Source organism: Sceloporus undulatus, chromosome 9 (genome assembly GCF_019175285.1).
Source record: "Sceloporus undulatus isolate JIND9_A2432 ecotype Alabama chromosome 9, SceUnd_v1.1, whole genome shotgun sequence".
Taxonomy (NCBI): Eukaryota; Metazoa; Chordata; class Lepidosauria; order Squamata; family Phrynosomatidae; genus Sceloporus; species Sceloporus undulatus.
The window spans coordinates 20,342,084-20,411,302 of record NC_056530.1 but is presented as its reverse complement, the minus strand read 5'-3'; the positions used below and the strand labels follow the sequence as shown (position 1 = coordinate 20,411,302).

The window sequence follows — 69,219 nt, the reverse complement described above, 5'->3', positions numbered from 1 at the left end:
TTTTTAACTGCAGCTAGAATAAACCCATAACCAGTTATTGAATGGTTAGTTAACACATTGATAGCCCTACTCTAGTTGAGACTAACAGCAAAATTTAGTCTCCTGCTTGTGAAGTATAGTAACTATTTCTCTCCAGCTCCCTGCTGCCTCATCGTTCATTGCTTTGTAACCATGCTTTAATGCCTAATTCTTTTAAATGTACAGTGGGCCCTTGTTATCCGCTGGGGTTTGGTTCCAGGGGCCCCTGTGGATAACAAAATCCATGGATGCTCAAGTCCCATTAAATACAGCAGCACTGTAAAATGGTATCCTTCGTATAAAAGGGAAAATCAAAGTTTGCTGTTTGGAATTTATACTTTTTAAAAAACATTTTCAAGCCATGGATGCTTGGATCTGTGGATTAAAAAAATCCATGGATAAGGGGAGCCGACTGTACCAACAAAAACAGTGTCCCAACCTTGTTCCACGTTTTACATTTACTTGAACACCTTTATGGCTACAAGAATAAAGGGTGGAATTTGTTCCTGCTGCCCCAACGTCACACTTGTACTTGTGACGAAGCAAAGCGAGGGTTATAAAATGAGCCTCTAATGATGCCTGGGCCCCTGGTTGTAAATTCTTTTCCAAAGTGAAAAGGAAAGAAGCATGTTTTATCACAAGTGGGGGATGGCCCCTGATAAGGCCCTGCCTGTCATTGTCCTCCCCATAATCTTCTGTCTCTTTGTGACTGCTTAGCTGTGAAGGTCTTGATCTGTGGAGGTGACAAATGGTTAGTTGCTTCTCCTTGTGTGGATTGTAGAAATGTGCATGTATTATCACTAGGCAAATTGCAGAGAAACAGTTAATGGGGAAGTAACTGCTGTCCACCATTTGACTTTATGGCAACCTCCAAAGTTTTATCTTCCTACCCAGGGAAGATTTTTGCAAGGGGGGTGGAGAAGGGACAGATGGAGAGAATCTGGTCTCTGCAGGGCTTCTTTCCAAATTTTCCATGAAAGGAGAGAGTTTCCAGTCTGACTGCCTTTTCTCATCCCCAGGGAGTCTGACTTGGCTGGCTGGCCAGTTCTATCGCCAGGCTCCAGGCTGGGTGGCTCCCTTGTACCCAGACCTATGTCACAAGCAATGATGGGGGTGCTGTGTTTGCCCACTCGCACACATTAGCGAGGCCATGGTTGAGTGCAATGGCACATGTAAAAGCAGATCTTCTGATGCGGCATGTGCCTCCTTTTCCCCTGTGCAAGGCCTCATGCATTGGCTCAGAGTTTGCAAAGCAAGGAACATGGCTTTCCTCCCACTCTCCCTGGGAGTAGATTTGTTGGGTAAGAGAGCAGCAGCTGGTCCTGGATCACTCCCATCTGGAACTCGGAAGGAGGGAAGGAGAAGTTACAGCTGTCACCTATATCTTTCAGATGCTGATCAGAGAGAAAATGTGTGTGTGTTTGTGCTGGTTGAAACTCCCCCACTCCCCAAACAAACCTGTGGGTGGGAGGCTGACCTTTGACAGCCCCAGGCTCTGCTTTTCCTCGAGTTCATTTTACGATCTCCAAATTGGGAACAGGCAGTATCGCCTTAAGAGGGGTTTGAAATGCACAAATGGATACAAGTCAGCTGTGGTTAATTTGCTGATTCTAAGGGACTGGCTCTAGGGGAAGACCTGTGTTACAACCTGGTTCCAAAGACCCTTTTGCTCTTGTTGCAGGAGGCAGAGATGCCTGATGAGGTGAACATCGATGCTCTCCTGGAGATGGCCACAGACAGTGAGAGGGCAAAGAAACTACAGGTTGGTAGATGCTTTGGATTCAAATTTAGAGGCAGGGATCCCAAATGCATGAGCCTGTCAGCCCAAGATAAGACAGAGGAAACAAAAATTAAAGGGCAAGGCATGAGCTATTGGTGCAGGTATTGTCTCTGTAGCCATATGGCATGATTAAATCATCTGGCGGTGATTAGAAGCAACATTAAAATGAGTAAGTGCTTGGAGCATGAAGAAAAGGAGAGGGCATGAATGCATGCAGAAAATTCTGGGCCCAGCAGTGGGAATAGGCCAGCAGTGTTCCAATACTTGTAATTCTCTTTATGTGAACCAAGGAATTGGGCTTGAGTATAGAAGAACCAACACTTGCCTGGAATAATCTAATAGTGGATTATTCCAGGTAAAAGGAACAGTGCCTAAAGATACACTTGGGTATTAACAGACAAACATAATTGAAGTGGAGCCAACTGACTGTAGTAGTTTGAGTATTGTACAACTCAAGAGAGCTCAGGGCTTAAAGCCCTAGTCAGTCTTTGAAACCCACTGGATGGCCTTGGCCAAGTCATGCTCTCAGCCTAAGATGGAGACAATGATAAACCTCTAAATAAATCTTGGCACATGATAAAGATGGGACATGGCAACAAATAATGAAAATGAAATGAATTGGCGTACTCCTGAGTTACTCCACTTGGCTCTCAGTACAAATTGGAAAACTCAAGGAAGCCCAGCCATCCTCCAGTTTTCCAAAACACGCCAAGGATCAAAGGGGGAAGAGAGGTGATGCTGGGGTGTTAGAGAGGCACTTTTTTCAGGGGGTTTGCATGATACCATCGTAAAACTGGGGACCATGCCAGAGGCCAAACTGGAAAAGGACCACTCCCAACTTGATGGACAAAATGTAAGGCAGCCAATAGAATTCAGCTTGTTCTATTAAAAGGTGGAGGGCAGCAATTGATCTGGAGTGTCATGAAAGAGCAACGAATTGTTCATTTATTACAAGTGTACTTTTGCTTCCATGTGGAGAGGCTTTCCAGAGGACTTCACTGGCCTTGGGTACTATGCACTTTGGGTTGGGAGGGTTAGTTGAGTGCTACTCTTTGCTGCACAGTGTTCGAGGCTGGCTCTGCTGTTCCCCATTTTTTACTCTTTTCCTTTTTCAGGGTATCTTGGAATCATGCCACAAGAACACAGAGGTAGGTGCCTTTAATCCTTGAGCACTAGTAACTTCCAGGCATTTCCCTGGACCCATGGGAAGCAAGGCAGAAGGGGACATCTTAACTGCAAGGCCTAGGACTAGTGCTAACTTCTGAAAAGTAGCTGTCTGACAGTTGTGAAAAAACTGCACTGGGGATGGGGGGGAGAGGTGGGAAACTGCTGTTCTGTGCAGATCTCCCCACATTCCTTGAAGTAACACTGACTTTGTAATGCTCTCCTCTCTGGGCTGGGTGCTCAAACTCCCCAAGGAGGATTCCTGAGTCCCATTGCCACCTGGTCTGTCCAGAAAATCCCAGTTCTCGCTTATGGTTCTGTTGTCACTGGCCAGGAGTCTACATCAAGTAGTCCAACTGCACCGTTCCATTTCTGCTCTCCTCATCTCTCTCTTTTCTTTTAATTTGGGGTGCAAAGGGTTATCTTCTAGCTCTTCACACTCCTTCTACATACACCAGTCAAACTATCTGGACCCATGAGGGTCACTGATTTGGAGAGGAGAGAGAGAGCAGGGAGGCAATTCAAACACTGAGAAACCTCAACTCAATGGGGAAGGAAATGAGAATGAGTTCACAGATGGAGTGCACCTTTTTAACTTTCCACCTAGAGCGATATTGGTTGAATTCCCTCCTTGCTGTCTTTTTCTCATTACTGGTAAGTGGCAGCTCCTCCTGGCTTGACAATTGTGGTAATAGGTAATGTGGAATATATGCAACAGGCTATAGAATGGCACCTGATATTCTGTCCAAAAAAGAAACATATGCGTGTGTCACTAACAGAATCCTAGTCAAGGTTTCTTCCATCCCACCCCATTCTATCTTGCCAGCATCTGACCAGAGAATCCTTTGGCTAGCTGGAAGCACAGAGCAACAGCCCTGCCAATGATGCTTAGGATGGGCCTGGCTGCTTTCAGAAGGGGATGTTGATGATGGTTGGGAATGGGGCACTTATAGGGACAGTGAGTTTGCTCCATGAGGAATCCACATTTTGAACCAACCCCAAACTGGATTGCCTGGTAGTTGCCCAGACTGTTGGCATTATCCTCACCATGGAAACTAGGAAGTCATAACTCATCCTCCGTCCTTACTGCTTTTCTCCTGCAGGAGTTCATCCAAGAACTTCTAGGGAAGCTGCGAGGCCTTCGAACAGAGCATGTCCTCCGACGAACAAGCCCCAGCAGCCAGGGGGGATGTGGAGCCAGGCACTGAAATCCAGGAGCAGGTGTGAGGTTGATGGGCAAGGCAAGGCCCTGATCACGATCAGGGAGGGACTTCTCATTAGTCCCCACAAACACTGCCAGGATGGCTTCCTCGCTGGGGCCGTGCCTGGCTGTGATAATGCTGCCACTGAGGATGATGGTGTTGTCATTGTCTCAGATGCCAAATCGCCAGCAGAGCTGAGATGTACAGACGTTTGCCAGGGCAGCTGCATCGCAGGGTCCTTTTCTGCTGCAGCAACATTTTCAGATAATTACCTCCTGCCACATTGTATAAATCTGTATAGTGAACTGTATCCTCTGCTTTGGGTTTCTCCTGTGTAATAAAGTGCTTTGTCTTTATTGCTCGTGGCTCAGAGCTGCTGTTGTTGCACAGAAGCATGAATGTTGGAAAGAGATACCTGCCACTTGGCTGCATGTGGCTCCTGGGCAAAGCTCAGATCCAGCTCAGTTGCCAAGGTTGCCTCTGCCATGACAGAGGCAAAGAAAGCTGGATGTCTGCTGTCCCAGCCCCAAGAAGGCAGTTTCTGTGTTTGACCGCCAGTCCTGCCTGGTTGAATAGCCCATCATTTTCCGCGCTTTTGCTAGAAACAAGCCCCTGGGGAAACGCCAGTTGAAAGCCCAGCTTGGGTGCAGCCATAACAGTGTAAACACTGGGGGAGTTCTTTCCCCAGGGTGACCAGATGTCTTAACCGCAATGGAGGACAAGGCACCATAAAATATAAGGCGTTCAAGAAAAACATTGGATATTACAAAACCAAAACTAAAAACGCTAATATGCTGCTTAAGTCATGTTCAAAATGAACGACATTTTGGAATTCCTCCAGGACAGAAGGCTGAAACATATGACATGTCCCGGAAAAGGAGGGTGGCTGGTTGCCCTGCCTTTTCCAGTATCTAGAGAGATCTTGTAGCACCTTTGAGACTAACTGCAAGAAAAATGTTGGCAGCATGAGGTTTCTTAGACTTAAGTCTAGGAAGGCTCATGCTGCCAACTTCTTTCAGTTAGGCCTGTTACAGACTGCCAAAATAAAGCTGCTTCTGGTCTCTTTGGAGGTATGCTGTTTAAATGATGCATGCATCCTAAGAATCCGGAAGCTGCACCAAAGCTGCACTCCAGTGCTTAGGAATGGAGTGTGGCTTTGGCGCAACCTCCGGACTCTTAGGACCCATGCATCGTTTAAATAGCATACCTCCAAAGAGACCCAAAGCAGCTTTATTTTGGCAGTCTGTAACAGGCCATAGTCTCAAAGGTGCCACAAGATCTCTCTACATACTGATTCTATATACTATCTTTTGAGTTCTGTCTTTTTTAGATTGCCCTTCCACTCAGCGATGGACCGTAATGGCATGTGGGTGGTGGACTGGTCAACCAGTGGGTTTTGGAAGAGCCCCTCCCTGCAGTGCTTGTTTACATCGGAGGATAAACAGCAGCTGCATACAAGTGGCTTCATCTTTGCCCTCTGGAAAGGGAGGGAGGCAGCATCCGTTGGGATGTATTTGAACACAAGGAAGGGCAAGCTCCTTCACCGTCTTTAAAATGGCTGGAAGACAGAAGTGCTCTTGACTTTAGTGTGGATCTTCCATGCTGGGGAAAAACTCCAAGGAGCGCGGGTGCAAACAACCCTTTTAATAGTTATCACAGGGGTGGCTGTGGCTTGAAAGGCCTTCTGGTGTGCATTCCTTGGGTATCCATAGTGGCCCTGCCCCTGGCCAACAGGACTGGCACATCTGCACAGTGTCAGGATCCTCAAGAGATTGCGTGGGGTCCTGGGTTTTCTTGGGCTTTAAGCCCATCCAAGCAGGCTTCTTGCTATCAGCAGCTGCTCTGGCAACCCCCATCAGCATCAGCGGCCGCAAAGGGAGGAAGGAGAGCCTTTTATGGTCTGGCTTATTCATTTAGGCCCCGCCAGGCCATGGGAACCAAACTGTTTGCGTTCTTTCACCTGCCACCCCCAATTCTGTCACCATTGAAATACCAAGTGTAATGACCGGAATGTTTGTTGTTTTTGTAAAAACCCTTTTTTGAAAGAGATAGAGCTGTGCTGTTTCAGCATCAAATGGAAAGAGAGGGAAGGAATGCAGCGGCATCTTTTCAGACTGATTTATTTTACTGAGGGCATCTGAATAGGATTACAGTCCACAAAGAGACGTGCTAAGATCAACCAGTTCAAAGGTGCTGCTAGATTCCAGTCCTCCCTTTACCTTAAAATATCAGAACTGTTCCTTTCCCAAAAATGAGATTTAATCCCTTCTGGACATTCCAGTACCGAGCTGGAGGTAATGCTCTGAGTAGGGTATGGATGCGAAGGCTGAGAGTTGCTAGCCATTTGTGGCTACTTTCCAGCCATCTTAGCTGTAATGCCTGCTGCCTCCAGGGACACACACACTGAGCCATTCATTCATCTTCACCGCATTCCCCTCCCTTGCATTGTCTTTCTTCTCCATCAATGGGTCTCTGTTGACCAGGCTAACCTGTACCAGCCACTGTCAGACCCAGGAGTGTAGCTATGATGGAGGCAAGTGGAGAAGGACACATTAAGAAAACTGCATCCCCAAATTTCAGGCATTGCAGAGTGAGACACAACGTCATTCACTCTTCTATTTGCTGTGTGTGTCTCTCCCCAATTTTCTTTTAAGAATCCAATAACTTCCTTCCAGTCTTCTGTTGATTTACTTTTTGTATCATTCCTTAATGCCTGTGTTAGTTTGTCCATTTCTACTCCATCATATAATTTCAAAAAATTCCAGTTAACCCTGTCAAACGCTTTCTCAAAATCTATAAATATCAAAGCCAGTCGAGTATCACAGCGTTTCTCATGAAGCTCAATTAAATTTAACATATGGCCAACATTATTTTTTAGACTTCGACCAGGCAGAAAGCCAGATCAATCAGGGCTGATATGTTCGTTCATGAATGATGGGTTTGAGTCTCTTCGCTAAGGCAGCTGCAAATATTTTATAATCAAGGTTAAGCAAAGCAATGGGGCGATAGTTTTTTTTGGCTCAAGGGTGTCATCTTCACTTTTGGGAATTAAAGCTGGGTTACATTCCCACCAAGAGTTAGGTGTTTTCCCATTCACAACATTATTCAGAACTGACCCAAGAGGATTCAACAGTTCTTCAGAAAAAGCTCTATCATATTCAGCCGGGGATCCGTCCGGACCCACAGCTTTCCCAAGCTTAGTTTCCATAATAACATTTTGGATTTCCTGAGCAGTAAATTCTTTAATAATGGTTTCAGCTTGTTGTGGATTTTTAAAATCTAAATATTGGTTGATTAAATCTGCAGGTATCCAATCTTGCCTAAATAGCTTTGCATAATATTTAACGGATGCTTTTTCAATCTCTTTCTGTTTATAATATACTGTATCGTTATATTTTATCTTCAGAATTGACCTTTTCCACTGCTCACTTCTTAATTTATAGGCGAGGAATTTCCTTGGTTTATTTGCTGAGTAAAAGAATTTTTGTCTAGTAAATTTAAGTCTCTTATTTAACTGGTCTGTTAACAACAAAGAAAGTTCTTAGATTGCAAAGTCGACTTAGCAGCTCCAACCTCTGTAACTCCAAATCAAAAAAGTCCCACGGAGGTAGTCACACCTGAAGCCACTTGCAGCAGCTGTCCACTATCGTAAATTAAATTTGAATGTAAACAGAACCCGCAAATTCAGGACGTTTACCACACCAAATTGCTGCTAGATATAATGTGAAGTTAATTAATGTGACGTTAAATAAACCGAAGTTAAACCGGAGAAAAACACCACCTTTGTACTTTCGGAATTTCCTGAAAGTTAAAAGCGGCCGTTTTTCTCCGGTTCAACTTCGGTTTAACTTCACGTTTTTTCCATGTTAACGGTGTGTGATAAATTTTGGGCATTTTCAGGTTTTCTTCAATTTAACTCTCCTTTAAATCTCTTTTTCCCATAGGATCTCACTAGTGGGATAAACTCTGGAGAGTTGAAGGGTAATTTCTTTTGTGGGGAATTATAGGAGGCAATGCCCTCATCCCCAGCGCCACCAAAGTTACTGGGCCTTGCAGATGGCTGATGCACTTTACCTCTCATTTATGGAAGAGGCTGCAAACCTCCACCCCATGGATTCCAGGAGGGGATCCAGAGAACTGCTCCATGCCTGCCAACTGCCCCGATCAATCCTCTTTCCCATTTTTTCCCAGCTGCTTTGAAAACATCCCAGTTGCTCCTTCCCACTTTCCCCCTTTGTCCTCAGCTTGCTTCAACTGCAGCAGTCAGAGTGGAAAAACAATTTGCACTCCATTCGCAAAGCAGGGAGGAGTGGAGTGGAGCGGAGTGGAGGCTGAATCTTGCCTTTCCCAAAAAGCTAAGGCCAAAGCACATTGCTGCAGACTCTCCCGCCTTGTGTATGTGCGTGCAGTCTTCCTCATTAATAACCTTTGCCATCTAATGACCACACACTGATGTTGCTTGGCCGCACGCGTCCTGGTTTGCAACTGTGCAATGTTGGTAGCAATGGAAAGTCTACTTCTCCTCTGCCCCCTCCCCCTTTGTGTCAGATATGGGGCCCAAGCCAGCTGCCCCTCCTGTTTGGTTTGTGCCTTTTTAATAGGCAATCCAGCTTTCTTGTCCTCCCTCCACTGCTGCCCTGGCTCTGACTGCACCCAGCAGATGTCTCCCATGGGAACCTGGCTCATTCCCTTATTTGGGAACAGGCACAAGATAGATGGAGTGAGTCTATGCATGGGGGTTCTCTCTCTGAGTCCCTCCAGCATAGTCCATCCATGCAGGGGATGTGGGAGGGACCCACACTCAGCAAAAGGAGCCCATTGGGAGCCCTTGCACTGGAAGGGAAAGGCTGAAAGAGTGGGAATATGGTCCAGCTGGGTCCTCAAGAGACGGCGTTCTACTGCTTCCGAGACTAGGACACAGAGCAATGGATGCAAACTGCAGGGAAAGAGATTTCACCTAAACATTAGGAAGACCTTCCTGACAGTAAGAGCTGTTTGAGAGTGGAACACACTCCCTTGGAGAGTAGAGGAGCCTCCTTCTTTGGAGGTTTTTAAACAGAGGCTGAATGGCCATCTGTCGGGGATGCTTTGATTGTGTATTCTTGCATAGCAGAATGGGGTTGGACTAGTTTGGATGACCCTTGAGGTTTCTTCCAAGAGTGGAAAAATAATTTGCACTCCATTAGTGATTCTATGATCCTGAGCTCTCTCTTGCTGTGCCCCAGTCATCTGTGTGGGAAGGATGGTGGAAGCAGGGGAATAGGATGGGATAAGAAGTGCATGTGTGCAGGGATGTAGCCAAGGGGGGGGGGGGTTCTTGGGGTGCAGACCCCCCCCTTCCATTAGAAAAATGAATGGTGCGTGCTGCTGCACCGCCGCACCCAAGCCCCATTATAATGGTGGCACTTAGTCTGGACCCCCCCCCCTTCCTAAAATCCTGGCTACGTCCCTGATGTGTGTACACCAAGGAAGGTTTGGGAGGTGCATCTGGTACTTGAGAACAGCAGTAGGAGCTGACCAAGACCAAGGAGGCTGGAAAAAGCAGGAACATTTTTTTCAGAGAAAGAAACGATAAGAGGGTGAGGCTTGGAGCAAGGATGTGTAGACCTCCATCTCGGTCAACAGCAAATACAGTATGTTGTTTACACCTTGGAGGAATGAGTCATCTTGCTAAGAAAGCCCCTAATAAACCTAATCATAACAACAGGAGCAGCACTTAAAGTTTATCCAGCTGTTAAGCTGCTCCCTTTCAGGTTTGGGGGTAGGGAGAAAGGAATGCAAAGTTCCCCACTCTCCGCCTTCTCTTCCTTAGGATGCAGGCTCACTCTTTGGTGATCTTCTTTCCCCTGTCCAGGACATGTGTCCCTCCTTTACACCAGAGGGTTGTCACTTCTGCACCCCACTACAGAGCAAGTTACAAACTTGGAGGCCTGTTCCTGGACCCAGCCTTGGAAAGATGCACTCACCAGACACAGGTGACCCTCTCTGGCCTCTCAGTGTCACTGGTTTAATTTCTCAAGCAGCCTGCCCAAACAGGATTGCATTGTTGTTTTGTTGTTTTGTGCCTTCAAGTCGTTTCCAACTTACTGCAACCCTGGCACATTTCTTCAAAGGGGGCTTGCCATCGCCATCCTCCGAGGCTCAGAGACTGTGACCTGCCCCAGGTCACCCAGTGGGTTTACATGGCCGAGCCAGGATTTGAGTCCTAGTCCAATGCTTAAACCACACAAGATTCATCTGGAATAATTACCATTTGTCAAACTGTTCTGTTTTTTAACTGTGTGGCTCTCCAGACCTTAATGAACTACAACTCCCAGAATCACAGGGCTACTTGGAGTTGTGGTTTGGCAACATCTGGAGAGCAGTTAAGGGAGTAGCAATAAAATGAAGGCATTGTTCCTCCTATAGAAATACTGTCCCCCATGAGATTTTCCTTCAGTCCCCAAATTTCTAGCATTTTACAAACTTAACATGTCAGTTGAGCATTCAGAAACTGAGCTTAGGCATGCAAAGCAAAGGGGCAAGCACAGTTACTAAGTGTATTGTAGTAGTTTGAGCATTGGACTATGAGTCTGGAGATCAGGGTTCGAATCCCGGCTCAGTCAAGGAAACCCACTGGATGGCCTTGGGCAAGTCACACACTCTCTCAGCCTCAGCGCAAGGCAAAGACAAACCTCTGAACAACTCTTGCCCAGAAAACCCTGAGATAGGTTCACCTTTGGATGTTGTAAGTCAGAAATGACTTGAAGGCACGCAACAGCAACAACATGAAGAAGTTACCAAGGGAATGCAAACATAACAAACGTAAAGAGTTCCAGATGTTAATGTTTTTCAGTGCAATGGCAGATATTTGGGGACTGAAGGAAGATTTCATTTGGGAAGGCAGAATTTTTATTTGGGTGGCAATGCCCTGATATATATATATATATATATATATATATATATATACACACACACACACACACACACACACACACACACACACACACGTTGTTACACACCTCACAGCAAGAGCCAACTACATAATTCCCATCCCTGCCTTGAATGCATCTGGAGAGTAGAGTCACATGAGGACAAATGAGAGAATCAACTGGTCTTTGAGAGGCTAAGTGGAATAAGGATTTGGAGGGGATCAATATTATAGGATCTTGTCTCTCTATGCCTTGAATTGCACTGAATTCAGGATGGGAAGGAGAGAGACAGCCATCCTGGCCAGAAAGAGTTAAAGGACAGCTTTGATGGAATGATTGGCTAGTAGAGGCTGCCCCCTAGTGGCTGAAACACCCCAGGACAGAACAACTGGCAGTTTATCAGTAAGTTTGGCAGTTTATCAAAACATTAAAGCACTGTTTGCCTCTTCTCTTTTTCCAAATTTTGAGGCACTTTCCTTTCACTGCAACCAATATACAACTGTGTGCATGTATACGTGCCTTCAGATTCTCTGCCGACTTATGACAACCCCATAAGACTTTCTTGGACAACAAATACTAAGAGGTGGTTTGCCAGTTCCTTGTTCTGAAATGCACCCTACAGCACTGAGTATTTGTTGGTGGTCCCCCGCCTAATTACTAACCAGGGTTGACGCTGATTAGCTTCCAAGATTAGATAGGATCATCTGGTGCCTTTAGGGTATTTGCAATACACAACTCCAGAAAGACCAGAGTTCCACTAGACTACTGTGACAACACCAAATTATTTTGAATGGGGCTAAACAGACTGCCCCTTTGGAGTGGCCTGCTGCCACCCCTTTCAGCACTGGATCACCACGGCCCTGATCTGGGATTTCTATGGCACAAATGGGAGCCACAAAAAACAGCTTCTTTTTGCACTGTAGAAAGGGCACCTTTGCCATGGTGGCACCTTCTGGTGCTCCTTTTGGCACTACATCATCTGGATGCAGTGCCAAAGGAGTGCAGTGACGCCGCCTGCCATGCGGTCGGGTGCATGGTGTGACAGCGGCGTCAGGGCAGCATTGGGGTGTGTGTCGTGTGGATGCCATGCCCCCACTCTACCCTAAGGCCAGCGTTTATCACTGGTCTATACAACCTCAATGTTAAAAGAAAAAGGGATCTCTCCAGTGGAGGGGAGTAGGCATCAAATTGGGAAATGCCTACTCCAAGAATGTATAAAATCCTATCTTTCTATCATGTGTTGATGAGGTCTGAGCTGGCAGTAATTTGGAGGAAAGGAGTTGTAAAGAGCATCACGGAAATGTCAGTCCTGGAATATAGCTGCTGTGAAGTAGACAGATTCCAATCTGGTGAGAATGAGCAGAAGACTCTTGGAGAAAACTGCCCCTGTCTTGCTGCCATTACGCCACTTCACTACTGCCTTGGCCATACTTGGAACACTGTATGCACTTTTGGATGCTGTGCTTCAAAAGGATATTGTGGAGCCAGAAAATATGCAGAGAAGGGCAGCCAAAAGGATTACAGGGTTGGAGCAATTCCCTAAGAGGAAAAACTGCAAAACATAGAACTTCTTAGCTTACACACACACAAGCAAAAATGGAGAGGAGAGACACAATAGAGAACATTTATAAAACATATATGCACATTAGAATGAATACAGACAATTTCTTTTGCCCCCTCACAATACTCAAACTTGGAGGGGTAACCCAATGAAATCCAGGTGATTCTGGCCAGATAAGAGCTAGAATTTTCACATGATTAGGGAAATTCACACAGCCACCCAATGCACTTAAAGCCACCCCCTGAGATGTCTTTATGACACAAGCCCATGGAGGAGACCTCCAGCAAGTAGCCATTGGCCATGATGGCTTAGAGAGGGAAGATCCACATCTCAGTATGGGCCAGGGGACTGTTACCCTCATGTCTTGCTTTGTGCCTTGAGGGGAATGTTTCTACGAGAAACTTCCTGTTTCCAAGTTAGTTTGGCCTTTCTCTGCCCCAGTCAGATCCAGCCACCGAACTCCTTGTCTTTTCTGAAACTGGCATTGGAGCATGTCTGACGTGGCCATGGGTACAAGTGCACATCAGAGGAGCCTCTTCTCTCAGGAAGCAACAGCACATGATCTCCAACATGAGCTCTGTCCAGCAAAGGCCTGTGAGGGTATCAGGGCCCACTTCCATTACAGGCTGGTGTGGGGTGTAGAGCGGTCCCCACACCCATCACTTCTTTCTGGGGGCTGCTTGGAGACCTTCCCTCACCCAACACAGCCAGTTTTCTGTGGAGCTGCCCCCAGATCAGCCCCGTTCCACCTATGGGGTTGGCAGATAGGATGCACAGGCAAGCTACAGGGCTTTAGGGGCAGGCTGTTGGTACTCCTCCATGATACGCAGAACGTCATCCAAAATGGAAGGACCCAGGTCAAGGTCAAGATGGAGCAGGGATTCTGAGTGAGACAAGGATGTCCCGCAGGAGTAGGGTTGCTCTTGACTGTCTGTGTGGTGATCCCTGCTGCCATTGCCCCCTCCCACAAAACAACCCTCAGGTGGAGGTGATGAAAAGGATATGGAAGAGGACAACGGGTCATAAGGTGCCATGGCTGAGAAGGAGAGGCCCTCAGCTCCACTGTGGAAGCAACCTTCTGCACAGCTGATGGACATGGAGCGCTGCTGCCCTCCGCTGGGCATCTCCTCAAGGTGTAGCCGTGGTGGCTTGGGTGGGGCCTGATCCTGGCCCTGAGCCCCACTGAACACAGGCATAGAGATAGCACTCTTCAGCAGAGTGCGGTAACCAGGGCCAGGTGGACAGCGGCCATAGGACTCATCCATCCCAGAGGAACTGCCGTGGCGTCCAAGACGAGGCAGGAGGTCATACTTGCCCTGCAGGAAGGAGAGCTCTCCGAACATGTCATCCTCTCCGTCTAGGCCAATGTGGGCGCTGTGTCGGAAATCGCCCAGTGGCGGGCTGATCATGTCGCTCGACAGGACATCCCGCAGGCGCAGCTTCCGGCCCCGCTTGGGAGTCGACGTCTTCAGGTAGATGGGCGTCTTGGCCGGCATCTCCTCCCAGGATGCCCCTCTGCTCAGGACCAGCTATGCTCAAGGTAGTGGTGGAGAAACCTACTGCCAGAAGTGTGCAAATTCTCTTCTCACGATCGTGAACTGCTCCTTTCTGGTCCCCCAAGAAAGTGTACTTGCCTGATGTTACCCTTCCTTGCTCAACTGTCACTGTTGAAGGGCATTCCACGCTGTCCTGGGAAAGGAAACCAAAGATAAGATTATTTAGAAGTGGAGAGCACCCGCCAGACCGGGCCTCTGCTGAGCTTCCAGTCCCAATGCCTATGCACAGAACTGTCAGAACATGAACTCCTCCTCTGCTCCTTCTGGTATGTGGACATTCCCCAGGGGTCTCGAGCTGCATCCTGCTCTTTCCAAACTCCAGCCCACTTCCTGCCAAGATTGCATATAAATTGCCTGTAATGAGGGATCTTCCTCACCCCACACATGCCCTGGGATTACTTGCTCCTAGGGGTATTAGGTGGGCCCCTGGGCAGAATCAGGATGGAGTCTCCTTCTCAGGGCAAAAATGAGACTGAACCCTGACACAAGTGGACTCACTGTGGGACAACTGATTGTTCAAACACCCGCAATCGGTGGAGAATTTTCCACCACCTTCACCCTGATCTCCCTAGCCTTGCCTTTTGCTTTCACATTCAGGAGGAGACATTGGGTACGTTTCACCTTCCCATTCTGCCTCATTTGACAATTGAAATAATAATCTCCCAAGGTTTTTTAAAAAAATAAAACCTATAATTTAAAAATTAAATTGGCTTTCATTTTATTTTTAACTGTAAATAAACATGTTTCTCTTAAGAAAGAGTTACGCTAGTCTTATATAATCTAAGGAACAGCATGTTGACCTTGCAGTTAATCTCTAGATTGAATCACTTCCTTGTAGCACCTATTCAGGGTTATTAGAAGGCATCTCCATGTACATAAAAAACCAATTTGATAATTTTTCAGATAGGACAAGGCATTTCCTTCTTTCCAGATGGTAAGAAACTGCTCTCGTCTGCCTCGGACTTGTCACTTGGGCCTCCCAGTCACAGCATGTCACATTTTTGTTTGCTATTTTCATGGGGAGAGGGGGGGCACAGTGGACTAAGGAATGAGACACTGGAAAAGGACAAAACTATCCAATGTGCAGGTCCTTACATTCCCTGACCAGTGTTGGTTATAAGAAAGATCTTCCTGGGAACACTGCAAAGACATTTCCTCTGTAGGCAGCCTCACAGGTAGGATCAGCTATGCAGAAGTGGTACAAAGCAGACAGAACCACCTGCAAACTTTTATCAAATGAGGGATACCAGGCAGAAAGGAAACCACAGTAAGAACCACCTCCCATTTCAAAGGAGACCAAAGCAAAAAAGCCACCTGGTCTCCTTGCTGGACCACAGCAAACTCTGCTCTGTTGACCTACACACCTTTGCCAATCATCTGGGCACACAAGTGCCCAGCTGGCACCGCTATGTTAACAATTTAAATGGGTTGACCGGAAGAACTATCGGTCAGTAGGAGATCGCACAGGGCGCACCAGTCAACGCCAGCTGGGAGTCAGCCAAATATCATGGGTAGATTTGCCAGTATCCATGACAGGTAGGGCTCCAGAGCCTTCCTCCTCATAACTGCTGTTTCTTGGCTGGAGGAAGAGCCCTGAGCAGAGGATGGGCTCCTCTTATGTAAGAGGTGGCTTATCCCATTTCCTCTGCCCTTCTCCTGCTCTTGTTCCCTGAATAGCTGCTCCCTGACAAATCCCCAAGTCGTCTGGATGAGGCCCTCCTCATGCTGACATGTTGCATAATGCGCTCCAACAAGCCCAGTGGTGGGATCAGAGAGAGGAAGGACAAGGTGGCCATGAAAGGGGTGTGTGCGTGTGACCCTTTGACTTTCAGCCTTTTTAATATATATGCCGCTTTCTTCCTCGTATCTTCCACCCTCCAGAAAGGAAGCTGGCTCTATCACAACTGTCACTCCCATTCCAGGCCTGGAGAGGAAGGTCATGGTCTGCAATGGGGACTGAGCCTCAAGGCAAACTTCTGCTGCACAAAACTAGGAACCCAACACATATTCCCTGAACTGCCAAGGGTGCCGGACAAACACTTCTGCGTATGCACCTGGTCAAGGTTCATCTGTGGGTTTACACAGGTGGAAAATGATGCCTACAACATACCTGTGGTAAACCCCACATACAAATAACACACAAGCAGGCACACATGGTTGCACCGCTGCACACACCAAAGGAGAGAAACACAAACACACTCACACATGCACAGAGCAAGGCGGTAAGAGGAACACCAGGACTCTCTGCTCCTTTTTTGCCGTTACCTTTCATTTTGCTCTGTGGACAACACTCTGGTTGCATTTCCTAAGGAATGTACTATAGACGAAGCCTTCCATTTCACATAACTCTGCCACATCCTCCATGGCTGGCAGTGCCCCCTTCGCATCCCCTTCAGAGAAACCTCATCAAAAGGGACTACTGTGAATTGAGTTTGGTACTAGCAGTCCCTGTGACCATTTTCTACCCTCATTCATCATCAGCCAAGATAAGCCAAGTTTATCTTGACCCAAACCTTGCAAAATCTCCAAGTGCCCTCTTGTTCTAAGAACATGCTTTGCTTGAAAGTGCCCCATCCTACACTTCATTCTCCCATTCCTCCCTCCGCCAAGGACCAAACTTGCCTGCAGTTGTCCAGAGGCTTCCCTGCCGGCACTACACCAAAGCAGCCTGTGGGAACACTGAGCCCAACAAGCCCCTGGTGGAGCAGAGCCAGCCTGTGACGCAAAGCCAAAGCCCAGCTTAGTCTGCCTTGTCCCTCCCTCGCAGAAGGGCCAAGGAGAAAGAGCGAGAGTCCTTCCCTTCCATCCAACCCAACCCAGTCCAGCCCAGCCTGAACTCATCTGCAAGTTCAGCCTCCTTTCCAAAGAGGGTACTTCCTTGCAGCACAAAACAATGTTGTGATTTGGTACTTATGCTCTCCAACACTCAAAACACAATTTCTCATTGGCCCTGGGATCTGGCTCAGCTTCTTTGAGTGCTAGAAGGAGATCTGAACAGTCATCCTGGAGAACAAACCAGCGATTCTCAATCCTTCCTAACTCTCCCCTGTCCCATAGACCTTGTTGTTGCATGCCTTCAAGCTTAATTCCCATCCTAAGGCAACCCTAAAGTGAATCTGTCATCAGGTTTTGTGTCAAGATTTGCAACCTTCTAACATTTCACAGATTAAACCTAGGACATGTGTAGCCAAGCAACATCAGAGTATGGTCAACATAGCAAAAGTTATTAATGAAGGAGGAAAAAGAAACTAGGAGAGGCTACAGCAGTTTGCCTTTGCCGGAGTCTACTGGGAAGAGCAAGATGCCACCTTTCCTCTTCTTATCCCACAGGTGAGTTAAGTGGTGCAAACTACTTTTGCACTTTGAACTTGCTTTGCAGAAACTGAAGTGAGCTGAGGACCAAAGGGAAAGCAAAAGGAGAGAGAAAGTGGGACATTTTAAAAAGCAGCCGAAAAACTTGGACAGTTGGAGGGTATGGATTTGTTCAGATGGGGATTACCACTGAGTTCCTGTAAGGCTGAGAGAGTGTGACTTGCCAAAGTCAGGCAGTAGGTTTTCATAGATGAGTAGAAATCTGAATTCTAATCACAGAACTCTAGTCCAGCATTTAAACCACTACATCATTCTGCATCAACCATTTATTAAACTCCATTGGATTAACAAGTCAAAAGCCCATACAACATAACCCATGCTTCAGCTGAGAAAACCCTCTAGCATCAGCATCCTATTTACAATCCAAACCAGTACCATAATCACAGGCCTTAAGCCAAGCCACTGAGAATGAACACTTGATTTGATAATTTTTTCTAAAGGGGAAAATTAGTAGACAGCGCAAGTGTCCTGTTAGGGCATGGCCTTGTTTCACTCTCTTTACAGCCTATCCCTCCTCGCCACAACAGTCTTGACTGCGTTCATGGGGAGAAAGGGATCAAGTGCAGAGCCAAGTACCAATTATTCTTAGCTGTCCATCTGGTGCCTGGATAAAGTTTGTGGAGTACCAGTGGGCATAAAATCACAGTTTGAGCACTTCTGGTGAAGAATGAGAGCCAGAAACTATATTGGAGTTGCTGGAAAAGCCAGCAGACCAGTGACTCCAGAAGCTATAACAGACCAACAGGCTTTGTTGGAAAGCAACATGCAGAAGAGACTTTAAAAGACAAGACATAGATCGGTATGTATGTGTAACAGCAGGGGAGCATCTTGTCCACAGGTTGCATTGCTGCTGTTGAAATTGCATCATTCCCAATTCCAGGAACTGGCTAAAATAAGGACAGTTTCGGCAGGTTTTTACAGGATGGGGGTGAGGAGATTTGAAGTTCAAGCAGAGCCAAAATGCTATGTTTGGTGAGCTTCAGTGTTGCTTTGCACAAATTTCTTTCAAAATTTGTATGTGTGTGCATTTTGGGGGCTTGAAGAGTATCCAGAGGCTTCAAGAGCCACAAAGTAGGTCCCCAGGTGCCACACTGATATCAGATTGAAAATCCATGGCGACACGTTTATTTATTTGAACGGCAACTTACTTATGCTAATCATATTTTAGATTCAAACCATTTTTTTGGCTTGGTTTTTAGGGAGCCTGCTCAGCTTCCACTGCAAGAATCCCGAAGTAAGGGACAAATCCGTTGAGACCTAGAACACAAGTACTGGCAAGAATCAAAGGGAGCTGAAGGGGCCGGTTGTGCGTTCTAACAATGCGGAAGTGCTGGCAGCCAACACTTTCCCTCCGGCTCAAGTCCAGGGTGGACCCATATTTCCGTGAGGAGCTGCAGAGATTACCTGGAAGACTCTGACCTCTGCTAATCAGCCTCGGGCCCTAAAGCTTCCTTACGTTCCTGACCCATTTTTCCTGCCATAAGCAGATCAAAGGCTATTTATAGTTCTCTTTCTCTCTCTTTCACATTCACACACAAACACATACCTTCCGTTGGTTCAATTAAGTAATGAGATTGTGCTATCAGAGAGGCAGACCCAGCTGCCTCAGATCTTTAAAAGGCCTGGGGAAGGGGCAGGCACAACCTCCTATCTAGTCCTGCAACAACCTTCTGTGTTGTGGTCAGAGGACACCCACCCAAATCTGCAGGAGCAGGTCACTCACTCCAACCCTATTTAGCTTTTAGGTGGCAATGCAGAAGTCAGGCAAATAAGAAATGGGTGTTTGAAGAAGAAACAGACAAGCCTGATCACTCACTTAGAGAAGCTGGCTGGGCTAAGATGCAAGTCAGATGTTAGTGCATTGACTGAAGGCCACCATTCAATGAGATTTGGTGGCTGGGGTCTTAGGCCATCTTCATAGGGAAATGTGCAGTGAATGAGTCCCCTTACCACTTTGGTGTTAGGTGGTGTCTCACAGCAAGGGTCCAACAAGGTGCTTTCAAGGCCTGACTTACAAAAGCAGCAGTGTGTTTCCACACAGCACTTCCACCCCTGAACTCCTCTGGGCTCAGCCACACTATTGCCTGAAAGAAAGGGCAGCCAAACTCACAAATTTGGGAGATCAGGGTCTTGTGAACCAAATCCTGTCATGCCTAGGCATTTGTGCCTACTCACAGCCCAATTTGGAAGGACATGGAGGATAAAATAAAGTAACTCAGGTCCACCGTCCTGTGCTTGATGGACTCTCCCAAACTGTACAGCAAGGCAACTGGAGATCCACCCCTTGGCTCACTTCAGTAGCAATGGCCACATTAACCAACAGAAGAGAATGGGAAAGATTTAGTTTGAGCAATAGCAAGGAACCTGAAGGCTACCTGTAGTCCCTACAGCCCACCTGTCAGCCTACTATGGTTGCCCCACTGCTATCACTATCAACCATGCCATGGAGAGCCATCCCACCTAGAACTGGATTCTCATCAGCTCTGTTGGGCAGATGGAAAGAGGATGAATGGGAAAGGAAACAGGGGATGTTTAGATAGCCATCCCTTATGCTCCATATCTTTTTTTACTGGAGAAGAAACAGAAGCAGATTCTGGTCACTTTGTGTCAATTTAACAAAAGGGTGGGCAAAGTGGCGACATTTTTGTGGCCCTGGAGGTTTTAAATGATCCCAAATGGCTTCTAGAGGCTGTAGGGGGCCAAACATGTTTTTGTGAAGGAGATGTGGCCCTTCAAGGTGATCCTTACCCAATCCACCCCTAGTTTAAAGCATTGCTCATCCCAGAAACCTTAAAAGGTATGTTTCACACATATGGGTTGTGGTCTCCTCCTCCTGAGATAGCATCCCTTACACTTTTGTTTCTGGCTTTCTCCTGCACCCGTTGCTTACTGGATGTTCCCAGGTTTCTGTCAGGCCCCAGTCAGACTGAAGCACTCATATTGTGAAAATCATGGATACCAAAAATGTGCTAAATGCTTGCCAGCATGAGCTCTCAGCAGAGAACTAGAGACTGGACACTTGGGAGGGATTCAGCAACAGCAAGAATGGCAAAGCACCCCAGAAAAGAGTGTTGCAGCCACCACCATTTTCAAGAAATGTCACCTTCTGTCTCTGTTTCAATTCTCTTAAGTATTCTCCATCGTTAACAGCAGGACCCAAATTCATATTCTCTAGATCTCCAACCCCACAAACATAGTCTCTTGCTTCTGCCAAACATCCCTTGGCTGAAAACTGTAATGACACCTCTCTCCCAGAGAGGAGGAGCATCGGAAGTGATTCCACACCAGAGGCAGAGAGACAGCAGCCCTTAAAATCACTGCATCGTTTAATGTCAGCAGTACAATGATAGAGGAGACTTGAGTCTGGATGACATTGTTGGAAGACAAATGTGTGATAAAAAAAAGGAAGTAAACAGAGCCATGCAACCAAAAATTCACTGTAAAAATACCAGTACAATATATACAAACCCCTTGTCAATATTTACATTTTATAGCATTTTTATAAAGCTCTGGCAGACAATAGGCTTCAACAGTTAGCAAAGGTTTGAGTTTTTGCAATCCATGGGTTACGGAAGGGATTTTACATTTGTCTGTTTTATCAAAAAAGAAAAGAAAGAAAAGAAAACTGATTTATTATACAAGTTTCACTGAGCATCTATACCTAACCAAGCTCACAAGACAGAGTTATTTCACAAAGAAACTCTCTAGTTAAAGTTACACTCACAAACTTTACACCAGTTTAAGAGTCATAGCTTCCACCAAAGAGCCCTGGGAACAATAGTTTTCAGGGGCTGCAAGGAGTTCTGTCCTAGATCTTTTCCCTGCTGCAGCACTAGAGTACCCAGATTTCAATGTGTATGCATGCAGAGCCATAACAGTGACACTCTACAAACTCTTCTGTCAGTTTGTAGAAGAGGCAGCTGGTCATTTTGGCTTGGATTTATGTTTGTAGTTAGTAGACTGTGGTTGCACTTCCTCCCTGTGCTTAAAAAACAGTTTTTGCCATATATTGTGGATTTAACACTCTTGAGGCAAGAAAGAAACATTTAAATGAAATAAGTGTGCCTGAAACAGAAGAACTTGCAAAGGTCCTGGCATTGGGGAAACCAATGAAGTCTTTCTGACACCTTGTTTTTAAAACAAACACTGCTAAGAGTAGGCACGAATTGTGCCTCATCCCTACCCTCTCGACCTCAACACCAAGTCATTCTCCAGAAGCTGTTTTCAGATTCTAAATACCTTTTCCAAATGAGATAAGCCAGATGAGTTCCCCTACTTCTACCAAAGCCAACAAGAAGCAGTCCTTCTTCACTACTGGAGAAGTCCCCAGCTCTAGCCACCTCAAAGAATACAAGATATTTAAAGCTCCTGCCACTAATAGACGGGTGCCTATTCTCTAGGGCAGACCTGCCTGTTCCAGCTTTTGAGGAGCTGAACCCAACTGCAGCATATGCTTCCTTCAGCAACTGTGGGGCTGCCTAGGAAATCTCAAAGTGGAGGGAAAGACCTGGTACTCCTTTCAAAATACTTATCGTCCTTTTCTATACCCCCGAAACCAGTCAACAATCTCCTTGTGCAGAAGGGGCTAAGTGCCTTGGTTCTGACAAGCTGTAGCAGCTCATGTTTTCCCATGCTTTTTTTTTTAAAGACACACTTTCCAAGCAACTCCCTTAACACCTTAGTTGTGAATACTTTTGTTCACACCATCAGGGGTGTTGAGTGAATGCAGTCTCTTGCCTAGAGAGCCTTGAAAACACAAGTAATGAGAAAAGCATCGCCTGCCAAGTGTAGGAAGGACCACACCAATAGGCAATGGGCCCTTCTTGCTGTGTGTCTTTAACACAAAGACAACAGGATGCCTCCCCAAAGAGGCTGCTCCAGGATAGTAGCAGTTGAGGGCCAGAACTGTACCTTGCAGGTCTCTGTCTCTGTGTGGTGGGACCTTGCCAAACCATCAGGTTCTGCCCAAGTCTTGGTTATAATGTGCACACAACCCCTAAAGGACTCATTGAAGGGGTAGGCAGAGGGTCTCTGGTACTTGCTTCTGGCCCCTAAGCTGCTGCTCTTCTGACAGTCACTGAAAGGGTTATCAGCAATAGTTCCACTTTTAAAACTATGCTAGATCCTGAGCCCTCCTTGACCAGGATGCTCTCAACTGGCATGCTTCAAGTGCCTCATTCCACTTCCATAAAAGGCCTGTGGAACTGCCTGCTTTTTATTGGGAATAACAATATGCAGGCAGCACTTGGGCAATGGCAGACTTTGCCTTTTTTTAGAGGAAGAGTGCAGAAGACATACAAGTAAGATCTGAGGGATATTAATAATTTAATTTGAATACTACAAACTTTGTTTTGGTAGAACGCATCCGTTCCCCCCCAAAGAGGCCACACACCAATCAGGTGTAGCACCCTGTTCTAGCCCAGCTGGATCTTGTCACAATCCAGTAACTTCAAGGAAATGGCAGAAAAAAGACAGATACTTAAAACAAAATCCAACACAATTACAAAAATAATCCAACATGGTTACTTCTCCATGGTAATTTTCACTGCACTAGATTTGTTGTTGCTTTTTTTGCTTTTTAAAAAAAGGCTATGATACACATACTTTGTTACAGTTTAAGAAATGAAGATACATATATATTCTACAGATCAGCATGGCTGACAGCTTCATCCCTTTAAGCTACACGTAGGAACAGTCATTTTATTCCCCACCAGTCTCTCCTCCATCGTCACAGGTAATACCTGGCAAGGAGAAGCAGGTGGGGTTGACATAGCCCACTGTGCAAAAGAAAAAAAAAGGCTAAAGGTGGGATGAGCTGGCCCAGATTTTCAAAGATTTAAAGACATTGAATGATTTTAGGCAGAGCTCAAAAAAGTCCAAGGAGGAACTCTTGGAGCATCACACAATACCGGCTAACACTACTTGAGATACTCTGATTACTTGTTTACAATGTAGCTGGGAGTTACACGCTACAGGACTGAGTGAAACCCAGACAATCTATATACTGTACAAGGTATATTATGAAGGGGAGCATTAATGGAATAAAAAACAGTTACAAACACTGTGGCTTCTCTTGGACACAAGGCTGCATGTGCAAGTCTTTTAATACTACTGGCAGAACGGGGAGGCGGTTGGGTCAAAGCCTTTAAAAACGTCCTTCAAGGAGCCTGCGTCCTGAAGCTCACTACCCTCCTGGGCAGGGCTGTTCCCTGCAAATGGGCTGCCCGCCCCAGACTTGGAGGCCTGCTTCACCATGCCATAGATGGGTGGCACAGGGAGGTTGTGGACACCAGGCTGCGGGGCAGTGTCTGAGGCAGTTGTGGTGGCAGTGGCAGTGGCAGCAGTTGAGGAGGCTGCCGCTGTCTTGGGTCGTGGCCGATTGTAGCTGTTGTATCTGTCAGTGGCAGTTTCTGTGCTAGGCTTTTCTGCTTCCAACTGATCCAGGGCCGACCGACGCACAAACAAAGGCTCCTTCCCTCTGCTGCCTTTGCTGGTGTTATCAGGTCCCTTGGCAGATGGACTCCCCTCCCCAGCAGACTCAGCCATCTTGCTACCTGAGCCAGGAGTCCGGGGGTCATAGAGACTGATCCCACTGAGGACACTGCTCTGGCCAGTGCCCCGGCTTAGCCCTCCAGCAGTAAGCAGACGTGGGTCATAGGGAGCTATGCCAGGAGCTGCCTCAGAGCTAGCAACAGGAGTGGCTGCCGGGGCACCGGCTTCGGATGGCTTTGAGGTTCCTGATGATGCCTGCTCAGATGCTTTGAGAAGCCTGGGATCAGACGGCGTCTTCCGCGTCCGAGGATCACTTGGCTTTTCGCTCTGGCCTGGACTGCCACCGGCTGCATTGACTGTCTTCAGTATCCTGGAAAGCAACTCAAAGTCTGGGAGGCTGGAGCTGGCTGAGGGCTCCACTGGAGCTGCTGATGCCCCACGTTGCCTGGGATCAGAAAGGCTGGCACTCTGAGGCCGGTTTAGACGAGGGTCAAGAGCAGGCAAGGACTGGAGAGCAGGAGGGACAGGGACAAACTCCTGTTTGGGGACAGGCAGTGGGATGAGATCTTCGGGGCTCCACAAGATCATGCGGGCAAAATTGGGCATAAGCAGGACAACATCTTTCTTGATGTGGCTGAATTGCTGCAGCTGGCAGCGCGGGTCCCTGAGGGTATGATTGGGTAATGGCTCTAGGGGGATTGTGACTGGCTTGTCTCTGAGGGACCTTTCTCCTTCTTCCTCTTCTGGACCTGGAATAGGTTTCTGAACAGTAGTGGTAGGGCTGGAATGCAATGGGTCTGGTTTTGGGACAGAGGGAGGAATGTGCCGAGCCAATCTTGGGTCAGTAGGCCCTGCATCTCCAGTACCAGATGGAGCTGAAGGCTCTAGGTTTCGCGAAAGCCTGGGATCACGCAGAAGACGGGGGTCAGCCGGCCGGCCACTTCCCGATTGCTGACCCTTTTGGAGTCGAGGGTCACTTCTGCCCAAGCTTGGACCGGTGTTACCAGTGGCGTCTTCGTGGGGCCTGCTGGAACTTTGCTGCCGCAATGTCTTCAGGATGGAGCTGACGCTGATGCTACCATCATCTTCATCACTGGAATACCAATTGCCAGTATCACCTGGAAGAGCAATGATCATAACCATGAACCCATAGCACTCATACACCACTTCTGCTACATTCAAGAACAAGGCAGAACAAGTATTTGAGATAGCCAGGTCACAAGGGAGTTATTTACTTAAATGGAGTGTGTGTTGCTCTCTCCAGAAATGTAGAAAGGAAATTATTCCCACCCAACCCCCCATCATCAGACAAGTAAGGAGGGTTGGCATAAAGTCAAATAAAGCTTCAGGAGCTGCCTCATTTTAAGATTCTCCGATGCAAATAATAATAATAATAATAATAACAACAACAACAACAACAACAACGATGATGATTGATGATGATGTGCCTTACAAATTAATTGGAACTTTCGGAATTTGGGGATGAGAAATGGTAATCTTCCTCCCCACTTTTGCATGTGCATGATTATTCAGGATCAGTCAGGTATGTGAATGATCTCTCCAGCTCTACAGCTTGAACTACTTCTAACACAGGTTTGTGGCCTTGATAGGAACTGTACCAAGCATGAATAACAGCTGATGTGCCCTCCATAGAGGTGAAGGCTTATTTCCTTCTCCCCAGCTGGAACAGAAGAAAACCACAATACTCCCAGGCACAGGCAGAAATGTCTGAAAGCACCTCAAGATAGATGGATGGATGGATGGAAGGAAAGAAGGAAGGAAGGAAGGATGGATGGATGGACGGACAAACAGGCTTAATGGCGAGAGCACTTCTGACCACTAGAAAGTGGGAAAACTGCCTAGTCCAAAGTGGGTGGGTAGTGATACAAGCCCATGGGGAATATGGCAACATCCAACCACTTGCCTTCTTCATGGTCACGTTCCTGCTTGCAACCATCTCCCTGCCGACGAGCTCTTTCCTCTTCTTCCTGCTGCTTGTGGTGGATACGCATATACAGGGCCTTCTGGGTGGATGGGAGGAAGTCAGGTACATTGGTGGAAGGTTTCTGCAGTCTTGAGACCCCTCCTTCTTCACCAAAAGAATCAGGTTCAAGGGTTGGGTCAGGGAAGATATTCTCTCCTTGCAATTCAGACATCTCCTCAAAGTTCCCATAACCCTCTGGCATGGAAAAAAGAGCAAGGAAAGAGACAGTGAGAACATTGGAGTTAACCAAAGCACCAAGGGAGAGCCTCCACGAGAAGTAGGTTTCTCAAGTCAGTTGCATGTTAGCACAGCCTGCCAAAACTGCTAGGATAGCCAACCAGCCAACCCTTCCTGGAAGTAATGACATGTTCCATTCAAAGCAGGCAAACATCTTTACCATTTCCACTCAAAACAGATACTTGCCTGGACTACGCATCAGGCCAGGATCCATTTCCAAGCCTTCTGGATGCTGGTAGAAGTTGTCATAGAAGTCTGGTGCTGGTGGACCAGGTGGCATCTCCTCAGGACCAAAGGGAATCATTGGGGGCCCAGGGCCCATAGGAGGGCCAGGGTTAATCCCTGGACCCATTGGCATGTCTGGACACATGTCCGGAAGCATGTCCGGAAGCATGTCTGGAGGCATGTCAGAAAGCATTTCTGGATGTCCAGGTCCAGAAAACCGAGGTGGAGATGGACCTGGATGCCTATAGGGAAAAGAAACAATGCAACAAGTGTCAGGGAATCCCCTCTGGAGCAGCATTATACAGCTACTCTACTCAAGAAGTGGGACCTTTCTGCCCTTTTCACCACCAGGGAGAAGCAAGACAGGCTGATCTTCTGCACATAACTTTCTGCTGTATATCAGGAAGTCAAAAAGGAGCACAACTCAGAAAATCTATGGCCAGGTGAAGGGGCGGGGATTTTAAAGCCTGAACCAAAATCACCCTTTGCTAGGGACATGAATTTGATAATCTGTTTCACCTCAATTGCAGATATCATCTCCCCTACAAAACAAAAAACTGGCCTCCTGCAGCCCTACCCTCACAGGATGGTGGTACATACCTCACACCCAGTTTCTCTGCCAGTTGCCCCGTGGGCCTCACAACAATCTCAAAGAGCGATGGGATCTTCTTATACATGTCCTGCTGCTGCTGCAGCTGTTGAGGTGAGAGGGGCTCCTGGGGTGGAGGCGGCATCTGTGGGGGCCCTGGGGGCGGAAGAGGTGGAGGCGGGGGTGGAGGAGCAGGTGGGCCACTGGGAATCTGACGACCATTGGGAGATGTCGGAGCTGGTGGTCCTGGTGGTCGAGGGGGAGTGGGAAGAAGTCCCACCCCAGGAGGGGGTTTGGGTAAAGGGTTGATGCCCTGTTTCTTGAGCTCCTCCACTTCCTTCTCATCTTCTGCTCCTGCTTCAGCATCATCTGCCAACATCTGAACAATGATCATAACAAAAACACTTATAATGAGTGAGAAACAGAGATGCATCTCAATAGTACCAATTCCACCTACCCCTCATTCCCACACTTTGCACAGATTCTGGAGCATCTGTGCCTGTTGATGGGCATGCTGGCTAAGGCCAGTCTCTGCCAGAAACAAAAAAACAAACACATTTTGATGGTGGGAGTAGCAGCAGCACCCTCATTCCCCTTACCTTATCCAGCAGCTCCCGTGTCTCATCTGTGAGTGGCTCATGGGAAAACATACAGTCATCACCATTGATGCAATTCCCAGTTGTATGGAACAGCTTACAAGGGAAGTCCCGTGCCAGGCATTAAGGAAAGCAAATCATACCAAGAACAAAAAGGATAAAATAGAATACAAGAGCAACTTTCTGTTTGTGGTACATCCTTCCTCCTTCTCAACTTAGGGCCTGGTCAGTGCTATCTTTCAGTAAGAGATATCCCAACACGCCATCTGCAATTAGAGGCTATAAGTTACATCCAGGAAACCCTTGCTGATTTCTACAGTTAGATATCCTGCTCAAAATTTTTAGATGAAAACAGGCTATTTGGTTTTTGCAAGTGATGAAAGGCACACCAAGAGCACAGATTCCCCCCCCCCCCGCCTTCCTCTACAAATGCTGGACTTAAGAGCCAAGCCCTGCAAAGAAGGAACCAGAAAGGATATCATGCATGTAAGGACAATTCTCAGCTCTGGCACAGTAGCCTGTAATGTAAAACTTGCACAATTCCCGCTTCTTTGGTAGCTCAATATCATGGCTGAAGTTGCAGTGTTCCCCCTGTGAAGAAAAATGCAGAAAGGACCACTTGATTAGCCAACAGAACATCATGCAAGGCATTTTTTTAACAGTTCAACACCACACAAAGAACAATTCAACAGCTCACCCTCTGATGAATCAACATTTCCCACAAAGAAAAAGCAATACTCCCACCCATCTGAAATAATGGCTGCTCTGGAAATTATTGCCACCAGAAGAGTATCTCACAGTGCCACTCTGTTCTCTAGCAATGCCTCCAAGGGCCAACGACAGGGTCACAGCTAAGGCCCCTCATGCCAGGAGAGCCCAAGAAAACATGTCATGCTAGTGCTAGTGCAACTACGACACCCATATTATACAACTGATACAAGTAGCAAAAATGGACAGAGTGTGGAGCTATGACAGGAGAAAAGGAGAGCTTATCTGAAATCCTAAGCTCATGCACGTTTGCACCTATCCCAGTAGCAGCATAATGTTATGACTGCAAATGAAGTGGTATCAGTGTAAACATTTCCACTGAAGTTAGAGGAGAAACAGAAGTGATGGTCCCTACATCTTGCTGTCCACAACTGCACCAGAGGGCAGGATTCCAACTAGATCTTCAGTAAACCTGCAGGCATCCCTGCCCTGCTGGGCACCTTGTTCTGACCTCAGACGAATTCACGCTTGCAGTGGCAGCACAGGCCAGTTCGTAGGAACCATGTGGGAAAGCAGCTGCCTGGAGCTTGCTCAAAACCAGCAGCAGGTAAGGCAGGGGTTCAGGTGGAATTTGGGGCCAGAATAGTCTGGCAGCAGCCAGGAGTATTCTGGTAAATGTAGATATGCCCCATGTCAATTTCTGCATTGAGATTAAAACTCACAACTTCAGTGTGTGTTTCAATGGCTGTATGTGGAAATGTGAAGGCCTCAGAACAATCTAACATCCTCCCACATTTCAAGGACAAACTTTCATTTTTGTTTTATGACAAAATTTACACAGTTTATGTTTTCATTTTTTTCCACTTTTCAGGGAAAAAAAACATTATACATGTGCTTAGGTAGCGAAGAGAAAAGCTTGCAGTTTTCTCTGCAGGACAAGAGACAGCCATTGTTTTGCTTCTACAAATCTAAGGATTTCTCTATTTTGACATTTCATAAATACGACAAACAATAAAATTTTATATGCTAGTTTATGCATGAAACATTTTATGTTGCTGAAGCAGCAACGTCTGTTTTGATCTGATATGAAAGCAAGTATTTCTCAAAAGTTTTAGTCTCCTCTGCAAAAAAGGTGCATGTTTCAAAATTCCAGAAATTTTACACATCTAGCCACATGAAAATTAGTACTGAACACTTACCCAGGTGCATCTGCCCTCCACAAAATACTTGCAGATCACTTTTCCTTTCTTATCTGATTGCTGGTGAGATTTATCATGGTCGTTCCGCCTGTAATTCCCACCGCCTCCATCCTAAAGGAATCACAACATTCATCTGTGGTATTCATATGTTACTTCTCAGTCAAACCATCCCAAAGCAGTTTACAAATTTTAAAAGTAAAACAATCCATAAAAATACAATGAAACAGCACAAGTTGGAGGCCATGGCAATAATAAACATACTAGTAACAATGGAAAACACTGAAAAAGCTCTTCATCCTGCCTCCTGAGACCTAAATTCCAAAGCTGGAGCAACTAATGGCAGATACCACCTTCCTCACCTAAGACAGCAGGGAGACACACTCCAGGGCCTATGAAGCAGCTGGGCAGGTCGCTTGGGATAGGCTGGCTGTTTTGTCTTTTGTTGTTTAGGGATTTTATGGTTAAGATCAATACCCTTGAAGTAAGCCCAGAAATAGACCGGGAATCAATCCAGTTATTTTACAACTAGTGAGATGTGATCCCTCTGACTGGTCACAGTTAGCAGCTGCTGTGTACTATGCTAAGCAAACTTTCTAAATAATCTTAGTATCAGCTCTGATAAAGGTATGACAAGGATCTAAACATAATGTTGTAAGTCTTTACAATTGTGACTTGCCTCTGTCCAAAAGCTGCAGATAGCACACACATCCTAAGCAGCATGTGAAATGTACTTCATGCTACCTGCACTTTCAAAGACAGGGTCTGCTCTGTTAGCAACCCTAGAATGCAAACATGAGTCTTCAGGGATAATGGATTCCCATGAAAAAATAAACACATAATTCCTCATGGGTCAGACAAGACATCTACCAGTTACTTCTCTGTCTTGTTAAACTAGTAATCTATCAGCCCTTCCTCAATCTCAAAGAAGAAGAAGAAAAAGGCAAATGAAGCATCTATGTCTCCCCCTTTCCATTCTGTGCCTACTGAGCCAGGTTTATAAGACTAAAGGATCTTTGTGAAGGGGCTTTGTCACTCACCATGTCGTCATCATAGTAATCATCGTCATCATTCATTCCTCCTTTGCCCATGCCTCTGCCACGGTGACCTCTTCCCCGGCCCATCCCTTTGCCTCCTCGCCCCCTGGAACGACCTCGGCCACGACCAAAACCTGAAATGAGAATATTTTTGTCAATGAAGCGTAGAAGTATAAAGTCTCTTCAAGTAAACATAGGCCACCAAGTTCCTCAGCCCAACAAAGGCCATGCATAAAGACCTAGAAGCAGAAAATGTTAATGGGGTATTGCTCAGCCCTCTCTCCAGCTTGTTTGGCAGTGGCTCTTCTAGATGACAAGAGTCTTCGCCTGGCAGAGCCCAGATCCACATACCTCTCCCTCTGTTTTCCTTGCTTCTGCGATACTGGTTCAATTCTTTGGAGTAGTCATCATATTCTTCATCACCCATGGGCTCTTCTCCTTCACAGTACTGTTAGCCAGAAAAGAGAAAAAGACTCAGCACTGGCAATCACAATTAGGAGCTGACCAACTTCCAAAAGCTCATGTCCTTCAAACTCACTTCCATTTCATCTTCATACATTTCATCATCATCATCATCAGGGTGATCTCCTCTTCCCCTACCACGGCTGCCTCTGCCCATGCCTCGTCCTCTCATTCCTCCTCTTCCACGTCCACGGTAGCCTCGGCCTCGGCCACGACCACCTGGTGATGCAAAGAAGACTGATCAACCTCCAGTACAAAACTAAAAATTGTGTGCAAAGGTTTCTCCATTATGCAGGAAAAAACATAAAAGTGTCCTGCATGTCTGTCTACTGAAGACAGTAAAAGTGTCAAACAATATCTAAGAATTCAACGAGTCGTCTATTTGGGCTCCATGAAATAACTTACACTACTGAGAGTAAAAACTGTAATAAAGAGACTTATGGTACCTCAAAGAGTTTATTTGAAATAAACTTTTGTGGATTTCAGCCCACTTCAGACAGCTTATTGCAAAGAAAACCTGTTTGTATTGTAAAGTGTCACAAAGTTGCTCTTTGTATTTTTGCTGTAAAAGACTAACAGTGCTACTCCTGCTCCCACAGTCTCAAAGTAAAACAGCAACAGCAAGTACATTTCTATACCGCTTATCAGTGGACTTAAGCACTCCCTAAGCGGTTTACAATGTGTAAGCTATTTGCCTCCAACAATCTTGGGTACTAAAGAGGAGATGAAAGCAGTTGTGACAAAGTTGGTCAATTAAGAATATTGAATAATGCAAAGTACTAATGTCTACTGGAATTTAGATGGGCCAAACTAAGAATGCTTAGAGCTTTCATGAAAGCCTACATGGAAATCAACCGACAAGATCTCACAACTCCTCACTGGTGATGAAAGGAAGGATAGTAAATGCACTTCCATCTTCAGACTTTTTGCATTCATCTTATTTCTCCCCCCCCCCCTTTGACTTGCAAAAAATTTCTGACTTTGGGACATGCACAGATTTTTGTTTGGGGGACATATTTAACAATATCAAGAGTACAAATCCTTCCTTCCACACATATTCAGCCTCCCTGCTTAAATAACCATCAAGCAGCCTCTTTGATGTCCTATGAATTTGGGATGTAGGCTAGAAGAAGGAGAAATGTACCTCGACCCCTATGTGTCCCTTCCTTTGCCCTTCGATACTGGTTCAGCTCCTTTGTGAAATCATCGTATTCTTCTTTCCCCATGTCGTCATCATCTTCACCCTCGTAGTCACAATACCCTTCATTTTCATAATCGTCATACATGGGGTAGTTCTTGCTCTCCATTTTAGAGTACCCCTTTTTGGGGGGACCGTGAGACGATGAGTATGGCTGGTGGGACTGGAGACAGACAGACATATGATTAAGAATGGATGCATGAATGACTTTGTATTCCTGAAGGAGAAATCTTTATAGAGTACAAATGGTCCTTCTTGCCAGTCTTGTAAGACAACACCTCCTCCCAAACCATCCTTACTATAGGAAAAAAGTAGACATAGGCGCGGTACAGACCACCCAAAAAGGGCAGCCTGCTGGCACCTGTTTTTCCGGCAGAGGGAAGCCTCAGCTGCCAATTGGTGCGGCTTCCTGCCAGTGGAAAAAACCTGCAAAAAGCAGGTTCTTTTCACGCAGTGATAGCGACGTAACTAATGCGCCACTGGTGCACTCGTTACGTAAGTGCCACACAGGACTTACGTAATAATGGCGGCACCCATGTATACAGGGCACCACCATTGTTATACCTTTGTCAGGTGCGAGGGTTGCGAGGCGTGTGGGCACTCCGCCCCCCAGGCAACCCTCACACGTGACGAGGGCACCTGAAAGGCCGGTATGTACCGGGCCATTGTCCATTGTCACTTAGCTTTAAAACCAAAAGAAACAAACAACATTGTCTCCATTGCCACCTTCATTAAATTAAACTCCAGTTCTTACTAGGCACCAACTCCAATTCTCTTGTCAATAGCCAAATGTATTTGTAGCATCAGTTCTTACCGAAGAGTAGACAGGGCTGTACTCCCTGTACTTCCGGTGCCCTTTTTCACTCGGGCTAAAGTCGGAGTCATCACTATAGTCTGAGAAGTCATCACTGGAAGAAGCATGGCGCTGCAAAGAAGGGTTAATTTGTTAAAGATTGTCATAAGGCCTCAACTTGGGCATCAAGAGGAGAGGAGGGAGGAAGAAGGGGGCTGTCCAAGGCTGTGGACATGCTGAGGATATTACTGCCATTGACTGGGGAGGCATGGGAGTTCTGCAGACTGCCTGAAAGTGTTTGCTATTTCTTGGCATCCTATTGTTCCTTTTTAAGCCAGAGGCAGAAGGCTTGGTCGCTGCTGCAGAACCCATAAGGATCGAGCTGACCCGGATCCCTCTCCTATCCAAGCTTAGAACTGAAGGCTGCACTGTAAGAGGCTTAAAGCAGGAAGACAACCTGTGCTGGGCATTTCCTCTGTGTTGCCAAACCTCTGCCCCCAGAGCTGAGCGAGCACGAAAGGAAAGGCTAAAAAGGCAGTTGAACCTGACACTCTTCAGCTTCACTCACCTTGTGCTTGGATTTCCGTTTCTTTTTTGATCTTCGTTTCTCCTTCTCTCGCTCTTTCCTCCGTTTTCTTTTTCTTCTGTGAGTCTTTTCTTCATCTGAGTCACTGTGATGCTTTTCATTTTTTTCCTTCCGGCTCTTTTCTTGCGACTCAGAGGCCTCGTGGGGCTCCTCACCCCCATCATCTTCCAGCTCCCCTTCTTCCAGCTCCCCATCCTCCCTGAAAAGACATCAAACCAGGATCACTTGGTTGTAAACAGCAAGAGAGACCTGTCAGCTCAGATAAATTTCCAATAAAAATATGGCAAATGTCAAGTACCACATGTCTTTCAATATTACAATCTGCGCTATTCACCAGAAAAAACAAATCAAACTAGACCTCCTTCCTAGAACAGCCTCCCTACACCTGAGCCTGTTGGTTACACACCAATAGTGATATAGCTGTAGCCCAGGAGTGAGCAAAGTTTGAGACCTCTGACACTACTTAACTGCCAACTACTCCCAGCACTCCTCACCAACTGACTATGTTGTCTGTGAATGATGGGAGCTGGAGTCCAACAAAATTTGCAGAACTGTTCTAGCTCCAAGAATCTGTTCCCAAGAATGGAACCTCCTTTGAGGCTGAGAGAGTGTGACTCACCCAAGGTCACCCAGTGGGTTTAAATGGCCGAGCTGCGAAGCCAATCCTGGTCTCCAGAGTCATAGTCCAATGTTCAAACCACTGTACCATGCTGGCTCCCAGGCCTTCCTTTACCTCAAGCTAAAAGTCTCCATGCCTTGTAAACATAAAAATTGCTAGAACTACCCAACACTTCTACCTTAAGTCCAAAACCAGAAATCCATTCACCAAGGAAGCATCACACTCTTTCTTATTGAAAAAGATTTATCCTTTTCATTGCTTCTCTGTGTTAGGAACTGGGAGAGAAAAAAAGCCAGAGAGGTCAATGTGGTTGGCCCACCAGTGTCCTCAGGTCATCTATGAATTATGTCCATACCCCTGTCTGCACTATGTCACAACAGCCCCTCTCTCATAGGGAACAAGCTTATCCGTCGACTCTTATGTGATGCTTCATTTGTTTGAACATTGCACAGGGTTGGCCTTTGCTTGAATTCTTTGTCAGGTACACAGGTATATTCTGTTTCTCATTCTGGGGTGGCAAAGTAGGTCAGAAAGTACACGCTACCTCTCTACTGCCTGGTTTTCTTATGCAGCCAACAAAAGTGACAAGCACTTAATGGGAAAAGATCTACAGATGTCTCAGAACATCCTGGCACCTGCTCAGCACATTGCTGTTCTAGCTAAGGCAGAAGCACTGCAGGCATCAGGCAGTCTGGTTGATTTCTTCTAGTTAAAAGCAAAACTAGCAGGTTGATTCTCTAGGTCAGTTGTAGTTTTGATGGTTGCCTTCAAATTATGTGCACCTAATGTAGGCTAAAGCATCAAGAAAAGAAAGTCATTTCATAGTGGCTACCAATAAATACTAGCAGAGGCACACTTACTGCTGCTATCCAAGAGCCACCCTCTCTTTCCAAAACATCAGTGGCGGCAGCAGGTTTAACAAAAGGAACACAAAGGCCTCATTCTGTGCAATTCTACTCAGACATAAACCCCACTGAGTTCAATGGGATTTAATTCCAGGTAGGTGTGTACAAGTCTTCAGCTTTTACTACCCACAACTGGAAAAAACTGATGGCTTTAACTATGATTTGTCTAGGAACCTGAACCGATGTTCTTTATTGGAATCTACTTCTTGTATCATTTTTGACAACTGGCTATGATCCAAGCTCACACATGATCCAGACTTAGCCACACTTAAGAGTAGATAAGAGTAGACCAGTGAAATCAGTAGGCTGTTCATTTTTCATAAGTCAGTTAAGGTCCACTGATTACAGTTGGCCTATTCTAAGTCAGAATTCTAATAACTACACAGCTAAGGAGTTCTGAAAGGCTAACAGCATATGCAGCGTATTAAAAAACAATGCCAGGACAATTTGTGATGTTCCAGTGCTTTTTAGCCGAATGGCACAAGCATAAAGACACTAATACCTGCTCACATCTATTCTGTTAAGAACCCAGCATGCTTGCAGGAAGCCACTGATAAGACTTAGGTATATCTACAGCCACCTTTTGGCTTCATGGTTATAAATGACAGGATTGTTTTCTTGCAATGAGGGGGGTTGGGAAGAAGTAAAGTTTAAGAGTCAGAAGTGATTTGCATTGTGTTTCCCTCTGTAGAGCCCTTCCCGCCTTATAGTGAATACCAGATGTTGCTTTGCGTATTTCCTGTGTAAGAAATGCTGCTTCATGACTGACTTTCTTCAAAAACCTGCCAAATCACTCCTGGAAGCCTGCACATAATTCACTTCTGCCATTCAACCATAGGCACTTCCTTCTCTGGGACTCAAGAGGGCATAATTGTGGCATGCCACTACTTTCAAAGACAGTAGTGCCTTTGGACAAGAACTGAACTAAAGCAACTAGCAACCTCCAGAGTTACGGTATTTGAAACACTTCCACAAATGGGCAAGTGTGCAACTGTGATTTCTAAGAATCAAATTTGGTAACACAATTTATTAGCTCTGGCTGTTCAACTTCTGAAACAACTCAAAAGAAAAAGAACACCTGACACCTCAGTTCCTAGCAAAAGGAGGATTTAGAGCAGTATACAGGTGTTTGTAGCAAAGATGGAAGTCAAGATGTCAAGGGCTGCTGGATCTTGTCTCTTTAGCCATATTCCTCTGATAGCACCTATCCCTTCACCTAAATCTTTCACTTAGACATAAACACAAAAGACTTAATGCCTTCAGCTTCAAAGGCACTGAAGACTTATAATACAATCTTATGCCTGCTTGGTCAGAGACAAGTCCTACTGTGTTCATACTGGGGCTGGCTCTCTAATAAGCGTACACTATTTAGGAATGCAGCCAGATTAGGCTAGCATTCATCAACATGGTCCAAATGAAAACATTAAAGTGATCAAAAATTTAGGGGCTCAAGAACTGTGTGTGTAAAGCAATTCAGCAACTCTGAATAAAATTATTATAAGTGAAAGTTACAGGGCTCTGCCAACTTCAGTGTTGAGCTTGCCATACATGTTCACTCTGGCTATAGAGCAAGGCAGCGCGGTTGCCATTTGGCTATGGGGCTTTCAAAAGTTAAAGCTGATACGGGGGGGAGATGGCTCGCCTTGTGGTTGGTCCACCACAGCCCCCAACCCCTTTACTATATTGCAGAACCATGAGCTTCATGGAAAGTATTACATCACAAGCACCCAGTATGATCTCATGGATTACAGTTGAAGCCTGATGAAGCAGACACATGAGACTGGCGTTCTCCAAACGAGATCTGGATCTAAAGAGGAGCAAAATGGCTCTATCCTGGTTAAGCCAGAGCAAGAATCAATACATGGCAACAACATATAGCTACTACTATGTGTATTTAGTGTCAGTCATGCCAGAGGTAGGAAGATCTCAAGCCTACAAAAAGCACATGCTCTAGAGGAAAGGTGGAGAGAAGCGATGACAGTTGGGCAGGAGACCACCAGCACTGGTGAAGATCAGTAGAAGGGTTATATTTTGGAGATCCGGAAAAGGACTGGAAACTGATTCAAGAGATACAGAGTAAAAGCAAAGAGGTCTTCCAGGCATAGGATGAGGAAGAAAAATGAGAATATAAAAAGGGAACAAGGGGGCTCAAGAGAGGACAAGATGGATGCAAATACGAAGGCACAGTAAGTCAAATAAAACTTTGAATGGAACTGACTTACAGACAGGTGTGCCATCACCATGATTATAGGACAGAAAGATAATTTCAGCATAGAAAACTGAAGCCATCAAAAAAACCCCAAGGCTGCAATGCTATGTGCTTCTGGTTTCGCTCTACTGAGATGATGAATTCTTACTTGATTACAGCAACCAGTTTACATCTATGTTATAGCTGGGATAACAATTTCTACCTTCTGACTTGATGCCTCAAACCAGATAGAAATAGCGAAAGTGTTTCTATCTAAAATCAAGCTAAATATCTATGCTGGTTGGAAAAATGAAAGTTGGGAAAACACAAAGTTAGGATCCTAAACTACTTAGGATGGGACCAGGTTGTGCCGAAATATAAAGGGGGGAGGCATTTCTCTCTTGCACTGCTTTTGTGCAAATAGATGATTAGATCTGACAATCAGAACTCAGGATTAAAGCAGTATACTATAGCATTAACTAAGATCTGTAGAGGTTATTTGATCCTAGTAAGGCAATGGCCTATGTACACCTGCAATATGCCCACAGTACTATTGATACACTGGAATACTAATGGAATAGCAATGCGGGATCAGGCAAAACAAGGCACCTTCAGTCCAGCATTTCATTTCCACAGGGACCAAGCAGCTGCCACAACAGAAAGCCCATCAGCAGGACCTAAGAGCAACAGTGCTCTCCTACTTATGTGCCCCAGCAACAGATGTACAGAGGAACACTAGCCCTGGTCCTGGTGGAAATGACACTTTTGCTTAGAAACAATGTTTTTTGAACAGAGGGCATTTTTATGCAAATACCGTGCACAAATGGCTTTTCACAATAATAATAATAATAATTGAAAACTGAGTATAAACTCTCATATTGTTTGCCAAGAACATAATTTTGTTTTTCAAAAAATCATTCTTGAAGGCAGGGATGGGGGGAAAAAACCTCCACAATGATTTCCATCTTTATCTAAATGTGATCACACCATGGATTTTTATAAGTGAAGTACCATACTGGCAATTTATACATAAATACTATTATAATTATTATTGTTGTTGTTGTTTCTCATTTTGCCTAATGTGGAGTTTGCTTTTTAAACAAGAGAAAAACAAAACTTGTTTTCTTTACGGCAGCTGGACACTGGATTGATCTTTTCATGAACCCATCCATCACAGTTCCAAGATCTTTCCCCTGCTCAGTCAAGGTAAGATCAAGTCCCATTGGTAGATGTGAAGTTGGGATTTTAACTCTAATATGTATCGCTTTCCACTTGCTTACACCGAAACTCACTTGCCATTTTAATGCACAGCTTAACTGGAGTGATCCTTTGGGAGCTCTTCACAATTCATTTTTCTTCTGACCACTCTCAATACTACTGTAGCACCTTGAACACTTCACTCTTACCCCATGTTGTTTATGAAACAGTTAAAAAGCACCAGTTGTAACAAAGATCTGGTGTACAAACCCCAAAACTAATTCATCTGAGGTCATAGACTGAAGTCTATGAAAGCTAATGCTGCCAACTTATTTCTTTCAGTTAGTCTGAAAGGTGCTACAAGATCTCTCTATGTACTGAAACTATATATTCATCTTTATTCTTTGAATAATTATAACAGCCATATCTTATCATGTCAACAGAAAAGATGGAAAGGTTTGTTTCAGTCATTGGCAACTTGTGACTCTGTCAATGATGCTGAATTGCAGCCCCCATCAGTCCTACCAAACACACCCAACAAGCAGAGATTACAGGAGTCTAACTCTGGGAAGGTCATATGTTGCCCAAGCCTGCCGTATTTGAATACCACAAAACTGGGGTATGTAATATGGCTCCATGAATAAAGCTCATGGCTCCTGGTGTGTTAGGCAAGCATACGAATGTTTAAAGCACATTTCTATACCTGCATATTATGTGTACTTTAATGCAACAAGCAAAAACCTAATTTCTGCCATTATATAAGACTAAAAAAACTATCAGCAAGCAAAGATCTCAGAGAACAAAACAGATCTGAAAATGAGGAAGCCTGCTCCCAAAGAGTAATAGTTTCCAGATCACTTGTATGTAGATAAAGCTCCACTGAAATAAGCCCTCCCTGAATTCAATGGGACTCACATCTAAATAAACATGCTCAGAATTGGGCCTCATTCTCCCTGTCAATGCTTTATCCTAATAGGGGTTTAGTACTTATTTTTCTCTTTATCAGAATCTACAGCAGGCTGAGGACACCCAAATAGTTTATGGAGATTTCAGAAGCAATGCCTTACTTCCCTTAAAGCTGGAAGCCTTTAGACTTTCAAAGCTGTGGTTGGGATTCAGGCGCACAGTTCACTTTGCCCTCTTTGAAAAGCCCTCTTTGCAGGAGAAACTTGGTGGGATAGGGGCCCGCTGCAGTTGTTGGAACCACTCTAACAGCCTTCCCTAATCCATAAGTAACTCATGAAGCTCTTAATCATCTATGCACCTCTTAGGAAAAACAGTACTTTTGGGCCAACAAAAGTATAAACAGAAAAGGGTGAAAACTCTGTGTTAACTATTAAAAGGTTCTGCCTAAAGTAATGATGTATGCAGGATGCTTTTTCTGAAAAACTTCATCTTTGCCCCACAAAAAATTAACTTTCTTGTTACTGGCTTTTAGGATCCTTGGGCAGAGCATTGTAGAAGAGAGCACTCAGCAAAAACAATCCTCTCCTGCATTCACTCAGCTCTGGCTCCTCAATGTCCATATTAGCAGTCATTTAAGCATTATGCATCCATCCACTCTGTGGTTTAAGGAGTATTTTGGGGACTGTATTTTTTAGATTGTAAACCTAAGGGCATGTGTGGCAGAAGTGTGTGTGTGTGTGTGTGTGTGTGTGTGTGTGTGAGTGTGTTGGGGGGGGTATAAATGAAATGAAATGACCGAGGCCTACTCTGATGGAGAATTTAATATCCTGCCTATCTTTGTAACGGCTGTCTTTACACTGCCAGTTAATGAACTTATTTGTGTCTGAGCAGTTAGCTTGCTCTTTCTTTATCATTCCTTCCAGACATAGTGCTGCTGACTCATGGGATTCTTGGAAGACGCCACTGAATCAAGTCTGCCCCCATGTGCCAGATTCAACAGGGAACAGGACTCCGGGGGGTCCGGCAATAGAACAGAACTAGAAGTTCAGCAAGTGCCATCCAGGCCTCCGCCAGCCCAAGGACTGATGGCAGTGGGAGGAAAAGGAGCTTTACCCAGCTAAAATGCTCCCCATTTTCCCTGTAAAACAACCACAATTTGCCAGGTATACTAGTATAAGATGCTTAACTGGGCTGCATGTTTTAAATCGCTTCCCTTTTAGCATTATACACAACTGCCAGGTAAATAATCAGTCCCTATGGTACTACTAGAGACCTCGTACTTTCCAAGTAGCTCATGTGCTCCCTTGTGAAATGCTGAAAAAGTCTTTGTACAGATCTCCCATTTCTCTCTGGAATCCTTTATGTTCCAATTAATGCTCCAGCAGGCCTTACAAAAGCCCTGGTTTCCTAGCCTCCCTTAATGGGAGAAACTCTATGTGTGAAGTGCTTTGAGCACTGAAGGGGAAAAGTTCAACACAGATGCTTATAATTATTATTATACATTTAAAGCTGTAAAGTCACAGTAGTGAGAGATGTTAACCTACATTCCAAGTTTAAGCATGTACCTAAAGTCTCCTGCAACTCTCTGTATCACCTCAAACCCATCTACATTATCATCTCTTTCCTGTTCTACTGAGTCATCTGAACTTCTTAACATGGGATTCACTGCCAAGGCATCATCAGCTAAAATAAGCTTGTAGTATGCTGAAAGACTAGTCCCAAGCAAATGTACAACTGCTATACCTTTAATCTCTGGAAGTGTGAGGTTGAGTCACTCTTATCCGAAATGTTTAGGAACAGAAATGCTTTGGATTTTTTTCAGATTTGGGAATATTTGCATATGCATAATTATATCTTAGAGATGGGAATCCAAGTCCAAATGAAATTCATTTATGTTTTGCATACACCTTATACACATAGCCGGATGGTAATTTTATACCTAACATTTTCAATAATGGTGTGCATGGAAGAAAGTTTTGTGTGCGCTGAACTATCGGAAAGCAAAGGCGTCACTATCACAGCCATCCATGTAGGCAATTTTAGATTTTGAAGTTCTGGGTAAGGGATATTCAACCTATACAGCTGCTGGCAGAACTCACATTTTAAGAGCATTATGAAATTAGTTGCTTCAGAAACACAAGGCTACAAACATAATGGTCAAATGACTGAAACTACTCTGGCTACCAGAGGTGGGCAAGTGACTGGAAAAGGACTGAGAATTTGCAGCCAAACTAGTCGCAAAGGTAGCTTTGTCACTAATTCCCATGTGAAGATGGACCAGTGATGGTGAACCTTTTCGAGGTGCCCAAACTGCAACCCAAAACCCACTTATTTATTGCAAAGTGCCATGCCTCTCTGGCTTTCTAGTAACAAACTCTAGCAAACTTTGTGCTGGGGCGACGGCACATGTGCCCACAGAGAGGGCTCTGAGTGTCACCTCTGGCGCGCATGCCATAGGTTCGCCATCACTGGATTAGACACACCACATAGCAAGTAGGGCACTAAGGAAAAAGTAGGTGGGTAACGATTTTGTGCGTTTGAGTTGCACTTTTAAAATTAAAAAACAACTTTCCCACTATTCCTTTGTTTTGTGAATGTTTTCTGGTATTTCTCGGTGGAGGAAAAGCACACTCAGCGGAAAATAAACAGGCCAACATTTCACATAAATGAATATGTGGCCTTCGCAAACTGTCTCTCTGCCTCCACAGAATAAACAGAACGCTGTACTGAGGGGCAAAGTGTATGGCCTTGTTTAATACAGAGAACTTGGTTTGGAAAGCACTGGGTTGGGCAAACAGGGGAAGAGCCTCATGCACATCACAGACAGTTATTGAAATTTGGCTTCGCTTAAATTGTGTGATGAACCAAACAGGAACTTTTCACAGGTTGTGTGACTTACAACAGGACACTGGAAAGGAATGCCAACAAGGTGCTTATACTGTACATGACTACTGTTTACCAAAAAGACATAACCCTGAAGAGAGGGAAGGGGACAGAAGAGTGTGTGCAATGACTTTGGGAACACGGTGATTTGTTACACTTTGCAACTGCTGGTTGTTTTCTGAAAGACCTTTGCTGTTTATCAGGCAGAACCTCCTGAGTCCACTTTCCACAGAATGGAATGAAGATGGAAACATTCTAGATGGAAACCCAAGCTGGAGCTGCACAGTGCTTAGCTTTTTGGAGGGGCGGCGGGGATAGGAAACGTTTCCTCCTGCAAACATATCAACAGGACTTTGGACTTAAGGTAAACAGTTAAAAAATAAAAACAAAACAAAAAATAAGGATGAGTGTGTGCTTTTGTGTTGTACTTTCCCCTCAATACCAGACCTGAAAGGAGCACCAATCCAGACCAACAGAAAAGGGGCAGAACTCTGCTTAATTGAAATGCTTGCTCACTTTTACAGCCTTTTGTCTGTGGCAGGGAAATAAAGGAACAAGGCACAAAATGAAGCAGTCAATAAAAGAGGTTACTTACCAACCCAACCCCTGCAAGTCACATGAAAAGGAGAACTCCTTGGGGAGGGAGGTGTGCCTTGCGTGTGCAAGCGTGCGCACACTCACAAACACACAAAGGCGGAACAGTAGGGACTCTGTCTGCACTGCCCACCCGCCTTTGGGGGCTGGAGAGACAGAAGGGGGGGCCGGATGAGGCGACCCCTTCCCAAGACAGGCAGCCTCCTCTTTTTGGTTGGCTTTCAGAGGGTCCCAAGTGGCTACTATTAAGAGTGCATGATGATTTGGGGGGGCTGGGTAGGGAAACAACACCCTGCCTCCCCAAGAGAAGGAGGGAGACGGGGAGGAAGGAACAAATGGGACAACTATGACTTATTTTAGATTGCCAGCAGGGTGTAATGGTTTGAGTCTTGGACCATGACTCTGGAGATCAGGGTCTGAATCCCCCGATTGCACATGGAAACCCATGGGCTGAGCTTGGGCCAGTCACACTCTCCCAGCAGCCTCAGAGGATGGCCCTGGCCAAACCCCTCTGAAGAAACTGGCCAACAAAACCCTGTCACAAGGTGGCCTTAGGCAAGTGGCCCTTTCTCAACCTCAGAGGATAGTCATGGCCAACGCCTTTTGAAGAAACTGGCCAAGAAAACCCTATCATAGGGTGACTTTGGGCCCTTATTCTGGGAATGCTCATTCTGTCACACTCTCTCAGCCTCAGAGGACATCCATCACCAATCCCCTCTGAAGAAAGTGGCTAGGAAAACCCTATCATAGGGTGGCCTTGGGCTCTTATTCTGGGAATGCTCATTTATCATACTCTCTCAGCCTCAAGGGACGACCATGGGCAAAGCCCCTTTGAAGAAACTGGCCATGAAAACCCTATCACAGGGTCACCTTGGGCCCTTATTCTGGGAATGGCCACTTTGTCACACTCTCTCAGCCTCAGAGGACAGCTGTGGCCAAAGCCCCTTCGAAGAAGCTAGCCAAGAGAGCCCTATCATAGGGTGACACTCTCTCAGCCTCAGAGGATGGCTATGCCCCCCCCATGAAAACAACCCCTCCCCTCTGAAAATGCTAAAGGCTATCCTGGTTACTACAGCATTACTATGAGGATCTGCATTAAGAGTGGGAGGACAAAAAGCCTGTTGTAGTGACAGCCCCAGGAGAAATGGGGGGCTGATAGGGAAATGCCTTCACTCTCTTTCTGTCTCAATGCTATGGAATTCTGGGAGTTGGAGTTTTTCGCTCCGCTCTGGGCCCCACAACCAACTCCAACTCCCAGAATTCCATAGCCTTGAGACAGAAAGAGAGTTAAAGCGGTTCCAAACCGGGTTATTTCTCCAGTGTGGCCATAGCTTTCTTCCTCCTGCTGCTCCTTCTCCCCCCATCCGAGACCTACCTTCGTGGCCCCCCTCCTCTCCCTCCCGCCCCCATCACCCCCCAAAGAGACAGAAATAGAGAGATCGGCGTGTACTGGACCTTTCGTCCGGGCCGGGCCCGTGGTGGAGGAGGAGGTGGTGGTGGTGGTGGTGGTGATGGTGTTGTTGTTGTTGGAGCGGCCGGGCGCCGCCGAGGCCCGGGCTGCTGCCTTGGTTGTGGCTGAGGGAAGAGGAGGAGGAGGCGGCGGCGGCGGCGGCGGTGGCCGGAGAAGGGGACGGGGGGCTAGAATGGGGGCTGCTGGGCGGGGGGACGCTGGGGCTCTCCACCGCCATGGACGGGAGGGAAAGGCGGAGGAGCAGGAGGAGGAGGAGGAGGCGGCGGCGAGGGAGACGGACGGGGCACAGTCACTTGTACACGGCGGGCCTGAGGCGCTCCGCTCGCCGGCTCCGAGGCGGCTGCTTTTGCTGCACCACACAAAATGGCGCCCGGCCTCAGCCTAAGGAGCCGCAGCAGCAGCAGCAGCGGCGGCGGAGACGACGCCCTCCCTCCGCCAGCGAGCGGCGCACGCGGACACACCCGGCCCAACCACGAAGGCGCCAGGTTAAGTTAGGCCTCGGACGCCGGAAACGCCCGAGCGCTGACGGAAAAACCCGAGCGCATCTACTGTATGTCTATAGGGATATGAAATGGGCGCCGGTGACGTCACGGCGCTGGGCGGAGAGGAGAGGACATACCCGACCCGACTACACGAAGGCGCCAGGTGAAGTTAGGCCTCGGAGGGCGGAAATGGCCGAGCGTTGACGGAAATGCCCGAACGCAACCTGTGTGAATGTATATGGCTATGAAATGGGCGCCGGTGGGCAGCGGACATACCCAACATTATAGCAATCCTAGAGTTGCTGCTACTAAGGCGCCAGGTGAAGTTAGGCCTCGGAGGGCGGAAACGCCCGAGTTTTGACGGAAATACCCGAACACAACCATGTGTCTGTACTGTATATAAATATATATGGATATGAAATGGGCGCCGGTGACGTCACGGCGCCGGCCACGCACTTCTTTAGTCTCGAAGGGACTACAAGGTGACTAACAGGGCTATACAGTATCTTTGGAATCCTGCCACTAAGAATCCAAGGTAGTTAGGCCTCGCTGGCGGAAACGCTCGAGCTTTGCCGGAAATACCCGAGCGCAACCTTGTGTAGACAGTGTACAGTATATGGATACGAAATGGGCGCCGGTGACGTCACGGCGCTCGTCGTCGTCGTCACGTGGTAAGGAGTTGGGAGGGGTGTGCGCATGCGCGTGGGCGCCGCCATTCAAAGTCTCGGTTCCGCTTCTGAGGAGGAGGAGGAGAGAACCATGGTCGAGAAGGAGGAGGAGGCCGGCGGCAATGGAGGAGGCGGCGGCGGCGGCGGCGGCGCAGCAATCAGCGAGGAGGAGGCGGCGCAGTACGACCGCCAGATCCGCCTCTGGGGCCTGGAAGCGCAGAAACGGTAACCAGGAGGAGAAGCAACCCGGTTTGGCCCCGCTTTGACTCTTTCTCTGGCTCAAGGCTATGGAATTCTGGGAATTGTAGTTTATTGTGGCCCCAGAGCACTCCTGGAATCCTAGAGTTGGAAGAGACCCCAAGAAGGGCCACCCAGTCCAAGCCCTTCCGCCATGCAGGAACTCTCCATCAGAGCATCCCCACTGACAGATGCTCCAAGGAAGGAGACTCCGTCGCTCTGGGCATTGGGTTAATAGGTCCTCTCTAGGAATATCTGGGTCTTCCAGTGCAACTCTATGGTCAACTTTAACTACAAAGTTCAACCAAAAGACCTAGGCGTTCCTAGAGGGAATACTCCACTAGGCCTTTGTAGCTCCTCCATCACAACTCTATGGTTAGTGTCTGTTGGACGTTGGCCACAGAGTTGCACTGGAGGACCTAGAGGTTCCTAGAGAGGCGTCCCCTCAGGTTACAAACATAGAGTTTTTGTTATTTGCGGTTTCTCCATATTCACGGGGGTCTTGTGCCCCTAACCCTAGCGAATACGGAGGGACAATGGAGGGAATATTTTCAAACCATGGATGGTTGTATCCATGGATGAAGAATTCGTGGCTACGGAGGGCCAACTGCACTGACAAGTGGGGCTTATGGGGAGGGAACCATAAGGACTGAATGGTTCCCCCCATCTTGCCAGAGCATGTCCCTTTGCTTCCTCACAATCTTCCCTATATGTTCATAGTGCATCACAATTGATGGTCTACTTGGGAGTCCAAGTAGACCACAAGTTGAACATGAATCAACAGTGCAGTGAGGCAGCTAACAAGGCCAATGTGATTTTAGGCTGCATCAATAAAAGTATAGTGTCTAGATCAAGGGAAGGAATAGTGCCAGTCTATTCTGCTCTGGTCAGGACTCACCTGGAATATTGTGTCCAGTTCTGGGCACCACAATTCAAAAAGGACATTGAGAAACTGGAGCCATGTGTCCAAAGGAGGGAGACTAAAATGGTGAAAGGTCTGGAAACCTTGCCCTATGAGGAAGGACTGAGGGAGCTGGGGATGTTTAGCCTGGAGAAGAGAAGGTTAAGAGGTGATATGATCGCCCTGTTTAAATATTTGAAGGGATGTCATACTGAGGAGGGAGCGAGCTTGTTTTCTATTGCTCCAGAGAACAGGACCCAGAGCAATGGATGCAAGCTGCAGGAAAAGAGATTCCACCTCAACATTAGGAAGAACTTCCTGAGAGTAAGGGCTGTATGACAGTGGAACAAACTCCCCCGGAGTGTAATGGAGTTTCCCTCCTTGGAGGTCTTCAAACAGAGGCTGGATGGCCATCTGTTGGGGATGCTTTGATTTGGGTTTCCTGCATGGCAGAATGGGGTTGGACTGGATGGCCCTTGTGGTCTCTTCCAACTCTACGATTCAGTGGCAGGTTACAAACTGCCAGAAAGTACGCACGGAGCGCGTACTAGGGTTAGGAAGGGGCAGTGCTTCCATATCCTTCTAATCCTAGTATGCGCTCTGCGCGCACAAAATAGCGGCAGCCGTTCCACACGGCCGCCGCCATTTTGATGTCTTGGAAGCATAGCATCCAGACGTGTCGCGGCAGAAGTGACGCTGCGAAAGTGCGCCTTGCGCTTTGCGGCGCTACTTCCGGGGCCCAGGAAGGAGCGCGATTTCCGCGCTCCTTCCTCGGAGCGTCCGGGAGCCCTGCGTTGTGGCAGCTGCAGCTCCCGGACACTGCAAGCAGCGGCGGTGGTAGGAGAGCGCTGCAACCCGGCAGTTTGTAACCCGCCTATGATTCTATAAGTAAGACTGCTAAACTAAAACCTGTAATTTCGGTTTAGCACTAGGCCATGAAGAGGCTAGAATGGCTATAATGTCAGGCCTATCATGTATCTTTTGGGCTAAGCAATAGGGGATGTGTAGAAAGAGGTTTAGAAATTGAGCAAAGTTCTTGGTTATGTTTGTTCAGGAGGAAGTGTTTGAGGGACCATTTTTATCTTAAGTCTCTTTTGTCTTGTACCTTGAATTGTGTTGGATAATAGATGTCTAACTTCAATAGCTGTTGTCGACGTGTGGCTGTAGATAAAGCCCTGATGTTTTCATGCTGGGTTTTCCTGTTCTGTTTGTTAGTGGATTGTGTTTTTTTTAGCACAGCAGGCTTCAGTCATGGCACTAATATCTGCTTCTGTTTCTCAGCCTCCGGGCATCTCGGGTGCTGCTGGTGGGCATGAAAGGTCTGGGAGCAGAAGTGGCCAAGAATCTCATCCTGGCAGGAGTCAAAGCACTGACCATGCTTGACCATCAGCAGGTGGGTATTCTAGTTTTGCCTAAATGGCCTGCAATCTTTTAGCCCTTTCATAGAATGTGTTTGCTCTAATCCTGGAATGGAGGTGATGTTTCACCAACATCTGTACCTGGCATCTTCAGGAACGTCAGGAATAAACTCTTCTAGAATATGGCCACATAGCCCAAATAACCCACAAAAACTATTCAGAGGTTTTATCCAAATATACTTATCCAAATATATGCGGGAATCTGTTCCAGACCCACCCACCCTCTGTGTAAGAGAAATCCCTCGTATGCTCAAGTCCCATTGAAAACAATGGGGCTCGTGCACATGGTGCGGGTGGTGCGTGTGCCACAGGCGCATGCACCATTGCTGCTTCCGTTGCACGGCTTCAGAGTAAACTGAAAGCCACATATGGCATGCTTATGTATGGTGCAGGTGCACTGTACTTATGTAACAGGATCTATTGGGTAGAAATGGTGAATATGCAAAAGAAACAGGAGTTAGGGACTTGAGTTAATTATAATGTACTCTGATATCACTTTTTTTCCTCTATTGAGATTTTTTGTTTTGAAGTGACAAATGTTATTTAGTGCTCAGTTGTACGTTGGATGAGTGGCCCACATGTTTATGCTACAGTCCTCTTCTGGATTTCCCCCAGCCAGGAAAAAAAATGGGCCTACATTTTTCTCCACCTTAAGATAGTCAGTCACACCTCCAGAAACATTGAGTGAGGACAAGTGCCCATTTGAAGGCTAATTCACCTTCTGGGTGTGCATTGGACCTGAACTAGTCCTTCCTCCCCATTGTTGGAGGTGGATTTATAAGCAGTTTTAGGAGTGGATGTAGCATACTGAGATCCATGTGCGTGAAAACAAGCTATGTTCAGCCCCCTAGAAATTTGGGTGGATATTCACTTGTAAGTCAAGATGTAGATAAGCAAAATTCATAACCAAGTGGAATCAAATATTGAGAAATTTAGGAGAGAAAGTGCCTTAAAAGTCAGTAACAAGTTAAGTATGAGACATCTGAGGAGAAGTAGTAAAACTGATTAACTTACTTGGATGAGTATAGAATGTGGAAAGTAGTAATCGGATTTAATTTCCTGACTAAAAGCAATTAAATAACTTCATGGTAGGTTTTGAAATACCAACTTGCCCTGGTGCTGATGTGGTTGCTTCCCTGTCCTGAAGAGTTACTCCTTTTTGAAGTGGATTTGTGTGATAACTCTTGCTCCTCTGTTCCTCAGGTGATGCCAGAAGATACAAAAGCACAGTTCCTAGTCCCTACGGGTTCATTGGGTAAAAACAGAGCAGAGGCTTCGCTGACACGTGCTCGGGATCTTAACCCCATGGTGGATGTGAAAGCAGACCCTGAGAACATTGAACAGAAGCCAGAAGAGTTCTTCACACATTTTGATGTGGTGAGTTACAGAATGAGAGGGAGGGAAGGTTGTACCAGTGTCTACCTACTGTGTGCCTTGCATACCAACTCCCCAAGCCTTGCCAAGTGTTTCAGGGATAAGAAGAATCCAGTGTGTCTCCACTGAGGCTTTCTTTTCGTATTCTCTCTTCCATACCTGTGGGCTGGTCTCTACCTTTTCATGTCATCCAGCATTGGAGGTAGTGAGCAATGAACTGCCTCTTCTGTCCTCTAGCAGAAGGTCAGCTCCCCTGACAAGCTTGGGGTATTCTGTATGTTGGGGTGGTGTTGTGTGTGTGATGTTTGCCTTGCCTGTGCCCCAAAACTAGCAAAAGCGTGACTTCTGCCTCTGTGGTTTTTGCTTTTTCCAGGTCTGTTTGACATGTTGCTCCAAGGAAGTACTTGTGAAAGTTGAGCAAATATGCCATAAGAACAATATCAAGTTCTTCACGGGTGATGTCTTTGGCTACCACGGATACATGTTTGCCAACTTGGGGAAGCACGAATTTGTGGAGTGAGTCTTTCTGGGATTGGGGAGTGAGGCAAAAACGGGGACGACGATAGTTAGGTCCAAGCTTAGAACCCACCAGATCTCCTCCCTTTGGAGATGAACCACTGGAGGGAGCCAGAGCACCATCTTTTCCATCCACTTTCTTCTTGGCTATCTGCCTGCCTTTGCCTGGATGAAGCTAAGACAGTCATTCCACAAGAGTCCATCCCTGTTGAGATGAGGAGAGAGACCTTTCTTGTTAATCTCTTTGTGTGCCCTGCAGGGAGAAGACCAAGGCAGTGAAAGCCAGCCAGGGAACCGAAGATGGACCTGACACAAAGAAGGCCAAGCTAGATTTTACAGAGACCACACTGGTGAAAAAGGTAGGTGGTAGGGAAGAATTGGTAGGGGTCCAGGTGGAGTGGTCCTTTGGAAGGAGGGGAGGAGTGGGCAAAGTGTTGCATTTTCATCTAGAAGCCACAAGGCTGTGCTCCTGCAGCATGTCCTCTGCTATGTATTAGCCACACAGCTGCATGCAGTTTCCTGGTCTTCATCCAAAGAATGCCATGGAGTTCCTCCTGCCTTTGGGCAAGTCTGCCCTTATCCAATGGAGCACCAACCCTTGGATGCTTCTCATTCTTCGTGTAGCCTGTGGGCCCATCCATTTTCCCTGCGGTTCCCTCTCACAAGCACTACAGTATGATTGAAGATGACTGTGTGACACCTCTGCGAAGATGAAACACAGCAGCCTAGTGTGTCCAGGGTTATAAGTGCTGGAAAACCATTCTAAGACTGTGTTAAGCAGTTCGCAATCTCCTGTTGTGAGAGCACAGTCTCTTTTAAAACATCAAAAACTAGTTTTGTTCTTCAGAGAGACAAGAGCAAGGGGTATCTTGAATAGTAATGCATGTATAATGATGTGTTTGCCTAGGAAAAACTGCTTTTAGTTAGGGCTGTCCAGATCCTATGCCAAGGATCAATCGGACTGTGAATGGACAGAGCAGCTAGGGAAAAGAGCTTGGCCTTAAGTTCAAAAGGGTTAGATGAAAAGTGAGATCAGGTATTTAATCTCTGCTTTCCTAACAACACTGAAAATAGTGTGGTATGTAATTGGAGGAAAAAGAATATGCCTACATTGAACAACTGTGGCGGGGTACAGACCGCCGCCGCCAGTAGGTCCGCGGGGGAGCCGGAGCCTTCACACGGCCCGACTCCCGCGCGGACCGAAAAAGAAGCTCCAAAATGGGGTGCACTCACTACGTCACAACGCTCGCGACGCGTACGGACGCTCAGCGTCCGATACGTAAAGATGGTGGCGCCCGTATGAACAGGGCGCCGCCATCTTGTACGTATTCAATACGTACTAGGGTTAGGGGGTGCGGAAGCACCGCCCCTTCCTAACCCTAGTACGTATTGATGACGTACTATTTGGCGGTCTGTAAACCGCCTGTGTTATGTTTGTCTTTTTTTTTTAAGAACAGCCATGGCTTTGATAATACTTTAGATAAAATTTTAGAAAGATGGTCCCTTTACTTACTTGGATGAGGAAAAAATGAGTTCATTCTTCCAAACTATTTAATTATCGCTTGTGTAATATTAGGGTGTTTGCGTGGAAGTCTTAACTTAGAGAAGTGCGATACACACAGACACCAGAGTCCCTTTGGGGAATGGTATCTCCATGTCAATGAGAATACTGCTTTCTTTGTCTGTATTCCTTGGCTGGCACCTTGGCCTTGTTGCAGGCTAATCCAAGTTATAGCTAGGCCAGATCATCTTTGTGTCTCCCAAAAATGCTCTGCCTGCTAAATTGTTTCCCCACTTCTATGTGTTTAGTTAGGCAAAAGCAACCATGTTTTAAGCTTCCATGAGGGAAATGAGTTCTGTAGAAAGAGAACAATGTTTGCAATGTAGCACAAAACACCAGAACTGAACTGTATGTGTATATCTGTAACAGAGCACAAAAGATACTCTATAGTTCCTACCAGTATGTTTTTGTTGTTGTTGAAATATTACTGTTTGCTGCTATCTTCTTGCCTATCCATTCATCCATCCATTCCTTCTTTTTTCTGTCCTTTCAATGTTTCCTTGCCAGTGTGTCACTTTCTGCTTTCTGAAAGAGGCCTTGGCTCTCAACTGGAGCAGTGAGAAGGCCAAGGCTGCCCTGAAGCGCACCACACCAGATTATTTCCTGCTTCAAGGTGAGATACTCTGTTGAGACCAGCACGATTATGTGCTTGGAACTGGCCTCTCTGTGTAAGGGCTGAGAGAAGCAGGATGGTGATGCCAGCTGGTCACATGGTGGTCTTTTAGGACCACATGACTCCTGACCACTGCAGACAATGGGGCTGTGTCCAGCTGGCAGGCATGTGAGCTCCTTGTGCTCTCAGGAGAAGCAGGCTCTCGGACATGTACAGCTGAGGCAAGCTAAGGGGCTTTAGGGCACTGTCCCTGGAACAGGCCAGGCATTCATCTCTTCAGACTCTTCTACTTACTGATACAAGGATACTCCTCCTGTTGGTATGGGGTGGGTGGGTGGGTATGCATGTGCAGTGGCAAGGGTGATGGGTTGTGCCTTTTTCCATGTCAGATTTCCCTAAACAACGGCCATGTTGCTTGACTGCAAAGCAGTGGGCATATTGCCCCTTGTCCCACGTCAGAATTGGCATGTTTAAAGCAGAATTTCTCCTTTTTTCCAGTGAGGCGAACCAAAAAAAGTGGCACTGGCTGGCAAAAGTGTTCATATGCATTTTTAAAACTGATAATGAGTTATTTGCAGTTTAGCCACTACTCTGTTCTTTAGATATCATGGAGAGGTTTCTGTATTGATACCGATTGCTGTTGTTGAATGGTATTGGTATCTGAAGTTGGTAGCACCATCTTCGGCAATAGATTCCTATCATAAACAGTGCATTACTTTGCAGTTTATACATTTTGAAGCAACAGGGAACAGTCTGAGGGGCACAGTTTTAATGCTATCCTCCCAATAATTATGTGCCATAGACATGGATTGAACAAACCATTAGGGGGGCTCTAGGGATATACCATAAGAGATATTCCCAGCAGTGCCAGCACACATGGCTTCACAGATGACACAGTGAGCACAATGGCTGGCATCTTATTGGTGACATGCAGAGAGGGATTACACCTGCATGTATATTTTTTGGACCTTGCTGTAGGAAGTACCCAGCACTCCCTTCTGCTGAACCCCCTGCAACCCTATGCACAACAAAAGCTTGGGGATGCATCCCAGTCTCCCCAGCTCTTGTTTGGCTATGGTGCCACATCCACATTTGTTCCAGCTACTCTTGAGCGTTATGGAGGAAGGACCAGTTTTATGCTGTGGGATATGCCTGGCTCTACCTCTGTTAGGTCAGTGACTAGAGAGATGGAATTGCTTGGCAGTCCCTGGCTGTTGAGCATTGGAGGGGGTCAGCTGGAAACAAGGAATAACATCCATCATCTCTTGTAAATACACTGGTGAAGATATGTGTGCTACCAGCACAATGGAGGATCTTGCCCACTTCGTTCAAGTCTGACAGCTGTGCAACTTTGCTGGAAAGTTTTGCCTGGAATTTTGGAAACAGAAGCTTTTTTGATCCATGTCAAGCCAGGTATTTTTAGAGTCCTTCCAGTGTGTTAATTCATGCATTTATGGAAATCTGGAAGATACCAATTGCCTGAATTTCCACAAAGTTTTTTTTTAAAGTGCCCCAGCAATCTTGGCTAAGAATAAACATCCAGATTTCCAAGATGCCATTGGTCACCATGCCAGTTGAGGAGCCTTGGTGTGGGCTTCTGCATGTTCACATTGTCTTTCTTGTCCTTCACAATGGTCTTGTAGTGCTTCTGAAATTCCGGTCAGAAAAGGATCGTGATCCTTGTGTGCAGAATAGCGCAGAAGACGCTGAGGTGCTCTTACAGATTCGTAACGATGTGCTGGCCTCTCTGGGCGTCGAGAGTGACCTGCTCCCTGATGACTTTGCCAGGTGGGTGTCTGCGTCCTTTTGGCTCTTCTTCCCTCAAGCCATTCCTTCTTGATCAGGAGGGCCTAGGTGCTGCGGGCCCCAAAGCTGTTCATGTATCTAACATACTCTGGCCCTCAGTACCATCATGACTAATCTGATTGTTCGTCTAGTCAGACTCTTTGAAGTCTTTCTGTGTCAAGGCTGGGTTGTGCCTCTTCCTGCTTGAGGTGGCAGCATTTGGGAGGTATGGGGAAGAAAATGAGTCTGGGTCTTTTTATGCGGTGTCATCCAAATGGGCTCTGGCACACAAGCCTCCCCTTCCTTCCTCCTCTGAGGGTCTGAGCCGGAGACAAAGAAGTGTGTGCCTGATGCTGGGGTTATGCTTGGCTAGTGATCTCTGTCTGCCTCCTTGCCCTGTTGAGTTGCTCTCCGTGTGCATGGCGTTCTGCTCCAAGACACTGCTGCGGGGGCAGTGTCTGTTGGCAAGAGTTCAGCACAACTCCAGGCTGTAATACTTAAAAGACCTGTGGTCACTGGGTGACCTTGTTATTACACAAGATCTCAGGCAAAAACTTCACCTTTTAGCCCTTAGGGAGGTTTTTTTTTAGAGCGAGGCAACTGCTTCTGTTTTCTTTCCAGAGGGAGGAGAGGACTAAGAAAGGTGGGCAGCAACAAGTTCTCTTGTGCCCATTTGGGGACTAGCCAGACTATGTAGACCCTTCCATCGGCATGTTGCTGCATGCCACACAGAAGGGGCCTGACTAAGAATGAGGAGAGAGGAATGTGGGCCTGCCCTGGGGGGTGAGCGGCTGGGGGCTATGTTTAGTAATGCTGTCTGGGGCATGTGGGGGCACCCTGCCCAAGCCACAGTGGACTGTCTGGAATGCCCGCTAGTTGGGTGCATGGTGCATAACAACAAATGGATTGTGTTGCCCAGACTACACTGGACCAAGGATGCTCTTGGCCCTGCTTCCCTGCTCAAGGTGCCTGGCCTGATATGCTCCCCTTTGCTGTGTATGGTGGGGAGTTGTCCCTGTTGACTTCACAAAGGTCCACTCCCGGAAGTCATGTCCAGAACTGTACATATTAATTCAAGCATCCTTTTCTCATCCTTGATAAAATCCAGCAGAAAAAAAGTTCTGAAATGTTTAGTTCTCAAATGTGAGAACAAAGTAAGCAAAATTTGCAGTATATCAAATTTAAAAATGTATCTCTCTCCACATGTGAGAATGAAATAAACAAATATTTACATCCCCAAGTTATGTCCAGTGTCTGACAGTTGCTTGTTTTTACCCCCACTTAGCTGCTGCTTCTCAGAAATGGCTCCTGTCTGTGCTGTCGTTGGAGGCGTGCTTAGCCAGGAAGTTGTCAAGGTAAAGAAAGTTTTCATCGTCCTCACCATGTGTCCCTGGGTCAGTGCCCTGAATTTGAGGGTAGGTGTTGATAGGAGAGTTATCTTTTGCAGATGGTGAGTTCTTCCAGAGTGTGATTCTTCCTTCTGGCCCCACCCATCAGTAGCACAGCTGCAAAATGTATCTCATATCCCTCTGCTAAGCTGAGCATTCCTGGGGAAGGGCGGAGGAGGTCTTGGCCTCTGGAGAATCAAAATGCCTCTGCTGCGTCCTAGCTGGCAATATAGGTGCTCCATGGCTCTTCTGCCCCCTGCTTTCTGAGCCTGGGGTAAAAGGCCCATAGGAAGGTGCCACATACTGAATCAGACTCTTGGTCCATCAACCAGAATTTCTGACAGGGTTCTTTGCTATCCCTGGCTGGAGATCTCTGGCCTGTCCTGATCTATCCATGCACTAGCCAGTCCTAACCTTGCTTAGTTTTCGATGAATGCTTTCTCTCGGTCTCACCGCCATCACAGGCTCGCTTGTGTCCTTAAGAGCCTCTTCAGTGGCTGTTCCCACCTTCTGGAATGACCTTCTGTGCGGGAGGCAAGGCTGGCGTCCTCCCTCCTTGCCAACAAGCAAATACATTTTTATTTTAAGCAGGCTTTTTAATATATAATCAGGACAGGGTGGCTTTTTATATGGGGTGTGTGCTGTAGTTAAGTTTTTAACTTGTGTGTGTTTTGCATTAATTTTATGCTATTTTAACTAGATGTTTTTAATGGTTCTTAAATTTTTATCGTTCCATTTTAATAATGTTTCTGTCTTGTGAGCTGCATTGGGACCCTTTTTGGGAGAAAGGCGGCACAGAAGTGAAATAAATAAATAAATAGTTTCAAGAAGCAAGAGATTGGGTTTGTTTAGGCCGGTATAATGTACCTTTGTTTATATTGCCTCTTTTCTTCCTAGGCCCTGTCTCAACGGGATCCTCCCCTCAACAATTTCTTCTTCTTCAATGGCATGAAGGGCAGTGGGATTGTGGAGTGTCTGGCTCCCACCTGAATCTGGACTTTGAGTAATCATTGGAGTGATAGCCTACAGCCCACAGTTCTCTGTCAGATTCTCCTTCCATCCATCTGCAGCTGCACCTTTGAGTTGAGGAGAGGTGATACCCCTTGTTCTTTCTCTCTCTCCCATCAACTTGGGTGCCCTTTGTTTCAGTATTCATTAAAGTCTTTTCTTAATATGTCTCTTGTTGTGGGTTTCGGCAGGATCATATTCTACTGCGAAGTCCTGATTAAAAGATGGACACAGTCTGGCTGGATGTAGGAACATGCAGGACCAAGGGCCAACGGGCTGTTGACCTGTCTAAAGTCAGGTCACTCATGAGAGTGGGACACAATGGTTCTTTTGTGCCTACTACCTAAGTAAGGTTGGAGTAAGGAGCAGGGTTGCTGTTGTCAATCTGGGGTAGTGGCAATTTGTGTCTATGCAAAACCTATCTGAGATGGATAAGTTGCCTACTCATCCTCCCTTGTTGCCTCTCAGAGGCAACAATGATTGTAAGCTGCACTGATAGCCTTTAGGGCTGAAGGGTGGGGTATAAATACCATAATAATAATAATAATAATAATAATAATAATAATAATAATAATAATAGCAGTAGTATTAAAATCTCTGGGAGTGGGGGAAAGCTGATAAGGGTTCTTACCTTTTAGTGATAGCATTTTAATGAATCACTTGTGCTTTTCTCAACATTAGAATAAAAGCACCTTAGCCATCCTGTATTGATGCCACTGGAAGAATTGGTAGCTCCATTACTTATTGCTGATGTTTGCCCTTACCCTCCCCACCAGCACCTTCAACACTAGGACAAGGGTGGCTTTTTAAGGGGTTTTTATTTTTTAAATCCTAGTTGTCTAAGTCAAGAGTTGTGGCAACTACTTGCTTTGGGTCACTTGGACCTAACTTGGTCCTTTTGAGCTCAGCACCTGATCAACTTTTTTGGATAATCTTACAAAATGCCAGTCTGGATGAAAAGGCATCTTCATCTAGGTCTTTGCTGCAATTATATGGGGACTGAATTCATTTCTCTCCTGGCAGCCTTTTTCAAACGGCGGAGGAACTGATCAGTGAAGCATCCACCTTTGTCCAGTTTTTATTGAAAAGGAAACATACAAAATTCTTCTCTCCCTTACCTGCCCCCTTCCCCCTGGTACAGATAACCAACCCCGTCAAGTATGTACAGATAGCACCAATTTTGTCCTATGTACAAGCACAAAGATACCCGTATATACATACATACAGCGCCTGCTGTGCAACTGGGTCCCACACCACGCCCTGTACAAAGCCCAGGAAAATCCCTATTTACAGCGGACACGACCGGTCCCATGTGCAATTCTCTCTCCCCCCTCCTCCCCCTATACAGGCTCAATTAACAGTATTCACATAGTGCTAACTTGCTCTTGCTCCCACCTCAGTGAGCAGCTCTCCTGATAAGGCACTGCTGGGTTGGGAGGTCACACACACCCCCATGCCCAGAGCAGGCAGTCCCATGGCCTCCGGTTTGAAGATTCTGGTTGGAGGAGCAGCATTGGCCTTTTTTGTCATTGAAGGCTGGGTATTTCTCAAGTCCAAGGTTAGTCTGGCTTTTTCCTCCTGGCCAGCAGGAAGAGGAGACGGAAAACTCCTCTGAGAGCGGCAGGCAGCAGCGGCAACCCTTCAAGCGGCGGGTTGGAGGTTCCACTCTTCAAAGCCCTTAGCCCCTGACGGGCAGGTTGTACAAGACGCCGAGCATGTGGAAGACCAAGTGGTAGAAGTGGCCCCAGAGGGCGCCATGCGGCCTGCGCTCCTGTGCAAAGGAAAGGAAAAAGGAAAGCTTGAGAAACGGGCTTGATCGCTGCAGCCTGAATGCCCATTTCCGTCTCCCTAGACCTGTGTAGATGGGTGGACTCTATTAAAGAAATCATGAGTATGAGATTGCAGGAGCTGGGCTGAGCAGAGATAGGCAGAATCTTTATTATGGTCACAGACTAGACCAGGGCAGAGCAATGGAGGACAGGGGGTCTTGGGGATGTCTCTTCCCCCGGATCGCCATGGGTCGAGATTGACTCCAGGGCAGTTAACAACAACAAAGACCTGTGCCAATCTCCCTGCCAACCTTGCACTGTGCTTGCAGCAGCCGCCACCGCATGCTGTTTGGCTTGCTTGCCAGCGGCTGCCCTGCCTTTATATCCCAGGGCTATTTATAGGTCGTGAGTCAGCTCGGTGGTGGTTGGGAGGTGGTTGCTGGCGGTGGTTGGATGGTGGTTGGCGCTGGTGGCCCTGCCCAGTTCCCTGAGCAAACAAGGCCGAGAGGGAGGTGGCCCAGCTGGGGTCTTTGTGAGCCAGGAGATGGTGGCTCTGAAATGCTTGGGGAGGAGGGCTCCGAAAGAGTCCCCCCCCACCACCTTCCCACACTGCTGGAGGGATATAGGTGCCTATACACCATCCAGAAGGATGTGTCCTTTTGTGCTAACAAGCCAGCCCACCCCCAGCAAACATTTTGGCTCAACATCCTCTGCTCATCGTGGTCCACTCACCCTTTGCTCGTACTCTTGCTGGAAGCGGTCTCCCATCTGGCGTAGGCGAGCCCCAATCTGCTGCTCCAGGGTGGGGAGATGCCTGGGGAGGTGTCCATTGGCTTCGGCTGCTCCATGCTCAGGCTCCACGGCAGCAGCGGCGGCGGCCCCCTCCTCTTCCACTTCCTCCCCCCTTGGGCTCTGCTGGGTCGCCCCTGGCAGGGTTCCTACAAAAAAGAAGGGAGGTCAGTCAGGCCAAAGGAAGGGGAAGAGGAGGGTGTGTATGTGTGTGTTCAGGCAAACCTCGCAGGCTGGGGGATTGGGAAGGAGCATGCAGCATGGCGGGGAGGGGGGAGTTGTGGCGATGGGGAGGAAGAGAGACGTTTCCCGTCTCCTTGGTAACTGCAGCCTGTTGCAGCTGAGAGATCATTTCAGGACACAGAACAGCTCTGTCTGTCTGTCCTGATCTGGGGTTTCTTTCCCAGACAGATCTCAGCATCCCTCTGGGTGTCAATTCGCACTCGGGTTGCCAAATGATTCGTTCCTTAAGGAGCATCCCTCATCTGAGGGCCAGAAACCCTGCCCCTATTCAGACTCAACAAGACTCCAAAAATACCCATATTTGGGGGCATGTGAGTAACCGGATATTCTGTAATTATGACCATATCTGAGATTCAGGTGACTTTGAAATGGCATTATAGTGGCCAAGGTTGTTGGTGCACACCCAAAAAAGCAATCCAATATGGATTTTCAGGCTGTACATCATGTAACTATAGAAATCAAATATGGATTTTCAAGACTTTTCAATACATCATGTAACTATGGAGATTATCAGAGAGGAGGTAATGACAGAAGAAGCAAAGGAGCGAAGCGCCATGCTTCCATCCTTATTGCATGATTGTGCGAAGATTATGAGACATGGCACTTATCCCATGTTTATCCATTCCATCAATCAAGAGGAATTGTCCCATCACTTCAGTATTAATGGGTTATCCTGTTATTAAGAAATGGAGATAAATGATGGGATTATTCCTCTTCATTGACTGGATAATCACGGGATAATTGCGACATCATCTGACAATCTTCGCACAGTTGTGCAATAAGGATCATCATTACCCCCATCTGATAATCTTCTATGTTCGGAGAATGTGGATTTATGCAGAAAAAAAGTGAATTACTTGAGCCACAGGGCATGAATTCTGGTTTTTTATTGCTGTTTGGAAAACCTGGCAGCCTTAGTTCTCATGCGCCCACCTGTGCTTTAGCCTCACACACTGTGCATCTTCCGGAAGGTGTTATGCATGGGACAGTGCGTCTCCCACAGGAACAGTGGTTTTGCTTTTCTGGTATACCTTTGCTCCGGTAGTGTCTCCCCCAAGTGCTCCCCTTCTTTTTCTACCAATGCCCCCTTGGAACTAGGGAAGGGTGGTTCTCCCTTTTAATGCCACCAAGTGTGGTGGTGCAAAAGGGCAGTGGGTGGGATTTACAGCAAAAGAGGAGGGACTCCCATCGTCCCCTTCAGGACTCCACATGGTCTTGCTGGTGGTTTATAGGCTGGGCAGAAGCTGGGGTGGGCAGGTGGGTGCAATTTCCAGCCTCCATGGCTGAAGACAAAAGCCAAGGCTTGAGCATCCTTGGTGTTGGGGTCCTCTCCTAGGAGGGGAATGCCAACCCAGGAATTGGCACTCTGTCCCCCAAGCCCAAGTTAACCCTTTCCTGGCCAGAAAGTGACTGAGAACAAAATCTGAGAAGGTCCTGACCCACCGCAATTGAAGATGGACAAAACTGCAGCATGGAGCTTCTTAACCCACCTCAAAAGTTGCCTCCATGCTTTGTCCTGCCTCCATTTTGACCACCCTGTTGTAGTACTATTATTCCACTTTTAACTCCCTCCTGTGGGGTGCTGGGGTTTGTAGTTTAGGGACTCCTAATAGACTGTTCATCACCCTCCCTCAAATGTAAAATCCCAGGATATCCCCCCCTCAACTGCAAATCCCAGGATTCCACAGGAGGCAGCCCATACCTAATTATTATTATTATTATTGTTGTAAATCCTTCCTCCCAATATTGGGCTCAAGGTGGCATAATAGAGTGGCATGACAGTGCCCTAACCCTTTTGACATCCCAAATGGGAAAGGAACGGATTGCAAAGGGAAAACCAGGCGTCCCACCCAATGTCATCCAAACAGTGTGTGGTGATAAGCAGTTGGAGATGGGGCACTCTGTACATGGGCAGAGACCCTTTCGACATCCCAGATGGAGGGAAGGGAATGGATTGCAAAGGGAAAGACAGGTGTAAATGCCCCCCAGTGCCACTCTCTCTCACTCACCGGGGTGGAGGCTGCCGTGGCCCGGGGCTGGGCTGGGTCCGCAGGGTCCCCTTCCTCCGTTCAGCCGGGGCGTCCAGGGGCGTGGGCTCCGGCAGAAGGTGGGCGGCAGGGCCACCGTCCCCCCCAGAGGGAAGGCTGGGCTCCCGGACACAGCAGCAGCGGCTGTCGGCTCGGTGCGGCGGCTCCCGTCCTGCAGTGGTCTGGCCATGGCGCTCGGGGGGGATCTGCCGGAGGGAAAGGAGACGGTCAGGAGGGCTAAGCGAGCATCCAAGGGCAGGACTCAAACCCAGAACTGGGGACTGGTAAACAGAGGAAGATGGATCAGGCTGGAGGGAGAAGGGAAGTGCCCCACTCCGATCTGTGCCCAGGTGTCCTAACTACATGGGAGGACAAGGTACCCTGAAATGGAGGACCTTCCTGAAAAACAGGAGGATCTAACCAAATCAAAGCTGCAAACCAACGCTCCTAGAAATGTCAAGGCATGCTTCTGAGTCACGCTCCAAAAGCAGGACATTTTGGAATTCCTCCTGGAGAGAAAGTTGCCATAGAGGACTTGTCTTGGGAAAGGAGGACACCTCCAGGCACCCTGGAGCAGAGGTTCCCTAAGCGCCAAGGAGGACATGGCACTGTAAGAATGGAGGACATGGCCAAAGGAAAGCTCAATACACTCCTAGAAATGGGCATGCTTCTCAGTTCCACTCAGAAACGGATGGTATTTTGGAATCCCTCCCGGACCGAGGGCTGAAATGGAGGACTTTCCAGGAAAATGGAGGACATGATCAAATTTTTGGGGAAGCCACTCCTAGAAATGCAAATGCATGCTTCGGAGTCCTGCTCAAAAATGGGAGGACCTTTTGGGATCCCGCCCGGAAGGCAGAAAAAGAGGACCTCCAGGGAAAAAATGGAGGACACAACCAAATCCATACAAGCACTATTTTGGAATCCGTCCAGGAGCCAAAAAAGAAATGGAGGACCTCTTAGGCAAAAATGGAGGACACAACTAAATTTATGAAAAACTCCTATTTTTTGGAGCTCCTTCCGGATCCAAGAAAGAAATGGAGGACCTCCTAGGATAAAAAATGGAGGACACAACCAAATCCATTCCAACACTATTTTTTGTGCCCGGATCCAAGCCAGAAATGGAGGACACAACCAAATCCATACAAGCACTATTTTGGGGACCCCTCCCAGGACCTAGGACCCGTCCAGGAAAAAAAGAGGAGCCCCTGTGGGCATCCTGTCCCTAGTCCACGTGCTTCCCCCCCCAACCTTCCCCCAGCCCTGAGTTCGAATCCTTCCCAAGGACGATCGCCTCTTCCCCTTTCCTTTCCAGCTGCCGGGGCACTTACTGCAGCTGCATGAACCCTCCGGGGGCGGCTCGGGGGTGTTGGGGGGCAGCAGGGCTCTGCGACCGACTCGCGTGGGATGCGGCGGTTAAGGCGAAGCCAAAGCAAAGCGAAGCAGAGCCAAGGACTAAGGTGCTGCTGCTGCTGCTCTCGCTGCAGATCGCGCTGCAAGTGGCGCGCGGCGGAGTCAGCAGCAGCAGCAGCAGCTGAGCCCGGGCAAGCCACGCCCCCGCGTGACGTCACCGCCCCCCTTTCATTTCTCTGCAGGCAAGTTGGGGCTTGTGCAACCGGACTCGACCCACCCTTCTTTTGCAAAGGAGACCCCCCCCCACAAACCTTCCAAAGCAAAAACAATCCAGTAACACAAAAAGCCCACCCACCTCCAAAGATGCAAGGCTCTCTTCCTCCTCCAAGGCTTGGTCCCATTCGCTGGAGGGGGACCACTGAGGCTGGGATGGAGATAGAAGGCGAGAGATCCAGTTCTTCTCACCCTCGCCCACATGCACATGCATGCGCCCAAGCAGCACACACCCACCCCTCGACTTACTACCAGGCGTGGAAGTTGTGGTCCTTGGGAGCCAATGGGGAGGAAGGCTGGCAGCTCGTACCACCGCCTCCTCCTCCTCCTCCTCCTCCTCTTTTGCAGAGCTGCTCCTCTGGCCTTGCTTTGCTTAGAGACATCATTGCTCGCTCCTCCTCCTCCTCCTCCTCCTGACTTTCCCCCGGATCCGAACCCACAGCGCAGCGTGGCTCGGCGAATGAAAACATCCACCGCGTGTTGTTGTTGTTGTAGGTCTGGGAAGAGAGAGAGAGAGAGGGAGGGAGGGAGGGAGGGAGGGAGGGGAGGGGAAAATAGAATAACAATAACAATAATAATAATGTGCAATGCTAAGGATCCAAAGAGAAAAGAGTCGCCATTGCAACACGATGGCAAACACAAATAGGAGGGCACTGAAAACAAATACTGTAACAGTACTTGGCTATATAGGGAAACATAAGGGAATGACTGTCCATAGGGAAACATAGAGGAATGCTTGCCCATAGGGAATCATTAGGGAATGATTGTCCATAGGGAAACATAGGGAATGCTTCTCCATAGGGAAACATAAGGGAATGTTTCTCCATAGGGAGACATAGGGAATACTTCTCCATAGGGAATCATAGGGAATGGTTGTCCATAGGGAGACATAAGGGAATGGTTGTCCATAGGGAGACATAAGGGAATGGTTGTCCATAGGGAGACATAAGGGAATGCTTCTCCATAGGGAGACATAAGGGAATGCTTCTCCATAGGGAAACATAAGGGAATGATTGCCCATAGGGAGACCATCAGGGAATAACTGCCCATAGGGAATCATAGGGGAATGCTTGACCATAGGGAATCATTGGAATACGTGTCCATAGGGAATCATAAGGGAATGCTTGCCCATAGGGAACCATTGAAAACTTTCCCAGTGCTTCCTATGGGCAAGTATTCTCCAATGATTCCCTATGGGCAAGTATGGTTCCTCTGTGGGCAAGTACTGTCATTTGTTTTAGTGTGCCCCAACTCGTTGTACCAGGTGGCATTCAAAGACATAATAGCCATGTCAGTCTGTGGAATCAGTATGGAGAGAGCCCCTTTGAGACTCACTGAAAGAAAGAGGTTGGCAGCATGTGCTTTCCTAGACTTAGGTTTACTTCCTCAGATGTATTTGGGCTTTCAATGGATGTAGGTATTGTAGGCTCTAATCTAGGAAAGCTGCTGCTGCCAACTTCTTTCTTTCAATTAGTCCCAGAGGTGCTACAAGATCTCTCTCCATACTAAATCAAAGGTAATATACATTCATGCGTCTTTAGTCATGCTCCGAATGGCAGGACGTTTGGGGATTTCCTCCTGGACAGAAGGCTGAAATCAGTATGGAGAGAGATCTTGGAGCCCCTTTGAGACTCAATGAAAGAAAGAAGTTGGTGGTATGCGCTTTCCTAGGTTGCAGCCTGCTTCCTTAGATGCATACAGACATATAGACTACATGCGTCTGAGGAAGTAGACCGAAGTCTAGCAAAGCTCAGTAAGTCTCAAAGGTGCTCCAAGATCTCTCTACAGAAATAAATAAATATTACAATATTACTATTGATGCAGGAGCTGGGAATGGATGAGAGATAATAAAAAGGAACGGATGTTGCTATGACAAGGAGGTAAACATTCTTCATCTCTGCACCGTTTGAGAAACAAATGAAGAACCTTTTATTTCTGTTTATGAAAACATTGCAGAAAATCAGGCTACGCAAAGGACAGAATTCGGCACAAAAACGACTCTTTGCCAGACGTGCTTTTTGCATGCTTTTCATGCCCTCCTGAAAATGTTATTCCAGTAACACTGCACCAGTGATGCAGACTGTCCCAAATCAGTGCAAATAACAAAGCCATGCATTAGACTCTGCGCAAAGTTTCCCTTCGTCTGTGCAGATTATGGAAATACAGTGGTCCCTCCACATTTGTTGGGGTTTGGGGTGAAAGAGTCCCAAATGAAAAACCCCATTCTTTTTACCTCTCTAGGGATCTCCAGGTCATCCAGTGCAACTATATGGTCAATATCTGCCAAAGGTCCTCCAGTGCAACTCTATGGTCAATGTCTGCTAAAAGGTGATTGTTGAATCATACTGGAGGACCTACAAATGCCTAGAGGAGTGCTCAACCTGAAATGCAACATGGAGTGCACATTTACACTCATGTCCTGCTTACAAGATGCCCGTGGATAACCGATTGACTGGATGTTGGACTGTACAATCCTTTAGTCTGATCCAAACAGTCCTTTAGTCTGATCCTTTCGTCTGATATTTTAATGTCTTCCCAACCACCTGACTTTTCGGGATGCCTTCAAGGACAGCCCCACACAGAGCGCATTGCGGTAGTCCAGACTGGAAACTGATTTCTTGCACTCGAGGTCATCTCTCCATCTATCTGTTGTGCTGGATTCAATCCAGCACCACACCTTGGACCTAATGCTCCCAGAGTTGTGTTACCATAACCTCACACCCTCCTTTTTGCAAGGTCTCCCAAGCTCCACTCAGCTACCTGCATTATGAGCCTTTGCACGCTCATTGCACACCTTCGCACGCCTTCAAGTCGCTTCTGACTTATTGCTACTCTATCATGGGAGCTTTCTTGACAAGATCGGTGCCGTGGCCGAGCGGGAATTCGGACCTTGTATTCCAGAGTCGCAGTCCAGTGCTTAAAACCATTGCGCTGTGTTGGTTCTCATGGCCTGGCTTTTGAGCAGAAGTGGTGTTCCTGCACATTCGCCTATGGATAGGTGAAAATTCGAACCCTGGTCTCCAGAGTCATAGTCCAATGCTCAAACACACTGCACTATGCTATTGTTATTATGATTATTATTTTGTTTCTCCCAACATAGGGACTCAAGGTGGGCACTATGCTGGCTCTAATGATCTTAGGTGGTATATAAATAACATCATCATCATCATTATCATCATCATCATGGACCTTTGCCCCCTTCCTTTGCAGCCAGCCAGGCAGGGCATGGCTTGGATCTTTCCTTCAGCCCTCCTTAGTCCAAGGGAGCAAGGAGATGGGAGCAAAGAGGAGTTTTGCTAGAAGGCAGAGCTGGGCAGCCTTTGTTAAGAGAGGCCAAGACCTCTGCTGGGGAATTCCCAGCATCAGCTGAGCCTCCACTGTGTTTGTGGGGAGGAAAGGGGGGGCCATCCAGAGCAGTGGGGCCTCTTTCCCATTGCAGGGCCTCTGCCCTGGGCTCTGTGGGTCAGTGGGTCATCTGGGCAGTAAAACAGGAGAGAGAAGAGAGGGAGAAAGAGGGGGGATGTTTGCCTTGCCTTGGCTGAGATGCCTTGCCTTGGCAGGTGGGCATCTCCTGGGAGAGTAGTGGAGTCTCCTCCTTTGGAGGTTTTCAAATGGATGGACATGTGTACAGTGTGCTTTGATTGTGAGTTCCTGCATGGCAGAATGGGGTTGCACTGGATGGCCTTTGGGGTCTCTTCCAACTACAGGCCCAAACAGACAGGCCAAAATAATGCAGCTTTGGAGGTATGCTGTTTAAATGACACATGCATCTTAAGAGGCCATTAGCTGCGCCAAAGCTACGCTGGAGCATGGCTTTGGCATGGCTTCCGACCACTTAGGAGGCATGCATAATTTAAACAGCATACCTCCAAAGTGACCTGAAGCAGCTTTATTTTGGCCTGTCTGTTTGGGGCCGAGAGAGTGTGACTTGGCCACTGAGTGTTGTGTGAACTCAAGGCAACCCTAAGCAAAACCTTAGCAAGAATTGTCCAGAGGGGCTTCGCCTTTGTCTTCCTGACAGTGGGACAGACTCCCTTGAAGAGCAGAAGACCTCTCCTTCTTTGGAGGCCTTTAAACAGAGGCTGGATTGCCATCTGTCAATGGGGATGCTTTGATTGAGAGTTCCTGCATGGCAGAATGGGGTTCAGACTGGATGAGGCCCCTTTTTGGGGTCTCTTCCAACTTTATGATTCTATGATGATTCCTGTGAGGTTGAGAGAGTGTGACTTGCCTAAAGTCACCAACTGGGCTTCCATTGCCCAGTAGGGATTTGAACCCTGGCCTGTTGGGAGGCAGAGGGGAGACAACTGGGCTGCAGTTGCCCTATTGCAGGGCTCTTTCCTTTCCTCATGAAAAGAATGCCCCTGAGCATGCCAAGAGTGCCTCCCTTTCCCTATTAGGCTGTTAGAACGTCAGGGTCATCCTCCTCCTCCTCAACCCCTCCCCTCCAGAGGAGGAGGAGCCAAGGCTCCCGGCTCGAGCCGTGATTGGATGAGCCGAAGCTCGCCGGGGCCAATCAGCGCTCCGTCGCCGGGACGGGCAGGCGCGCGGCGTCCAATGGGAGCGCGAGGCGGCAGGGGGCGGGGGAAGAAAGCGGAGGAGCCATTCCCGCCGCTGTCTCTGCCGCGCGCCGGACCCGCCCAGCTCTGCCTCTTCTTCAACCTGGCGCTGACGTCACTGGCTGTTTATGTGGAAAGGGATGGAAGCCCGGGCGGCGCATGCGCGGTGCCAGGGCCATGAGTCAGGCTTCCATCCTCGCTTGGGTTTTGCAGCAAAGGGCGAGTTTGCCCAGTGACAGCGGGGATGACGTCACCGCCCCTCGAGGCTGGAACAGAGGCAGCAAAGCTGAGGAGAACTCGAACTCAGGACTCAGATCCCAAACTTCCCCCAGAGTAAACCCACTCCCCTCTGGGCAAGCCACACTCTCTCAGCCTCAGACCAAACCCCTCTAAGTCACAAAATCTTGTCCTACATTTCAACATCCTGCCTATTTTTTATTTTAAATCTTGCCTATTATACATTTTTAAAACTTATTTCAAATTAATTAGTTCTTTATGGTGTCGGTGTTTTAGTGACCTGTCCTCCTTTTCCAGGACGCACCCTACGTTTCAACCTTCGGTCCAGGAGGAAATGCCAAAATGGCCTCCCATTTGGCGCATGACCGAGAAGCATGGAGACAAGTGGCTTTGATTGGGATGTGGCCCATATTGTTCTTGAATACCTAGTGCCCCTCTGTTCTGCTTTGGTCAGGCCTCACTTGGAATAACACTGTGTCCAGTTCTGGGCACCACAATTCAAAAAGGACATTGAGAAACTGGAGCCATGTGTCCAAAGGAGGGCGACTAAAATGGCGAAGGGCCTGGAAACCATGCCCTATGAGTAACAGCTAGGAGCTGGGGGTGCTTAACATGGAGAAGACAAGGCTAAGAGGTGATATGAGTGCCCAATACTTGAAGGGATGTCATATTGAGGAGGGAGCAAGCTTGTTTTCTGCTGCTGCAGAGAATAAGACATGGAGCAATGGATGCAAGCTCCAGTTAAAGAGATTCCACCTGAACATTAGGAGGAACCTCCTGAGAGTAAGGGCTGTTCGACTGTGGCACACACTCCTTCCTCGGAGTGTAGTGGAGTCTCCTTCCTTGGAGGTCTTTAAACAGAGGCTGGATGGTCATCTGTCAGGGGATGCTTTGATTGAGAGTTCCTGCATGGCAGAATGGGGTTGGACTGCATGGCCCTTGGGGTCTCTTCCAACTCTAGGATTCTATGGTTCTACATTTTACGGCGCTTTGTCCTCTTGCGGTGAGGACATCTGGCCACCCTGACCCTGCAGGTGGATGTGCCTTCAAGTGGCCTGTCGACTAATGGTTTGTTGTTGTTGTGGGCCTTCGAGTCCATTTTCCTACCCTGTGGCAACCTTATCACAGGGTTTCTTCAGGGAGTGTTTGCCGTCACCTTCCCCTGGAGGCTGAGAGAGTGTGACCCACCCAGAATCGCCCAGTGAGTTTCCATGGCCGAGTTGGGAATCAAACCCTGGTCTCTGGAGTCGGAGTCCATCAAACCACTAGTTCTCACGGTTTACCCTATTAGTCCTTCCTCTGAAATATAACCTGCAGCACTGGGTATGCGTTGCCGGTCTCCCATCCAAATCCTAACCAGGGCTGATACTGCTTAGCTTCCAGGATCTGGTGCATTTCAGGTATTTAGGCCACTGGGTTCAGCTTAGGGTTGTCATTAGTCAGAAACAACCGAAGGCACACAACACACACATAGAAAGACCCCGTATTTCTTACTGGAAACAAGTTATACCTTTCCGGTACGAGGACAAAATCTCCTTATAGATATACAGATAAATGCATAGAAGGTAGGAGAAGGTGAAGAAGGTAA

The 69,219-nt window shown here is 47.1% G+C and overlaps 5 protein-coding genes and 1 long non-coding RNA gene across 6 annotated transcripts in view; 3 read left to right on the top strand and 3 right to left on the bottom strand.

The window, feature by feature from the left end:
* Nucleotides 1-4,520, top strand: part of LOC121916021 (protein phosphatase 1 regulatory subunit 14A-like) — a 6,950-nt gene extending 2,430 nt beyond the window's left edge. The window contains exons 2-4 of the mRNA XM_042440721.1: nucleotides 1,700-1,780; nucleotides 2,914-2,946; nucleotides 4,066-4,520. Coding sequence (XP_042296655.1) covers nucleotides 1,700-1,780; nucleotides 2,914-2,946; nucleotides 4,066-4,170 — 219 coding nt within the window. The 3' untranslated portion in view covers nucleotides 4,171-4,520. The remainder of the gene's footprint in view (nucleotides 1-1,699; nucleotides 1,781-2,913; nucleotides 2,947-4,065) is intronic.
* An 8,180-nt stretch (nucleotides 4,521-12,700) lies between these two features.
* On the bottom strand, nucleotides 12,701-16,771 carry LOC121915780 (cdc42 effector protein 2-like). Its single transcript, XM_042440300.1, has 2 exons — nucleotides 16,706-16,771; nucleotides 12,701-14,325 (listed from the first exon to the last, which is right to left on the bottom strand). The coding sequence occupies exon 2, from the start codon at nucleotides 14,130-14,132 to the stop codon at nucleotides 13,419-13,421; it is 714 nt and encodes a 237-aa protein (XP_042296234.1). The 5' UTR covers nucleotides 14,133-14,325; nucleotides 16,706-16,771; the 3' UTR covers nucleotides 12,701-13,418.
* A 4,101-nt stretch (nucleotides 16,772-20,872) lies between these two features.
* On the bottom strand, nucleotides 20,873-44,962 carry ZC3H4 (zinc finger CCCH-type containing 4). The gene is made up of 14 exons (XM_042439488.1): nucleotides 44,415-44,962; nucleotides 33,650-33,866; nucleotides 33,103-33,213; nucleotides 32,235-32,451; nucleotides 31,167-31,309; nucleotides 30,980-31,076; nucleotides 30,632-30,762; nucleotides 29,595-29,705; nucleotides 28,167-28,278; nucleotides 27,691-27,800; nucleotides 27,103-27,470; nucleotides 26,464-26,744; nucleotides 25,981-26,235; nucleotides 20,873-25,174 (listed from the first exon to the last, which is right to left on the bottom strand). Exons 1-14 carry the CDS (start codon nucleotides 44,645-44,647, stop codon nucleotides 23,673-23,675), a joined length of 3,888 nt encoding a protein of 1,295 aa, XP_042295422.1. The 5' UTR covers nucleotides 44,648-44,962; the 3' UTR covers nucleotides 20,873-23,672.
* On the top strand, nucleotides 36,871-42,749 carry LOC121915332. The gene is made up of 4 exons (XR_006100692.1): nucleotides 36,871-37,377; nucleotides 38,515-38,585; nucleotides 40,406-40,645; nucleotides 42,569-42,749. It is a non-coding gene; the product is annotated as an uncharacterized LOC121915332 (long non-coding RNA).
* A 631-nt stretch (nucleotides 44,963-45,593) lies between the features above and the next one.
* On the top strand, nucleotides 45,594-56,547 carry SAE1 (SUMO1 activating enzyme subunit 1). Its single transcript, XM_042439490.1, has 9 exons — nucleotides 45,594-45,805; nucleotides 48,000-48,111; nucleotides 49,340-49,513; nucleotides 49,884-50,026; nucleotides 50,286-50,385; nucleotides 52,095-52,200; nucleotides 53,844-53,988; nucleotides 55,271-55,340; nucleotides 56,271-56,547. The coding sequence occupies exons 1-9, from the start codon at nucleotides 45,609-45,611 to the stop codon at nucleotides 56,361-56,363; spliced, it is 1,140 nt and encodes a 379-aa protein (XP_042295424.1). The 5' UTR covers nucleotides 45,594-45,608; the 3' UTR covers nucleotides 56,364-56,547.
* Nucleotides 56,548-57,449: 902 nt separating this feature from the next.
* Nucleotides 57,450-63,230, bottom strand: BBC3 (BCL2 binding component 3). Its single transcript, XM_042438898.1, has 5 exons — nucleotides 63,085-63,230; nucleotides 62,918-62,986; nucleotides 61,192-61,415; nucleotides 58,883-59,088; nucleotides 57,450-58,152 (listed from the first exon to the last, which is right to left on the bottom strand). The coding sequence occupies exons 1-5, from the start codon at nucleotides 63,219-63,221 to the stop codon at nucleotides 58,060-58,062; spliced, it is 729 nt and encodes a 242-aa protein (XP_042294832.1). The 5' UTR covers nucleotides 63,222-63,230; the 3' UTR covers nucleotides 57,450-58,059.
* Nucleotides 63,231-69,219: the final 5,989 nt, after the last annotated feature.

Excerpts from the sequence above, each read along its gene's own strand:
- LOC121915780 (XM_042440300.1), bottom strand. The coding sequence starts at position 14,132 with ATGCCGGCCAAGACGCCCATCTACCTGAAGACGTCGACTCCCAAGCGG.
- ZC3H4 (XM_042439488.1), bottom strand. The coding sequence starts at position 44,647 with ATGGCGGTGGAGAGCCCCAGCGTCCCCCCGCCCAGCAGCCCCCATTCT. Across the intron at positions 30,763-30,979 it reads CAAGGAAAACAGAGGGAGAG|GTTTTGGTCGTGGCCGAGGT; the intron begins GTATGTGGATCT and ends TTCTCATTTCAG. Across the intron at positions 26,236-26,463 it reads TGGCCTGATGCGTAGTCCAG|AGGGTTATGGGAACTTTGAG; the intron begins GCAAGTATCTGT and ends TTTCCATGCCAG.
- SAE1 (XM_042439490.1), top strand. The coding sequence starts at position 45,609 with ATGCGCGTGGGCGCCGCCATTCAAAGTCTCGGTTCCGCTTCTGAGGAG. Across the intron at positions 45,806-47,999 it reads GGCCTGGAAGCGCAGAAACG|CCTCCGGGCATCTCGGGTGC; the intron begins GTAACCAGGAGG and ends TCTGTTTCTCAG. Across the intron at positions 52,201-53,843 it reads AGATTATTTCCTGCTTCAAG|TGCTTCTGAAATTCCGGTCA; the intron begins GTGAGATACTCT and ends ATGGTCTTGTAG.
- BBC3 (XM_042438898.1), bottom strand. The coding sequence starts at position 63,221 with ATGATGTCTCTAAGCAAAGCAAGGCCAGAGGAGCAGCTCTGCAAAAGA. Across the intron at positions 62,987-63,084 it reads CACAACTTCCACGCCTGGTA|CCTCAGTGGTCCCCCTCCAG; the intron begins GTAAGTCGAGGG and ends TCTCCATCCCAG. Across the intron at positions 59,089-61,191 it reads CCACGGCAGCCTCCACCCCG|GAACCCTGCCAGGGGCGACC; the intron begins GTGAGTGAGAGA and ends TCTTTTTTGTAG.